The sequence below is a fragment of the Pleurodeles waltl genome, chromosome 10 (genome assembly GCF_031143425.1).
Source record: "Pleurodeles waltl isolate 20211129_DDA chromosome 10, aPleWal1.hap1.20221129, whole genome shotgun sequence".
Classification (NCBI taxonomy): Eukaryota; Metazoa; Chordata; class Amphibia; order Caudata; family Salamandridae; genus Pleurodeles; species Pleurodeles waltl.
The window spans coordinates 566084658-566156746 of NC_090449.1; positions in this window are offsets into that span (position 1 = coordinate 566084658).

A 72089-nucleotide genomic window follows, 5' to 3' on the forward strand; every position below is an offset into this window, starting at 1 on the left:
ACATATTCAATACTCAGATATCACAGTTAATACCAGTGTAGTATTAAACTTTCCCACCCATTACCCCATATCCCTTACATCTTGTTCTTAAAACTATAATACATCATTTTTTTAATTAATTTGCATACATTATTTCAAAAACATTAAAATTATTTAGATGGATAACATATTTAATACTCAGATATCACAGTTGATACCAGTGGATTATTATTCTTCCTCCCCATTACACCCATATCCCTTACATCCCACTCCTAAAACTATAATGACATTTTTTTAAATTAATTTGGGTATTTTAAGTATACAGTAGACCCTGGAGTATTAATACACTTTCCCACCTATTACCCCAACATCCCTTACATCCCACTCCTAAACTTACATTCAATTTTTTACATTTATAAACCTTCTGGCAATAGTCAGTAGGCAGTTATAGTTAGGACCTACTTTATATAGGAAAATCTTTTTTTGTTTTGTCTATAACTTTGGCACCGTTTGACATAGCTTCATGCAATGTTCGTAACTCATTTGCCACTCACTTCAGCTGCTGTCTATAAAGTTTCAGAGTGATTAGTCAAGTGGTGGCCATGAAAAAGGGGGAGTCCAAAAATGTATTTTGTCCATGCAATTTCCCATAAGGATTTTAGAGCTGACTACAGCCCGAACCGCTGAATGGAATTACACCAAATTTGGCAGACACCTAGATCTTGGTGCAGAAAGAGTGTTTTTTGTAAATTGGTATAAATCTGTTAGGTAGTTTTGGAGTTCCTAAAGAAAACAGATTTATTTATATATAAACGGACATGGATCCAAGTGGATCTGTGGACCCATGAGCCAAAGGCAAGGCCCTGATTTGCTCGCTACAATCTGAGAGGAAAGTTGCAACCACCATTTTGTTTATGAGCTTGGCTCCAAGAGGAAAAAATTTAAAAGTGACATAAGGGTTCAAAATAGAGGTATCCAGACCCCATAGGACTAATGGAGGGATCTCTGAGGGACCCCCAATGGGCAAGAAATTGCCTCAAAACCTTTTTTGGAAGCACATAAGGATCCGTGGATCCTCCACGGCACTCAGTGCAGCCCCCTGTGTGAATCTGTGATGCATCCAGAGCCCAATAAAGAAAAAATACACCCACTGACATACTCATTCACCAAACCCTGCTTTGCACGGCCAAAGGCTGTGTGAAGCATCAGGTTGGCTGCATGTGGAGGGTTAATCTCAGGGCCAACCCCCACTGCACACAGCCAAGCCCATGTGCTTCAGCAATTAGATAAATGCATCATAATTAAGTTAAGTATTACTTTATGTTTAATAATACATAGAAATTCACAGCAAATGCAAAGGTTACAGGGATGTTATAGTTAGGAATTAGAATTTTAAAAACTGTAATCAGGAGAAATTGTGTGAAGACGGTCCATCCACTCCCCTTAGTGTGCTGCAAGGGAAAATATAGTACTGTTCTTTAAGTAGCACACTAAAGGGTCTAGGGGTGAGGATAAAATAATAAAAGACAGCCTTCTTTGGTGTGTCCTCTGGTGCGCCTTTGAAGAATTGTGTAATCTGGTTATTCTGGGAATGTCCTAGTATCTGCAAGAAGGGGAATAGAGACTATGGTATAAGTGAACATACACACACTCCTGCATACCTCAATCACTCTTCTCACTCATGTGACTTCTGGTTCACTCACAATTAGTTGTTGGCTGCATAGCTGAATCGCAGATACCTAGGAAACCAAGAGCTTCTCAAGGAATGGAACCTGACTTCTCAGTTTAGTGATAGGCTCAACTGGAGGGTTTGCACCACTTCAATGCCGCGGCTTAAGGGCAGTCGTGTGCCCTACTCTGTAGTTTTGCATGTGTCCTCCCATGACTTTCATTCTGTCCTGCTTTTGCTTGCACTCATTATTCATAAGTAGCAACAAAAGACATCCATGCTCTAATATCAAAGTGCTATGTGCCACACGTGCATTCTACCATGCACAGTGTCATGTAATAGTTTGAAATCCTTGGTCCAAATTTTATAGAATCCACAGACAGTACGAAGCAAATTCTGACTTGGAAGGCCTTGGTCCACATCCTTGTTTTCTCCTTACAATGAGCCTCACCCTCTGACAGTCGCCTGTCTTGAGTCTGGCAGGAAACCCAGCAAGCGATCAGACAGTGTTTGTTTACATACTCCAAGCATGTGCTAATTTCAGGTTTACTTTGCTGACAGCTGACGTAGGGCCCCAGCCGGGGAGTCTTCAGAGGTATCTTCACTTATGGTAAATGGCTCTCTGAGAGTGGATCTAGGTGCATTTCCTTGAGCTGAACTTGTAGGTGACTGTCTCCTTGGACATGATTCCTGAGCAGGGTGTGGTCATTGGGCATGGCTACTTAAGCCATCCAGCGACAGTGTACATGGCCGCTCAACACGTATTTATGCCTTACAGGCATGCTGGGGAATGTAGTAATACACTGAAGGCTGCTGGAAAAAACACAGTTAAGAGGCACTGAGCATGATACAAGCACATGTATTTGAGATACCATCAGTATAACTATCCTAAGGACTGCAAGCATTCCTACCCAAACATTAAGTTACTCCTTAAGTATAATGTCTTTCATCAGTGTGTTGGCAATTGAGCTTAGAGCGCCACAGGCTAATCTTACCTGTCCGTATAGACATGTAAACAGGGGCCACAGCTCGGGAGTTATGTCTATACTGGTGAGTGCGCATGGTCATAACAAAAACTTTAGAAATTAACTGAAAAAAACTAATGTTACAGGGACGATATAGTTAGGTTCACATTAATTCACACACAAAACCATAGAAATTCAGCAGTTACAGTTATACTTATCTGAAGAAACTATAACTCATGCCGTGAAGTAACTTTAGCTAAAAGAACAGATGATGGATGGAATACTGAACAATGCAAACATTCACCCCAGTCACAAATATCTGGGTTTAATCCATCATATTTTTGCATACCACGCCACCCCAGTTTGGACCCAGCCATTTGCAAATCAGTCTTGACCCTGTTCCTCATGGGAACAGTCCATCCCAAACTGCCAAGCCAGGTCCTCCCCGGTCCGGAAACAAGCATCCTAGGACAGGTTTCAGGGTATCATCCTTTATCAACTAGGCTAGCTTGAATCCAGTGGGGCTGTAAGCATGGCATACCCTTCCCACTTGGGGTGACAAATGCAAAAAGAACAGATGATGGATGGAAGGCTGAACAATGCAAACATTCACCCCAGTCACAAAGATCTGGGTTTAATCCATAGTTTGTTTGCTCACCATGCCACCACAGTTTGGACCCAGCCATTTGCAAATCAATCTTGACCCTGTTCCTCATGGGAACAGTCCATCCCAAACTGCGAAGCCAGGTCCTCCCTGGACCGGAAACAAGCATCCTAGGACCTGTTTTAGGGTATCATCCTTCATCAACTAGGCTAGCTTAAATCCAGTGGGGCTGCGAGCACGGCATACCCTTCCCACTTAGGGTGACAAATGCAAAAAGAACAGATGATGGACGGAATGCTGAACAATGCAAAAATTCACCCCAGTCACAAAGATTGCGGTTTAATCCATTGTTTTTTTTGCTCACCATGCTACCCCTGTTTGGACCCAGCTGTATGCAAATCAGTCTTGACCCTGTTCCTCATGGGACCAGTCCAGCCCGAACTGCCAAGCCAGGTCCTTCCTGGACTGGAAACAAGCATCCTAAGACTGGTTTCAGGGTATCACCCTTCATCAGCTAGGCTAGCTTGAACCAAGTGACGCAGTGAGCATGGGACTCATGTCTGGGCATACCCTTCTCACTTGGGGCAATAAATGCAAAAAGAACAGATGATGGACGGAATGCTGAACAATGCAAACATTCCCCCCAGTCACAAAGCTCTGGGTTTAATCCATTGTTTTTTTGCTCACCACGCCACCCCACGTTGGACCCAGCCACATGCAAATCAGTTGTGACCCTGTTCCTCATGGGAACAGTCCATTCCGAACTGCCAATCCAGGTCCTCCCTGGACCGGAAGCAAGCATCCTAGAACCGGTTTCAGGGTATCCCCCTTCATCAGCTAGGCTAGCTTGAATCCAGTGGGGCTGTGAGCACAGCATACCCTTCCCACTTCGGGAGACAAATGCAAAAAGAACAGATGATGGACGGAATGCTGAACAATGCAAACATTCACCCCCATTCAAAAAGATCTCGGTTTAATCCACTGTTTTTTTGCTCACCACACCACCCCAGTTTGGACCTTAACTTAGCGGGTGAGTTATAGTTACTTGAAAGATCTCTAACTATAACTCCTGAATTTCTATGAATCTCAGTTGTGCTCAAGTATTTTATTCAGCACCACATACTGACACTTCCTCGTGGTATGTGAGTCCCTCTACACTTTTCATTTACATACCATTGCCCATTATAGACATTCATGTTGCATACTGGGACTTGTAGTGATAAAACATAAAAACGAATTACATAAGAAAAACTTCTGAATATCCACAAGGAGGCGTAACATCATTTCATATAACCAGTCTTAATTAATTCCATTACTATCCTTTTAGTTGTAAATGTCCTCATTAGGTGATGTTCTAGTGTTTGACAACCTAGAGTAAGAGGCACGCATGTATGTACATATTACTTGCTCAGTGCCCAGTATCTACCAACGTCTCTAGAGTCATCTGGTGGTCCTGTGTTAATCCAGTACATACATTTAATAATGTAACTGATGAATAGTTTGTGTCACTAGTCACATGTGCTATGAATCTAAAACAGCTCAGTGCTGTATTCCAGTTACCAAGTATCAACATTGCTCATATGTGTAACTGCAATGGTTTAATTCTAACACCACCACTTAGAGGTTCAATAATATTCAAACATTAACACTGTGTGACTGCTGCACCAAGGTCATGATTGTTCCCTAGTTGCTAAATAGAGGTGTACATGTAATTCCTCATCACTATTCAGTCCATATGGGTTCTTTGTTCGTAATCTAATGATAAAGCATGATTCCAATCTGTGCAATTTGAGTTTTATATCCCCTCCTCTCTCATCCTTTGGAACATTTAGTATGACACAATATTTTAAAGACTTCCAGTGACTTGTGGGATGCTGGAGAACGTTTCACAACAGCGTAGCTTAGTTCTTTGTACTGTACCACACAAATGTGTCCTAATATTCTTTTTCTCGAAGGACATATGGTACTTTTAACATACTTGAGGCCACACTGACATTCAGATAATGTATATGGCACAGTTGGTATTGGTATTGCATGTAATTTTTTGATTTATAGTTATTTCATGGCTTTTGTAGTCCCTTATTGTCTTCATAATTTCCCTATTTGACATGCCTTACATTTATTACACTTCACAAATCTGAATTTCTTTTTTCCCAACCAAGTCTGTTGTTTGACACTGTGAAGTGACTTCTTACCAATTTGTCCTTTAACAAAGGAACTTTATGATATGCCATGTTGGGGACCAGGCCCACTTTGCGGCCTCTATATGGTTCTTTACTAACCAAGTTCCAATATCGCTTGAAAAAGTTGTACATTTTTAGACTTTCCTTACTATACGTAAGGATAATTCTAATAATGTATTCCTGATCTCTCTGTTCCTTCTTTAGCTTGTTAATGGTCAAGATTTGGGATGTGAGAGTATACATTAAGGATACCAGATTGGAAACAACTTTATATAGGATACCAGCAGCTACCAACAGCATCCTTCATGGAACAAGTTTTCATCCTCGACCACTACTTAGAAGCCTTCCATATGGAGAGTTTTTGAGGCTCAGACGAGATGGTTCAGACAATGATGGCATGGTATACCATTTCAAAATAGCGGAGCAAAGAGTTCTGAGGAGAGGATATGCAAGGAAATAAATAAATCAGGGAATGCAACAAGCAAGAGGTACATACCGAAACCAAATCTTAACTAGTAACACACCAAAAAAGGAATAGAGAGATCAAGAGGATGTTATTAGTATTATTCTTAGGTATAGCAAGGAATAGATGTATGCGTTTATATATATATATATATTATATATATACATTCATTTAAAATACATTACTTAAAAAAATGTTAAGAGAAACAATTACCACTACTTACACTACTTACATATATTTATATAGAGGTACGTGTTGTAATAGGATTTCATGGTAAAGTCTGCATAGTAAAGGATGTTTCCAACCCCTGCCTTCACTAAAAAGGCAACTTTCCGATGTCCCTTACAATGTTTTCTAACTAGATCATATGAAAAACACGGGATAGGCAATTAGCTCTTTACAACCAACAACCTGTATTGCTTTATGGCAAATCACCGAAGCAAGGGAATAAATATAATACTCCTATTAATTCTGTTAAATAGTTAGGCCCTGAAATCAAAGAATCTTGAAATGAGATCTTCCACAGGTACTTCAAAAGATAACACTTGATTTGAAGTAAGTGTTCTCTTATAGACAGGTGAAAAAAATAAAAAACGATTTAAAAAAATCAAAATCATCTTTATTTAGGCACTATCAGCATAGGCCATTAAAGCACATCATAAAACCGATATAACGCATTCCTAATGCAATTAACAAACTTTCAGTACAAAGCCAGATATTTTACATTTGTTTCCTAATACGACGTGCTTCACAAATTTGCAATATTAAAAGAGATACTTGGTGACTCCAAAGCATACAAAAGGTGCATAGCAGCTTTGTGATCCCTAAAGTTATGTGTAATAAAAATGGCTTTTAATAGGCAAGTCCTTAAACTAGGATAAAACACGACACTGCCTGGAGATTCCATCATAAAGTCATGGTCCTGTCAACAACTTCATTTGTTTTATGGTAGGAAATGCTATAAGATGGTGTATACAACCCATTCTCAGTCTGATCAAAACAAAATAATGTTGTACATTAGTCACTCATGTTAGGTAAGGGCGAAAGCCTACAAGAAGGCTATTAGCAATACATATTGCCACTGTTTGCTTTGACTCATCAATAGCAGCTCTCCTTCTTTCCCCCAATTCCAACAGTGTGGCTTTTATGCCAGACTTTTCAAGCATCAACATCTTGGCTGGTTCTCGCACGTCAGTAGGCCAAACACCATTCTAAGAGAGCTGTTAATAAATGACAACAATGGAATTTTAAAGGGGAAGTACAGACTTAAACAATTCTGGATAATTGACTTTGTGAGCTCTGTCTCTTTCTTTGCCCATATAGAGAGCCACAGGGCAATAGGTTTGGCTGATAGTGTGTCTTCCAGGTGGTTCAGCCCAACTTCCCGACAGAGAATAGAGGATGAGGATGAGACAGGGGTATATAACAAATGCCTCAAAATAAATTTTCCTTGGTCTGTAAGGATTTACAAGAGAAATAGCCTCACAGGCCCCCTCCATAGGCTGCAACAGGCAAGACCTTTGCCTTATAGATGGTTAGCATTTCCTTAATAGGTCGACTGCCAAGATTACTTGAGAATCTAAATACCCTTACACTGACCCTTTTCTTCTTCAGTCGAGTATTATGAATGTGCTCAGTCCATGAACCCTTGCCTGTGAAAAGAACTCATAGGTATCTATCTGAACTCCTTCAAGGTAAAATGGTCTTTGCATTCAAAGATCTTACCACATGTCATTACAAATTCTTTGGTTTTATTTATTCTAAGTTTCCTTGATTCTGTAAAACCTGCAAAAAGATCCATCATTCTCTGCAGCCCTACCTCTGGCCTTGCCATATGGACTGCATCATCATCATAGAGAAGCATGGGGACCAAACGGCTAGCAATCACTGGTGCATTAACCTGGTGGGACTGTGATAGACTATCAACCCCATTTATGAATAAAGAAAAGGGGCCAAAACACACCCCTTCCACAACCTCTTTTAGTTTTAAAGAAGGGCGGAAGTATGCCATTAGGGGCATAACAGACTTGTGTGGACAGGTTCTCATAGAGGTGGGTGAGGAGGCTAACAATTTCCTTTGGTGCCTCTTAGGATAGATGCCACAGAATAGAGTGGTCCACCAAGTCAAAAGCACTAGACAGATAAGCAAAACATAATTAGAGCGTTTCAGGTATAACTCCTATATTTTTATATCGGCGTTAGAGGTTTAGACATTGCTTCACGGTCTCAGGTCCCTTCCTGGACCAGTTCTGTGCCTCAGATGGAATGGAATTATCAGGTGCCTAGTCTTAACCTTTTCAGAAGAACCCTACCCAATAATTTGGCTGAAGAATGCAGGAGTGAAATGGGATAGTAGCAGTTTGGGTCAACCCTATCGCCTTTCTTCAAAATTGGGACTATGATGGTCTTAGCCCAGAAGGAGGCAAGAAAGCCATTTAGCGCTGCATTAAAAGCACAAGTCATTGTGTATTAAACAGGAATGCTCAATTAAAAGATTGTCCAGATGTGAGTCCTATATTCACTGTGCAACTGGGCTCAAGCTGTACCTCACTGATGAGGAGTACATATACTGAAACTGCTCTGTATTTCTTTGTGTTCCATTCAGGGGGAGACCTGGCATGCCAGTCTGAGCTGTACTAATCCTATTGGAGCAGGACCAAGATTGATTAGCATATGTGATCTCTGTCTACAGTGGCATAGTGTATGAAAACAACAGTCTGGAATGTAGCCCAAGCAATTCCCAAGTGGCTTAGGTACATTTAAGCATTTCTTCTATCAATTTGTTTTTCATTGATATGGATGCCCTAAGTGTGATGATCATGCCCAGACTTGTGTTCTGTGCTCACTGTGCCACAGGACACAAATGATACCTGACTGATAAGGCTTGGACAAAACCGGGGGGAATGTTGCTGGTGTTCCCATCTGCCATTGACCAGGCCTGGCATTTCAGAATGGACTCTTCCTATTCAATACAGAATCAAGATGCATTAGCTCGCAGTGGTCCATGTCTAGATGAGCATCGTGGACATAAAGCAATGTCTTGGAAAGTGGTTTGAGTAATACCGACTGACTTTTTGCCATTACTTTATTGTTTTTTGCATATCAACGCCACACCTTATTTATGCAATTAACACAATGAAGGACTCTATAGTAAAATGAGCATACCCTTTATATTTGGACATTTTTCCTTTGAAGTGAAAATCTGGCAAAAAAAGTTGTGTTTGTCCCTTAAACATAAGTTGTGACAAATAGTGAGAAGCAGTTTGTTAGACGAATTAAAACAAAGATGCAGAACATGGAAATAAGGTTTGAAAGTTTAAAAAAAAAAATGGATACACACTAAAGTTTTTCATTTAATAATAACTCTAATTTCTTTTCCATGTAATAATAAACATCTATAAATATTTATTTTTCAAAATAAATATCAATATCTATGGAATAAATTTGAGCTTTTGATTTCACCCATATAAGTTGAGTATACATGTCAGCGTTCTCCCAGTGATATCTGTGAATAGGTTTTGGTACGGTTATGTGCGTACAAATTCCAAGCAGATTAGGCTTGAGAGAGTATAGGAAGCAGAACCAAGTATAGGAAGTCAGGGTAGACAAATGTCACACAAGAAGCATCTCCTCAGATCAAATCATATTGCTTTGAATTCTTGGAGAATTCTAGAAAAAGCCAAGGAAAGTATAGTACCTTTGCATCTCAAACATATAGGAAAGCAGTGTCTGACAGGGAAGCAAGATCTGATGTGAGCACCATCTTTGTGAGGGGTAAATGAGTATGTATAATATCAGGGAATATAGCTACCATATCAAATAAATGAGGTTACTATAACTATCAGGTAAACATTCTGCAGTGTTACATTATCTCATTCCCAGATATTGATTGATAGTGCTTTTTAACCAGATTTTTGTTGTGTTTTTTCCCTTCAAAGCTGCTCATATTTTTTTGTTTCAGCTGAGCAACGTATGCATGGTACTGCCTCTGGAAGAACAGCGACCTGGATCAAAGTAGAAAAATGTTAAAACTGTATCCAAGTAAAGAATAACAATAAAGATTCTAACCTCTTAGCTGCTGGGCCGTTCCCCCCCCCCCCCAGTGCTGAGCCCTTTTTTGGCTATTTGGGGTAGTTCGCGCTTAGGCCTTCAAAACTTTTTGTCAACATAAGCTATCCACGCCAAATTTGCTTTCCTTTTTTCCAACATCCTAGGGATTCTAATGGTACCCAGAGTTTGTGGTTTCCCCGGGAGGAGACCAAGAAATTAGCCAAAATACAGTGAAATTTTGTTTTTTGCAAAAAAATTGGGAAAAAGGGCTGCCGAAGAAGGCTTGTGGTTTTTTCCCTGAAAATGGCATCAACAAAGGGTTTCTGGTGCTAAAATCAGCATTTTCCCACCTTTCAGGAACGGGTAGACTTGAATCAGAAAACCACATTTTTCAACAGAAAGTTAGCATTTTACTGGGACATACCCCATTTTTACTATTTTTGGTGCTTTCAGCACAGGAATGGGTGTAAAACCAATGCTGGATCCCGGGATGCTAAACATTTCTGAAAAGTAGACAAAATTCTGAATTCAGCAAGGGGTCATTTGTGTAGATCCTACAAGGTTTTCCTACAGGAGTTGAAATAAACAAATATTGAAAGTGAGCTGAAAAAAAACAGCCATTTTTCTCCACGTTTCACTCTGTAACTTTTTCCTGCAATGTCAGATGTTTTAAAGCAATGTACCATTACGTGTGCTGGACTCTTCCGGTTGCAAGGATATATAGGGCTTGTAGGTTCATCAAGATCCCTAGGTACCCAGAGCCAATAAATGAGCTGCACCTTGCAATGGGTTTTCATTCTATACCGGGTATACAGCAATTCATTTGCTGAAATATAAAGAGTGAAAAATAGGTATCAAACAATCCTTTGTATTTCCAAAATGGGCATAAGATAAGGTGTTGAGAAGCAGTGGTTATTTGCACATCTCGGACTTCCGGGGTGCCCATACTAGCATGTGAATTACAGGGCATTTCTCAAATAGACGTCTTTTTTACACACTGTCTTACATTTGGAAGGAAAAAATTTAGAGAAAGACAAGGGGCAATAGCACTTGTTTTGCTATTCTGTGTTCCCCCAAGTCTCCCGATAAAAATGGTACCTCACTTGCGTGGGTAGGCCTAATGCTCGCAACAGGAAACGCAACATGGACACATCACATTTTTACATTGAAATCTGACGTGTTTTTTTCAAAGTGCCTAGCTGTAGAGTTTGGCCTCTAGCTCAGCCGGCACCTAGGGAAACCTAGCAAACCTTGGCATTTTTGAAAACTAGACACCTAGGGGAATCCAAGATGAGGTGACTTGTGGTGCTCTGACCAGGTTCTGTTACCCAGAATCATTTGCAAACCTCAATATTTGGCTAAAAAAACACATTTTCCTCACATTTCGGTGACAGAAAGTTCTGGAATCTGAGAGGAGCCACAAATTTCCTTCCACCCAGCGTTCCCCTAAGTCTCCCGATAAAATTGATACCTCACTTGTGTGGGTAGGCCTAGCGCCCACGAATGGAAATGGCCCAAAACACAATGTGGACACATTACATTTTTTCACAGAAAACAGAGGTGTTTTTTGCAAAGTGCCTACCTGTAGATTTTGGCCTCTAGCTCAGCCGGCACCTAGGGAAACCTACCAAACCTGGGCCTTTTTGAAAACTAGAGACCTAGGGGAATCCAAGATGGGGTGACTTGTGGGGCTCTGACCAGGTTCTGTAACCCAGAATCCTTTGCAAACCTCAACAGAAAGTTCTGGAATCTGAGAGGAGGCACAAATTTCCTTCCACCCAGCATTCCCCCAAGTCTCCCAATGAAAATGGTATCTCACTTGTGTGGGTAGGCCTGGTGCCCGCGACAGGAATAGATCACACAACGGTCAATGTTGGTCCTTACATGAGGCAGCTGTTGACCCTGGGGTGATCCATTCCTGACGCAGGTACTAGGTGTAGGCACTCAAGTGGGGTAGTGTTTTTATCAGGACAGGTGAGGAATCACTGGGTGGTAGGAATTTTGTGGATCCCAGCATATTCCTGTAGTTTGTGTGACAGAAATGTGAGAAAAATAGCGTTTTTATTCAACATTTCAGCTTTGCAGGGTATTCTGGGTAAGAAAACTTTGGGGAATCCACACAAGTTACACCACTGTGGACTCCCCCGAATGTCTAGTTTCCAGAAATGTTTGGGTTTAGTGTGTTTCTCTATATGGCTGCCGAATCCAGGACCAAAAACACAGGTGCCTGCCTTACAAAACCAATTTGTTTTGCAATAGATAATTTTGAAGTCTCCACAATATGATTTGGGCGGTGGAATTTGGGTCTGAACTAAATTGGGGAGCTCCCAAGAGAGCACTCGCTCTCTCTGCTTGCCACCGCATTCACCTGCTCTCTGGGTTGGGCTAACCCACTATTACCCAGTTGCACAGACTGCTTGCGAAGGGACAGCAGGACTGTCCTCATCACCTCCCTCATAATTTACTGGAAGAGGAGTTATCGAATGGGACTCCTCCAACTGAAAAATCACTCCCAGAGTCTGCGCCATTGTCCTATCCCTCAGATGCTGTCTCAGTATCTGATGTCTCAGTCTCTGATTATATGTCAGAGCTGTCCTTTATAACCCAAATGACGGCAGCAGTCATCCATCAAGATGCCATCTCTGCTATTGGCTAAACTGTTGCTCTAAAACACTAGCCTACGTAGACAGTCACAAAATCGATGGTGTGTGTGAGATACGTGCAACAGTAGAGGCCACCTTACCTGCGCTTCTTCCCTCAATCAGCACGTTCTTTCAAGACACTCAAAAAACACCTTGTCACATACCATTCGTCACAGTCTTTAGCACCTCCTGCGCCCAGTCCAACAATCATTATTGGTGCCCCCACTCCCTCCTCCTCGGATTCCCTCATTACCACCCAGCAAAAGTGCCCTTCATCTCTCCATATCCGCCCTCCACCCCGCACATACATTTCATTTGTATTATAGCGCAGGTAATGGCTGACTTTACTAAGGTACTCAGCTATTTACATAAAATACAGATTTGCTCTTTGCAGTAGGCATATAAACCTTCTGCGCTTCTTTATGGCACTAGAACTGCCACTAGACAAAACTGACCCTTTTGTAGCAGAAACATAATCACAATACTTACTTGACTTTTTTATGGCTGCCTAAAAGTTACAGTTGAAAACGTCAGTTGAAGTATGTGCATTTCTTTGAAGACGCAAGCTGCAACTGCAAGACAACTGGTGGCAAATCTATATATATATATATATATATATATATATATATATACATATATATATCACTTTTATATGTGGGTCTGGTTTTCCTGGGGGCCGATTGCAGCCCCCAGGGAAACCACACACGTATTGACAAAGATATAGATCTATCTATAGATATATCCATGTAGATAGATATATCTACATAGATATATCTATATATATATATATATATATATATATATATATATATGTATATATATATATATATATATATATATATATAGATCTATATATTTTTTTGTTGTTGTATGGTTTCCTTGGGGGCCAAAATGGCCCCCAGGGAAACCCTACAACAACTAAAAAAAACTGCCCCCACAATGGGTCGCCCTACCCACCCTACGATCGCGCCCCCCCCTCTCCTCCGGGAGCACCTACCTTTTTAAAAAAAAAAAAATATATGCCCGTTTTCCGAGGGGACCGACCCCCCCAAGTGAAATCCCTGGTGTCTAGTGGGGTTTCCTGGCCCCCGATCGCAGACCAGGAAACACTTTCAGAAGGCCTCGTAAGAAAGGGGAGACTCTCCCCTTTCTTAGGAGGCCTTCCCGAACGTGGGGAAGGCCGTTTGTGGCCATTTTCCCCATTGGAGCAGAAAGCGGCCGCAAGGCCGCTTCCTGCTCCGATGGGGAAATCCACAAAGTGGCGTTAGCGCACCTCGCAGCGCGCTGACGTCACAAAGTGGCGGATGGGGGGAGACACGGAAGAGCTTCTGTGTCTCCCAGGGAACAAAAACAACAAAAAAAAATCCTCGGGTGCAACTCACCCGAGGATTTATTAGCCCCCTCCCTGGTGTCGCCACTGGTTGTGACCCGCACCAGGGAGAGAGTGTGGGCGTTGGCCAGTGGCCAATGCCCGCAATTAAGAGGTTAAAATACTGAGACTGGAAGATAATTGCGGACAAAGAATAGCTGTAATAAATATCTATAATAGACAAGGAGTGTACAGCAAGGAATCTAAGGGCCTGAGTTAGAGTTTAGCAGAGAGGTTACTCCATTACAATGGTGATGGATATCCCATCCGCTGAAATCTAAATCCCTTAGGATATAATTGGATTTATATTTTGGCAGATGAGATAACCGTCACCATTGTGATGGAGTAACCCACCCGCCAAATTCTAAATCAGGCCTTACGTCATTGACTGCAAGAGATAACCACATTTGGCAGTTTGGCAGTTTGTGATTGTGTTAGATGATTTCAACTCCAATCTGGGACATGCTATTAGCTGGCCAGTGGATTTACCAAAATTTGTAATCAAATTGAGATTTTGCCCTCCTTAACAATTATCCTAAATAAAACCCTGTATATAGAGTAGTATTTAGTTAGTGAATTTAAGGCTCTGTTTTGTGTTACAACCAACCAACAGAAGATCACTAGCATATGTCTCAGCAGCATGTAAATTCAAAAGATGCATGACTTTCTTAGCACATCGATCTTTAATAAGTAAACTTACAAGGTGACGCACATAGGTCGATTGACCTTTGGATTCACATGGAGCATCCTAGCCACGTCGTACCAATGACACACTATAATCAATGGATAATAATTCAATGACCCTTAAATAAACATTAATCATTTAACTAACACTAGCAATAAGCATCAAAACCATGACTTTTTAGCCATGAATAACCACACCTCAATATACGTTTTAGTAATTTTATTTCCATATTTGTTACAATAATAAGTCATGAGAATAATTCACACTCAATTCAATTTAATAAAAAAGCATTATTTAGTTAGAAGACGCCAAGAACATAAACTAATCAAAGCTTGCATCAGAGTACATTCTAGAGCATTAGCACAAGGCAATAAGAAGATCAAACACAATAAATCAATCCTAGTCATAAGTTCTGCAAAACTGTCCATCAATCATTTGTCTCTGTCAAATTGTCATGTAAGAGAAACGCTCATCTAACCCAGATTAGCATCGGCATGTGGGACTTCATGAAAAACAAATTAGGAACAAAAATTTAGAAAACATCTAGCTATGAATACTAATAGCGCGGTTGGTACCTAGAAAGAAACGTCACAAAAACAAAGTTCAGTCACATTGTCATATCTACCCATCCTCAGTCTTCGTCTTCAGGTCATCAGTCGATCAGCATCACATCAGGCTCTCTGTCAGAGAGTATGAGCCTAATGACAGAATCTCGAGTTGCCTCTGTAGTCTCGCAATCTCTCCTCTAACATCTGAAGTCTTTTCCCTCTGTCACGTTGTTGTATCAAAGTCACCCAGACTGTCCCCCAATATCCAATCAGTCAATTAATCATATGTTATGACTCTATCCAATAGTTTTACTATTCCAAATATATGAATTCTAATATTTCACAGTTCACATGTCGTTGATTGGTTCGCCTTGCAATGTTATCATCCGTCTCGCCAGGTATCAAAAATGTTGAATCTTCTTCTCCAGTCAGTGTCTTCATTGTTTGCATCCTGGGAAAGTACATCTCATGCACGATTAATCGTGAAGTATTGTATCCATTTGGTGTAAGCCCTTGCAATACTTATACTTCACGATTAATCGTACGGAGCCGGGAGATCCCTGATGAGTCGCCCTGGCCACTAGAATTTACCCCTCAGATGTAATCTGAACAATATCGTGAGCTCCAGACTACATTTGTGAAAGCTCACAGTGCTTGTATGACCCTGCAGACACAATACTGAACACAAGACCAATTGAATTGACCCCCAGACCAGAGTACTCCACGTCCTTGGGCTTCAGTTAACTACTCAACAGGAAGATGTCCCAGACCACCAGATCGTATTTCTACACTGGATCTTAGATGCTACTGACCTGATTTTTCCCAGTCCTGATGATGACCCACCTTTGATTTGTTTCTGCAATTGGGTCGAAACGTAGACATATCTTTGAGTGAGGAATATAAAACTGTAAAGAAATCTTATGTGACTTCAGGGCTTCCTGGACTGATGGAGCTGATGGAAGTCCATAATATTCTTAAACCACCCGCTGTACATATTGTATATATCATCTTCACTTCTCTGCACAATTTTCACTTTCATTGCTTTTAATTAGGAGCACCTATTTAGACAAGTATAACCGTGTGCCTACAATAACATGATAAAAATAAATAAAAAAAGATGCATAATGCAATAAATCACTATTGATATTACAAATTGTTTTTGTATACTTAGAATTATTTAATCACTAAATTACTGTGGAAGTCCAGGTTACTTTCCCCTTGCATTGACCATTAATGTACTTGCATTTACTACCCTGGTCAAAAGGGTTAGAGGGTACCTGCCTCATTGTTGTTACTCATTACAATTAATAAAGATCATAGGTTATATCTCTCAATATGACATATTACTACATTATTGTAACACATCTGTAATATTTTGTGTATGTTAATCACTCATTTAGTACATTTGGTGAATACTGATGGCCATTCTCTGAGGTCACAATTTCAAACGTGCACATTATTTTCTATGTTGTTCATTTTCTATCAAATTCATTATGCAAAATACATAAACATTCATTAAAATGTTCTAATTAAGACATTTGTGCTAACAACTTTGAGCAAGTTAGATTAGCTTTTTCTGGGGTGAGCTCAATGGCATTAAGCAATTGAAGCAATCTATTATCTTAACTTTAGATATGAGCCCTTGCTTGACTGCCACTTCCTTCTCAAATTTTCCTGAAGTACCTTTCCTGAGACAACTTGGTTGTAAGATCATGTGGGAACAGGATATAATGAGCTGGAAGTATCCTTGGATATTGAGAAAAAGGTATTTCCATCTTGAAAATTAGATGGAGGTAGGGATTATGATTTTCACCTTTGGGTACAGTGATTAATCATTAAAAGACTCTAGAGGGCAGTGGCCTAAGATTTGACATGTATTCCTAATAAGTGGAAGAATATATAATGCAAGAGTTGGATTGGTAACAACTGTCAAAAAAATAAGATGAGTTTTTCGCTCTGATTAAGTGTGACCAGCAGAGGGTCGCATTCTCAAGGCAGGAGTACTGCAGTACCCTGAAAGAAACGTTTTTATTTACATTATGTAAAGGGATGCACTTGCAAGGGAGAGTGACGAGTAAAAAGGTTTTTGGCTTTAGATGAAATTGAGAAGATGTGACAAAAGCCCTAAGTGACACTCCACCTGATGTTTGGTTCTCCTACACCTCTTTCCTTGATGAAAATCCCCAAATAATGTTGATGGTAGTGGCAATATTTGACATAGAATTATGACAGCAAGAAGTATCCTCTCATTGATATAGCAATACAGGAGATAGTATTAGCCACTGAAGCTCAAAAGAAGGGCAACATCCCCGGCACTCACATCATCCCAGTCAATGTTTTTCCTATAACACAAACATCTGGACTGTGTCCTCCACATGTCTATTTAATAAAATATTGAAGGTGGGGAGATTCTCCTGTCTTGGCAATTAGCTAAAAGTGTTCTGTTTTCTTTAAAGATAAGTTCACCATAGACTATTATACAACTATCTCTGCTTTGTATGGTGTGAGTAAATTGCTTTGTAAAATTGTAGCCACAAAACTTCTATCTTTTCATAACGCAAATTGCATCATTGTAAATTGCCAAGCTTTGTTTCAATCTGCTCTGGAGACGATGTACCCAATTCTGAGATTATATACTTTTTATGTGATAGACTTTTTTGACATTTCCAAACCTCAGGGAGGCATTTGACAATATTGATAGAGGCCCACCGATAATGTTAGATCAAATCCAAGCCACAATTGAACAGACTAGGGCCATATTGTTGTTATAAACCAGCAATAAGACTGTCAGGACAAGAGAAGAAAAAAACTAAAAACTTACATGTATCTCAGGAGTTAGACAGGGTTGCTTTTAGTCCTCATATTTAACAACTTTATTAATAAGCTATATCTTTTTAAATTGAAATGTAATGCAGATTTCTCAGTTTAGAGTTTAAAGGGTATTTTTAACCCTTATCTTATTTGCTGACAATACTATTTTGAGTGATGGGACAGAAAATGCTGCAGCAGGATTTAAGAGCTATTTTCATCTGATAGGCTTTTGGGGACCCCATAAAATCAATGGGAAGGAAATTTACCCAAAGAGTTCATTAACTCTCAATAAGTTCGTTTAGGGCTGCAAGATACATTTGATCATATGGGCGTAGCCTTTTCCTAAAATACCTCTGTTAGAAATGGGGTTTCTGGTTGGCTAGGGTATGCACCTAAGCCAGGCAGAACCTACCCACTCTAGTCAGGGCGAGGGGGTTGCACACCTAGGATAACCCCTGCTCACTCCCTTGGTAGCTTGGCATGAGCAGTCAGGCCTAACCTAGAGGCAATATGTAAAGCGACCGCACAACACACACAACACATGTGACACAATACATACACCACAAAGGAAACACAACACCAAGTTTTATTAAAAAAACTGTATTGCATACAACATCATTAGACCAACAACAACATGTATCAGTAATACCCTGCTACATAAGCAGTTATCAGAACATCACACAGGTTACTAGTACTTTGTGAAAATAAGTATTAGTCAGATAAATATATAGGTTGCTGGTTATCCAGCAACATAGGCAGTAGTCAGGTTGTCACTTTTACCACCAATACACTTGTCAGCACAACAGGTTAGCAGAGATGGCAAGAGATCACCATGAATAACATTCCCAAAAAATGGCAAGTCACCATTATTACCAGAAATGCAGCATTCAGAGTAAACATGTAAATAGGAGGGCACAGAATCTATTGTGTTTGCACATGCAATGAAACATTCCCTTCCGGCATGTGTCAGGCACCAAACCCATGCAACATCATCATCAGCAGGGCTAATCAAATTAATGTTACTAAGCTGGGCATATCACGTAAATAATACCTCCTAAGCGAAGGTCATAGTTAGTTCGTGCTGAGATTATGAGGAATGCAGGAACATTAGTATTGTTTTGCAATAGATAATTTTGAAGTCTCCACAATATGATTTGGGCGGTGGAATTTGGGTCTGAACTAAATTGGGGAGCTCCCAAGAGAGCACTCGCTCTCTCTGCTTGCCACCGCATTCACCTGCTCTCTGTGTTGGGCTAACCCACTATTACCCAGTTGCACAGACTGCTTGCGAAGGGACAGCAGGACTGTCCTCATCACCTCCCTCATAATTTACTGGAAGAGGAGTTATCGAATGGGACTCCTCCAACTGAAAAATCACTCCCAGAGTCTGCGCCATTGTCCTATCCCTCAGATGCTGTCTCAGTATCTGATGTCTCAGTCTCTGATTATATGTCAGAGCTGTCCTTTATAACCCAAATGACGGCAGCAGTCATCCATCAAGATGCCATCTCTGCTATTGGCTAAACTGTTGCTCTAAAACACTAGCCTACGTAGACAGTCACAAAATCGATGGTGTGTGTGAGATACGTGCAACAGTAGAGGCCACCTTACCTGCGCTTCTTCCCTCAATCAGCACGTTCTTTCAAGACACTCAAAAAACACCTTGTCACATACCATTCGTCACAGTCTTTAGCACCTCCTGCGCCCAGTCCAACAATCATTATTGGTGCCCCCACTCCCTCCTCCTCGGATTCCCTCATTACCACCCAGCAAAAGTGCCCTTCATCTCTCCATATCCGCCCTCCACCCCGCACATACATTTCATTTGTATTATAGCGCAGGTAATGGCTGACTTTACTAAGGTACTCAGCTATTTACATAAAATACAGATTTGCTCTTTGCAGTAGGCATATAAACCTTCTGCGCTTCTTTATGGCACTAGAACTGCCACTAGACAAAACTGACCCTTTTGTAGCAGAAACATAATCACAATACTTACTTGACTTTTTTATGGCTGCCTAAAAGTTACAGTTGAAAACGTCAGTTGAAGTATGTGCATTTCTTTGAAGACGCAAGCTGCAACTGCAAGACAACTGGTGGCAAATATATATATATATATATATATATATATATATATATATATATATATATATATATATATATACATATATATATCACTTTTATATGTGGGTCTGGTTTTCCTGGGGGCCGATTGCAGCCCCCAGGGAAACCACACACGTATTGACAAAGATATAGATATATCCATGTAGATAGATATATCTACATAGATATATCTATCTATATATATATATATATATATATATATATATATATATATATAGATCTTTATAGATCTATATATTTTTTTTTTGTTGTATGGTTTCCTTGGGGGCCAAAATGGCCCCCAGGGAAACCCTACAACAACTAAAAAAAACTGCCCCCACAATGGGTCGCCCTACCCACCCTACGATCGCTCCCCCCCCTCTCCTCCGGGAGCACCTACCTTTTAAAAAAAAAATATATATATGCCCGTTTTCCGAGGGGACCGACCCCCCCAAGTGAAATCCCTGGTGTCTAGTGGGGTTTCCTGGCCCCCGATCGCAGACCAGGAAACACTTTCAGAAGGCCTCGTAAGAAAGGGGAGACTCTCCCCTTTCTTAGGAGGCCTTCCCGAACGTGGGGAAGGCCGTTTGTGGCCATTTTCCCCATTGGAGCAGAAAGCGGCCGCAAGGCCGCTTCCTGCTCCGATGGGGAAATCCACAAAGTGGCGTTAGCGCACCTCGCAGCGCGCTGACGTCACAAAGTGGCGGATGGGGGAAGACACGGAAGAGCTTCTGTGTCTCCCAGGGAACAAAAACAACAAAAAAAAATCCTCGGGTGCAACTCACCCGAGGATTTATTAGCCCCCTCCCTGGTGTCGCCACTGGTTGTGACCCGCACCAGGGAGAGAGTGTGGGCGTTGGCCAGTGGCCAATGCCCGCAATTAAGAGGTTAAAATACTGAGACTGGAAGATAATTGCGGACAAAGAATAGCTGTAATAAATATCTATAATAGACAAGGAGTGTACAGCAAGGAATCTAAGGGCCTGAGTTAGAGTTTAGCAGAGAGGTTACTCCATTACAATGGTGATGGATATCCCATCCGCTGAAATCTAAATCCCTTAGGATATAATTGGATTTATATTTTGGCAGATGAGATAACCGTCACCATTGTGATGGAGTAACCCACCCGCCAAATTCTAAATCAGGCCTTACGTCATTGACTGCAAGAGATAACCAAATTTGGCAGTTTGGCAGTTTGTGATTGTGTTAGATGATTTCAACTCCAATCTGGGACATGCTATTAGCTGGCCAGTGGATTTACCAAAATTTGTAATCAAATTGAGATTTTGCCCTCCTTAACAATTATCCTAAATAAAACCCTGTATATAGAGTAGTATTTAGTTAGTGAATTTAAGGCTCTGTTTTGTGTTACAACCAACCAACAGAAGATCACTAGCATATGTCTCAGCAGCATGTAAATTCAAAAGATGCATGACTTTCTTAGCACATCGATCTTTAATAAGTAAACTTACAAGGTGACGCACATAGGTCGATTGACCTTTGGATTCACATGGAGCATCCTAGCCACGTCGTACCAATGACACACTATAATCAATGGATAATAATTCAATGACCCTTAAATAAACATTAATCATTTAACTAACACTAGCAATAAGCATCAAAACCATGACTTTTTAGCCATGAATAACCACACCTCAATATACGTTTTAGTAATTTTATTTCCATATTTGTTACAATAATAAGTCATGAGAATAATTCACACTCAATTCAATTTAATAAAAAAGCATTATTTAGTTAGAAGACGCCAAGAACATAAACTAATCAAAGCTTGCATCAGAGTACATTCTAGAGCATTAGCACAAGGCAATAAGAAGATCAAACACAATAAATCAATCCTAGTCATAAGTTCTGCAAAACTGTCCATCAATCATTTGTCTCTGTCAAATTGTCATGTAAGAGAAACGCTCATCTAACCCAGATTAGCATCGGCATGTGGGACTTCATGAAAAACAAATTAGGAACAAAAATTTAGAAAACATCTAGCTATGAATACTAATAGCGCGGTTGGTACCTAGAAAGAAACGTCACAAAAACAAAGTTCAGTCACATTGTCATATCTACCCATCCTCAGTCTTCGTCTTCAGGTCATCAGTCGATCAGCATCACATCAGGCTCTCTGTCAGAGAGTATGAGCCTAATGACAGAATCTCGAGTTGCCTCTGTAGTCTCGCAATCTCTCCTCTAACATCTGAAGTCTTTTCCCTCTGTCACGTTGTTGTATCAAAGTCACCCAGACTGTCCCCCAATATCCAATCAGTCAATTAATCATATGTTATGACTCTATCCAATAGTTTTACTATTCCAAATATATGAATTCTAATATTTCACAGTTCACATGTCGTTGATTGGTTCGCCTTGCAATGTTATCATCCGTCTCGCCAGGTATCAAAAATTTTGAATCTTCTTCTCCAGTCAGTGTCTTCATTGTTTGCATCCTGGGAAAGTACATCTCATGCACGATTAATCGTGAAGTATTGTATCCATTTGGTGTAAGCCCTTGCAATACTTATACTTCACGATTAATCGTACGGAGCCGGGAGATCCCTGATGAGTCGCCCTGGCCACTAGAATTTACCCCTCAGATGTAATCTGAACAATATCGTGAGCTCCAGACTACATTTGTGAAAGCTCACAGTGCTTGTATGACCCTGCAGACACAATACTGAACACAAGACCAATTGAATTGACCCCCAGACCAGAGTACTCCACGTCCTTGGGCTTCAGTTAACTACTCAACAGGAAGATGTCCCAGACCACCAGATCGTATTTCTACACTGGATCTTAGATGCTACTGACCTGATTTTTCCCAGTCCTGATGATGACCCACCTTTGATTTGTTTCTGCAATTGGGTCGAAACGTAGACATATCTTTGAGTGAGGAATATAAAACTGTAAAGAAATCTTATGTGACTTCAGGGCTTCCTGGACTGATGGAGCTGATGGAAGTCCATAATATTCTTAAACCACCCGCTGTACATATTGTATATATCATCTTCACTTCTCTGCACAATTTTCACTTTCATTGCTTTTAATTAGGAGCACCTATTTAGACAAGTATAACTGTGTGCCTACAATAACATGATAAAAATAAATAAAAAAAGATGCATAATGCAATAAATCACTATTGATATTACAAATTTGTTTTTGTATACATAGAATTATTTAATCACTAAATTACTGTGGAAGTCCAGGTTACTTTCCCCTTGCATTGACCATTAATGTACTTGCATTTACTACCCTGGTCAAAAGGGTTAGAGGGTACCTGCCTCATTGTTGTTACTCATTACAATTAATAAAGATCATAGGTTATATCTCTCAATATGACATATTACTACATTATTGTAACACATCTGTAATATTTTGTGTATGTTAATCACTCATTTAGTACATTTGGTGAATACTGATGGCCATTCTCTGAGGTCACAATTTCAAACGTGCACATTATTTTCTATGTTGTTCATTTTCTATCAAATTCATTATGCAAAATACATAAACATTCATTAAAATTTTCTAATTAAGACATTTGTGCTAACAACTTTGAGCAAGTTAGATTAGCTTTTTCTGGGGTGAGCTCAATGGCATTAAGCAATTGAAGCAATCTATTATCTTAACTTTAGATATGAGCCCTTGCTTGACTGCCACTTCCTTCTCAAATTTTCCTGAAGTACCTTTCCTGAGACAACTTGGTTGTAAGATCATGTGGGAACAGGATATAATGAGCTGGAAGTATCCTTGGATATTGAGAAAAAGGTATTTCCATCTTGAAAATTAGATGGAGGTAGGGATTATGATTTTCACCTTTGGGTACAGTGATTAATCATTAAAAGACTCTAGAGGGCAGTGGCCTAAGATTTGACATGTATTCCTAATAAGTGGAAGAATATATAATGCAAGAGTTGGATTGGTAACAACTGTCAAAAAAATAAGATGAGTTTTTCGCTCTGATTAAGTGTGACCAGCAGAGGGTCGCATTCTCAAGGCAGGAGTACTGCAGTACCCTGAAAGAAACGTTTTTATTTACATTATGTAAAGGGATGCACTTGCAAGGGAGAGTGACGAGTAAAAAGGTTTTTGGCTTTAGATGAAATTGACAAGATGTGACAAAAGCCCTAAGTGACACTCCACCTGATGTTTGGTTCTCCTACACCTCTTTCCTTGATGAAAATCCCCAAATAATGTTGATGGTAGTGGCAATATTTGACATAGAATTATGACAGCAAGAAGTATCCTCTCATTGATATAGCAATACAGGAGATAGTATTAGCCACTGAAGCTCAAAAGAAGGGCAACATCCCCGGCACTCACATCATCCCAGTCAATGTTTTTCCTATAACACAAACATCTGGACTGTGTCCTCCACATGTCTATTTAATAAAATATTGAAGGTGGGGAGATTCTCCTGTCTTGGCAATTAGCTAAAAGTGTTCTGTTTTCTTTAAAGATAAGTTCACCATAGACTATTATACAACTATCTCTGCTTTGTATGGTGTGAGTAAATTGCTTTGTAAAATTGTAGCCACAAAACTTCTATCTTTTCATAACGCAAATTGCATCATTGTAAATTGCCAAGCTTTGTTTCAATCTGCTCTGGAGACGATGTACCCAATTCTGAGATTATATACTTTTTATGTGATAGACTTTTTTGACATTTCCAAACCTCAGGGAGGCATTTGACAATATTGATAGAGGCCCACCGATAATGTTAGATCAAATCCAAGCCACAATTGAACAGACTAGGGCCATATTGTTGTTATAAACCAGCAATAAGACTGTCAGGACAAGAGAAGAAAAAAACTAAAAACTTACATGTATCTCAGGAGTTAGACAGGGTTGCTTTTAGTCCTCATATTTAACAACTTTATTAATAAGCTATATCTTTTTAAATTGAAATGTAATGCAGATTTCTCAGTTTAGAGTTTAAAGGGTATTTTTAACCCTTATCTTATTTGCTGACAATACTATTTTGAGTGATGGGACAGAAAATGCTGCAGCAGGATTTAAGAGCTATTTTCATCTGATAGGCTTTTGGGGACCCCATAAAATCAATGGGAAGGAAATTTACCCAAAGAGTTCATTAACTCTCAATAAGTTCGTTTAGGGCTGCAAGATACATTTGATCATATGGGCGTAGCCTTTTCCTAAAATACCTCTGTTAGAAATGGGGTTTCTGGTTGGCTAGGGTATGCACCTAAGCCAGGCAGAACCTACCCACTCTAGTCAGGGCGAGGGGGTTGCACACCTAGGATAACCCCTGCTCACTCCCTTGGTAGCTTGGCATGAGCAGTCAGGCCTAACCTAGAGGCAATATGTAAAGCGACCGCACAACACACACAACACATGTGACACAATACATACACCACAAAGGAAACACAACACCAAGTTTTATTAAAAAAACTGTATTGCATACAACATCATTAGACCAACAACAACATGTATCAGTAATACCCTGCTACATAAGCAGTTATCAGAACATCACACAGGTTACTAGTACTTTGTGAAAATAAGTATTAGTCAGATAAATATATAGGTTGCTGGTTATCCAGCAACATAGGCAGTAGTCAGGTTGTCACTTTTACCACCAATACACTTGTCAGCACAACAGGTTAGCAGAGATGGCAAGAGATCACCATGAATAACATTCCCAAAAAATGGCAAGTCACCATTATTACCAGAAATGCAGCATTCAGAGTAAACATGTAAATAGGAGGGCACAGAATCTATTGTGTTTGCACATGCAATGAAACATTCCCTTCCGGCATGTGTCAGGCACCAAACCCATGCAACATCATCATCAGCAGGGCTAATCAAATTAATGTTACTAAGCTGGGCATATCACGTAAATAATACCTCCTAAGCGAAGGTCATAGTTAGTTCGTGCTGAGATTATGAGGAATGCAGGAACACACCTGTCCCAATCCAGGAAATCCTGCGTTCCTATTATATAAAAGATGTATTTCCCACTTGCAGGAACAGGGCCTCAAGTGAGATTTCCATCCCCTACTGCGTCTACCTGATGCAAAGAAAAGGGGGGGTTCTGGCAGCAGTGACGGTACAGTGACTCAGAGGAGCTTGGCTTCTTTCTGGCACTCTGGCATCTTTTAACTACGAGGAGAGGCTCCCCTGGCAGAGGGGACGGATGTGGGTTTGTTCACCTGGATGTGGATGGTGAAACTGAACCAATCACAACAGCAGAGCGGGGCACGAGCAAAGTTGGAGGTGCTTCGCCTCAATCTACTATGGTTCTCCTCCAGGTCTCACTGCCGATAACAGCGCTCTTCGTGCGCTGAGGAAAATGAAGAGAGGAGCACTCCACTCATGCTCCGTTGCCCCTAGAATGCTCTCCATGTGCAGGGGATACACGGCACTCACTATCTCCTCCCCGATCCTCCTGTATGGGGGAGCAGAATCCGTAGGGCCTCCCCTGCGCTCAAGGGACAGCACAATGCAGTGATCACCACGAAGAGATACCAAGGAGCAGAGAGGCATCACCCTTCATATGCTCTGCTCCTTGGAGGCACTGAGAGGGACACAAAGATAGGCAGCAGCGAACAGGGAGCCCAGCATCCCACAAAGAGGTAGGGGCGATCTCATCAAACAGACCAGAAATTCCAGTCCAGCCCAAGCCTCTGAGGGCAGCTGGTCAGCAGGGCAAAAAGCAGAAAAGCAATCCTGATGAGTCCTTTGTGCCACCAGGCAGAAGCCAGGCAGCAGGGCAACAAACAGAAGGGCAGTCCAGATGAGTCCTTTGTGCAGTCTAGTAGCCTCTCTGGCAGAAGCTAGGTCCTAGTTCCAAAAGTGCACTGACAATGTGGGGGGAAACCCCCTGTACTTATACTCATTTTGCACAAGTGTTACAAAGTGGGCGAAGAGGTTCCAACCAGTCCCAACTGGTTCTACGAGTGTTCCCTCTCTCCTCCAGCACAAGCTCCAGACATCAATTGGGGGTAAATGAGCCCTCAGAGTGAGGCCAGGGCACGGCCTTTACAAATGCAGATGTGTCCTTCCTCTCCTTCTCTCAGCCCAGGAAGACAATTCAATATGTAGATGCACCTCTGTGACACTCTACCCTCCCTGTGTACAGGCTGTTTGAAAAGTATGCACAAGCCCAGCTGTCACTCAGCCCTAGACGTGTATTTGAGTCATGCTGCAAAACATCAGAGTCATAAGCACAGAGAACTGCTCACTTTCTAAAAGTGGCATTTCTATAATGGTAATAAAAAATCCACCTACACCAGTAAGAAGCATTTCTCACTACCATTACAACCATACCAAACATGCCAACGCTACCCCTCATAGATCAGACAATACCACCTAGACATAAGGCAGGGCATTTCCAATGCAATCCTATGAGCAAAGCAGCACTCACAGCAATGAGAAACCAAATAGGCTGTTTGTCACCACCAGGACAGGCCACACAACCAGGCACATGTCCTGCCTTCTACATACATAGCACCCTGCCCCTAGGGCTAGCTATGGCCTACCTTAGAGGTTACTTACATGTAATAAAAGGGGAGTTCAAGGCCTTGCAAGTTCATTTAGATGTCAGGTCCCTGCGGCAGTAAACTGTACATGCAGGCCCTGCGCTAGCAGGCCTGAGACAGGTTTGAGAGGGTACTTCTGTGGGTGGTGCAAGCAGCACTGCAGGCCCACTAGTAGTATTTAATTTACAGGCCCTGTGTATAGAGATACCACTGTACAAGGGACTTACAGGTAAATTAAGTGTGACAATCATGTGTAAGCCAATCATACCAAGTTTAGAAGGGAGAGCATGTGCACTTTAGCACTGATCGGCTGTGGTAATTTCCAGAGTCTTAACATCAACAAAAAGGGTCAGAAAAAAATAGGAGGAGGAAGACAAAAAGTTTGGGGATGTCCCTGTTAAAAGGGCCAGGTCCAACATAACCCCCTACCAGCCTAAAGCCAGGGAAGGCCAATCAATATCGTGATGGACTTACCTGCTTGGGGCAATAGAACATGAACCCTGACCCGCAATTGCAGGGGCATTTTCCAGTTCTACACCAATCTGAACCCAGTTGGATCCCTCTGTCTATGCTTCCCAGACAATCTAAGCTAACCCATGGAGGCGTCCTAGTTGTCTCTGGCTAGAGCCACGCCATCTGGGGCCTCTGGTTCTCTGAAACCTCTCTGAGAGGGGGCAGTAGCCCCAGATGCATAGCATCCTCGTTCCACTCTACTTCCCACCAGTTCAGGGGTTCTACCCTTCCACTGGTCCACCAGGCTAGGGACTGGTCCCATAGACTGAATAGGGGTCAGGGGAAAGTCCTTCCTCCCCCTGCCTGCCCCTCCTTCTAGGGTTCTGTATTCTCCTGTTGGTAGCGGTACCCCCAGAATCCAGAACTGCTAAGGTGCTGGTGTCTGTCGTCCTGCTCAGCTCATCTACCAGCTCAGGAAGAACTGGGGTCAGGAAAGGGTCCTTCCTCCCCATCCCCTTCTTCTAGAGTTCCGCACCCTCCCACCAGGAGTGATCATTCTAGAAGTAAAAATGGTCGGGACGCTGGAGACAGCTGTCTCTACCTCCAGGTCAAGGGGATTTCCCTGGACCTGGTTCTCCAGACCAGGGTTATACCCTTAGGCTGGTCAAGAGTTAGGGTGAGAGGCCTCCCTCTCCCTCAATCCATTTCCCTCAGAGTTCTGGACCTTCCCTTTGGGAGCAGTACCCCTAGAGGACAAAAAAGGCACCAAAACCACGCAATATCATCATCAGCAGGGCTAATGAAATGAATGGTACTAAGCTGGGCATATCACGTAAATAATATCTCCTGAGCGAAGGTCGTAGCTCATCTGCGCTGAGATTATGAGGCATGCAGAGACACACCTGTAACGATCCAGGAGCTCCGGCACTCCTATTAGAGAAAAAGCTGTATTTCCAACTTGCGGGAATGGGGCCTCAGGTGAGGATTCCGTCCCATCCCGTGTCTACACGATGCAAAGAAAAGGGGGGGTGTTGGCTGTGGGGGGGTGATGCAGTGGCTCGGAGGAGTTCGCCTCCTTCTGGCGCTCCAGCGTCTTTTCGCAATAAGAAGTGGCTCCCCTGGCAGAGGGGGCAGACACGGGTTGTTCACCCGGACCTGGGCAGTGAAACAGAGCCAATCACAACAGTGGAGCGGGGCACTAGCAAAGATGGAGGCACTTCACCTCATTATACTATGGTACTCCTCCAGGTCTCACTGGCGATAGCAGCTCTCTTCATGGACTGAGGAAAACAAAGAGAGGAGTGCTCCGTTCACGCTCCAAGGCCTCTAGAATTCTCTCCAGGGCCAGGGGATACATAGCGCTCACTTTCTCCTCCCCGATCCTCCTGTATGGGGGCAACAGAATCCACGGCACCTCCACTGTTCCCAAGGGACAGCATGATGCAGCTCTCCCCACGCGCTGGTATGAAGAAATACAAAGGAGCAGAGAAACAGGACTTTTCACGTGCTGCACTCCTTGTAGGCACCCAGGAGGACACAAAGATAGGCAGCAGCGAACAGAGAGATGAACGCCCCATAGGGAGGTAGGGGCGATCTAATTTTACCTGGCCAGCAATGCCAGTCCAGCCCAAGCCTAGGGGGCAGCTGGTCAGCAGGGCAACAAGCAGAAAAGCGATCCTGATAAGTCCTTTGTGCCACCTAGCAAAAGCCATGCAGCAGAGCAACAAACAGAAGGGCAGTCCAGATGAGTCCTTTGTGCAGTACAGTGTAGGAGGCTTGCCTGGTTTGTAGTGGGTACCTAAGGTACTTACACCTTATACCAAGTCCAGTTATCACTTATTAGTGAAATGTAGGCAGTGTTCTAGCAGCTTAGGCTGTCTAGAGGAAGCTGTAGCAGAGCAGCCTCAGCTAACTAGGAGACATGCAAAGCTCCTACAATACCACTATAGTTACACAGCACTTATACACAATAAAAGATAATGCTCAGAGTTACCAAAAATAAAGGTACTTTATTTTAGTGACGCAAGGCCAAAATATCTTGGAGGCAATACTTCTTCTGGAAGTAAGTATTATGCACAATATACACACTAGTAGCCAAAATCAGGTAAGTAAGCAGTAATAGATAAGAGCAAACAGTAGAAAATACAATAGAATGCAATGGGCCTAGGGGCAACACAAATCATATACTAAAATTGTGGAATGCAAATCACGAATTCCCCCTTAGGCAAGTGTAGTGTGTAGAGGGCCACTGGGAGTGTAAGAAAACACCAAAGGTAAGTAAAGTACCCCACCCCAGAGCCAAGGAAAGCAGGAGTAAAGTACAGCAAGTTTCCTCAGGACACACTACAAGTCATGATAAGAGATTTTGCAAGAACCAAGCAAGACTGCAATCAACAAACAATGGATTCCTGGACCTGTAGACCTGTGGAGAGAGGAGACAAATTCCAGAAGTCAAAGAAGAGTCCTGGAAGGACAGGAGCCCCTGCCAACCTGGAAGATGGTACAAAAGTGAATTCTCCGGTAAGAAGGAGAGTACAGAAGAGCACCAAAGAAGATGACTGTGGGTTCCTGCTTGGTGCAGGTGATGTCCCACGTCGAGTTGTTGGAGGCAGGCTGTTTGCATCGTTGGATTCTGCCAACAAGCCTTGGTTCACCCAAGTACAGGGTTTGTGTCAAAATTGATTTGCCTGGACCCAGGAGGGACCTGGGGGGTCTCAACTCAGACTGAGGAGACAAAGGGGGCTCTCAGCACTTCAGAGAGCCATCAGAAGACCAGGCAGCACCCATGGGAGTCCAAGGACATAGGGACAAAGAAGATGCAAAGTACGGTCTTCGCTGCATAACAAAGTTAGGTCCCACGCCGCCGGAGAAGAACTCAGCAAGTTGTGTGTTGCAGGATGGAGTGCTGGGGACCTGGGCTACACTGTGCACAAGGGATTCTTGGAAGAAGTGCACAGAAGCCAAAGGAGCTGGAGAAGACACTGTGCACAGGGATACTGTCGCAGCACAGAGAAGCATGGTCTTACCTCTGCCAAATTTGGACAGCTGGACCTTAGGACAGTCTGGGTCACGTCGGTTCACCGCTTGTGTTCCAGGGAACACGCTCATCCTCACGAGAGGAGTCCCAGAGTACCGGTCATCATCGCAAAAGGGTGCCTGCAGAAGCAGGGAAGTGACTCCGTTACTCCACGGGAGATTCCTTTAGTTCTTCTGGTGCAGGATGAAGATAGGCAGTCCTCAGAGCGTGCACATCTTGGAAACTGTTGTAAATGCTGCCTAGAGCTGAAGTTGTAGGTCACAGGAGTCGTCCTGGATACTTTGTTGCAGTGACAGCACTTCCTGGGGCAGTGTGCAGTTGATCCAACAGTCAGAAACTGAAGCAGAAGATTCAGAAGATTCCAGGAGGAGTCTGCTAGCTGAATCAGAGGAGAGACCATAAGTAGCCCTGGGAGGGGGATTGGCTACCTACCCAGGGATGCACCTATCAGGAGGGGTCTCTGACATCACATGCTGGCACTGGCCACTCAGAGATCTCCAGAGTGTCCTCACACCTGTGAATCCAAGATGCCTGATGCCAGGGAAACACTGGAGGAGCTCTGGGTACCACCCCCGGGTTGGTGATAGACAGGGGAGTGGTCACTCCCCTTTCCTTTGTCCAGTTTTGCACCAGAGCAGGGATTGGGGGTCACTGAACCGGTATAGACTGGCTTATGCAAGGAGGGCACCATCTGTGCCCTTCAAAGCATTTCCAGAGGGTTTGGAAGGCTACCCCTCCCAAGCCGTAACACCTATTTCCAAAGTGAAAAAACACCCTCCTCCCAAAGGAAATGCATTGTTCTACCTTCCTGGGATTGAGCAGCTCAGTCCCCAGGAGGGCAGGAACCTGTCTGTGGAAATCTCAGAGAGCTGGTTTGGCAATACTAGGGGTCCATGGTGGAGCCCCCAGGGTACATAGGATTGCCCCCCCAATACCAGATTTTGAATGGGGAGACTTCCATGATCTTAGATACCTCACATGGCCATATTCGGAGTTAGCATTGTGAAGCCACATATATGTATTGATATATATATAGTGCACACGTGTAATGGTATCCCTGCGCTCACGAAGTCCGAGGAATTGGCCCTAGACAACATGGTGGTACCTTTGCTAATGCAAGGGTGCCCTCACACTTAATAACTTTGCACTCAGCCTTCGGTAAATGAAGGATAGACATATAGGTGACTTATGAGTTACTCAAGTGCAGTGAAAATGGCAGTGAAATAGTGTGGGCACTATTTCACTCAGGCTGCAGTGGCAGTCCTGAAGAAAGGTTTGTCTGAGCTCCTTATGGGTGGCAAAATAAATGCTGCAGCCCATAAGAATCTCCTGGAACCCCAATGCCCTGGGTACCTAGGTTCCATACACTAGGGTCTTATAAGGGGGAGTCCAGTGTGTCAATTGGAATTGTAATATGGAGTCACTAAACTATAGTGACAAATTTGGTAAGTGGAGAGAGCATAAGCACTGGAGCTCTGGTTAGCAGAACTTCAGTGACACAGTTAAGCATACTGACAACACACACATAGGCCACAAACTATGAGCACTGGGGTCCTGGCTAGCAGGATCTTACTGAGACAGGCAAAACATACGGACAAACAGGCATATGTTGGGGGTAGCATGCCAAGAAAGATGGTACTTTCCTACATCTAGTACTCTTTGGCAGAGGTTCGGTCCCAGTTCCAAAAGTGCTCTGACAATGTGGGGGAAACTCCCCTGTACTTATACTCATTTTTCACAACTGTTTCAAAGGGGGGAGAAGAGGTTCCAACCAGTCCCAACTGGTTCTGGGAGTGCCCCCTCTCTCCTCCATCACAGGCTCCAGACATCAGTGGAGGGTAAACAAGCCCTTTGTGTGAGGCCAGGGCACAGCCTTTAAAAATGCAGGTGTGCCCGCCTCTCCTTCTCTCAGCCCAGGAAGACCATTCAATGTGCAGATGCATCTCAGTGACACCTCCATCCTCCCTGTTTACAGGCTGTCTGAAAAGTATGTTCAAGCCCAGCTGTCACTCTGCCCCAGACGCGGGTTGAAGTCATGCTGCAAAACACCAGAGTAATACGCACGGAGAAATGCTCACTTTCTAGAAGTTGCATGTCTGTAATGGTAATAAAAAATCCACCTACACCAGTAAGCAGCATTTCTAACTACCAATATAACCATACTAATCATGCCTTCGCTATCCCTCATAGATCAGACTATACCCCTAGACATAAGGAAGAGCATTTCCAATGCAATCCTATGAACAAGGCAGCACTCAGAGCAATGAGAAACCAAATAGGCTGTTTGTCACTACCAGGACAGGCCACACACCAGGCACATGTCCTGCCTTCTACACACATAGCACCCTGCCCCTAGGGCTAGCTATGGCCTACCTTAGGGGTGACTTACATGTAATAAAAAGGGGGTTTGAGGCCTTGCAAGTTCATTTAGATGCCATGTCCCTGTGGCAGTAAACTGTACATGCAGGTCCTGTGCTAGCAGGCCTGAGACAGGTTTGAGAGGGTACTTCTGTGGGTGGTGCAAGCAGCGCTGCAGGCCCAATAGTAGTATTTAATTTAGAGGCCCGTGTATAGAGATACCACTGTACAAGGGACTTACAAGTGAATTAAATGTGCCAATCAGGTGTAAGCCAAGCATACCAAGTTTAGAAGGGAGAACCCATGCACTTTAGCACTGATCAGCAGTGGTAAAGTGTCCAGAGTCCTAACGTCAAAAAAAAGGATCCGAAAAAAATAGGAGGAAGGCAAACAGTTTGGGTATGACCCTGTAAAAAGGGTCAGGTCCAACAGCCTCTCTCCTAGTCAAAAGAGAAAAAATGACATTTTGAGTAATTTTGCACATCTGCACTGAAAATGGGAAGGAGGGCTACAATTAACCCCTTTAGAACTGTATAGAAACATGTTCTCCACCACAATCCACTCTAATGTTGTTGCTCATGATATTTATGTTTAGATGATTCTGTATATTCCAATGTTGTTGCTTAGTTAGGAGTAAATAATGTAAAATATCTGGCTTCAATTAAAAACACATGGTAATATGGGTAAGACTGTAGGCAAATAAGAATGTGAAGATTTTCAGGATACAATGGATGACTTGCAGAGAAGTGAATGCACTCTTGGACATCATCAGTATTCCATGCAAAGAATATGTTAGTGAATTTAATGACTGAACAATTTACAGGCTGAGCCAATATCCTGTACTAACTCAAACATAACTACAATCAAAATAAAATATTGCAAAGAAGTTGAGTTTAATGTAATTAATTCCATACTTAACAGTTCACTTGGCCATGGTTAGCAGCAACACAAAATGTTCTTCAGCCTGATAGCTTACATTGGCAAAAAAGTAAATTTGAAGAGAGCTTTGCATACGTGTTTTGGATTCATTTGTACTCCTCTGAGAAGTCTCACTGCCAGATGGGGGAGAGTACAACAAAGTTTTTGTCATTGCTCCCAATCAATAGAAGAATATAAAATGTTTTTCCTCTTTATATGTCCTGCATATGGCTGATTACAGAACAAGTGAGAAAAACCCCAGCTCCTAGAGTTTTCGTGCTATGATAGGAAGTCTGGTGTCAATCTCTATAAATCTAGAGAGAATATGAAAGTACAACGTTCTAGCCCCTTGTACTTACCGCATGCATGGGAAAGACAGAATTTATTTATTGGATGATTTTTTATTGTTAGTCTAAATAAGTGTTTTTTAAGTTGTGATTGCCTGGAGATGTAATATATGAAATTTCCTATGGGTGTAATAGAGGAGAGACATTGCAATTTTAATATACACAGCATTAAAATGATGTATCTAATTATTGTATGTTTTTAGGGATGAACTACATCCAAAACTAAATATCTGTGAATTAACAGATTTGTATTCTTACTTTATTTTGTTTTCTAATTAATGATGTTGATAATGTTTGTGTTTGTGTTTTTTGCCTTTTCTGTTAGTCCTTGTAGAAGGTTAACATTTTAGTATAAGTAATGTACTGAATTATGGTAGAAAACCTTTAGAATGTATTATGTTTCTTTTTTAAAATGATAATGAATTAATATTTATGTTAAACTTTTATAATGTTCACAAGCATTATTCAGACAAATTCTGTACAATTTAATTAGGAAGCGATGAATGTCTGCAACTGTTCAGGAACATCTGAACGAGTTCCCCAAACAAATCGTTTTAATTATCCAACAGAAACCTGTTTGCAGAGTAAATAAGTTACATGTGCTGAAATTTGATTTTTTTAACAAGTTTTAACCATTTATTGCTTAATGTTTTTTCCTAGTTGGAGTTGTTGCCTATAGACTGGCATGCTTTAGAAGCTATTTGCATTTATGGTTTAAACTATGAGGATGGCCTACCTCAGTTGTCTTGAAGTATGATCTATGGAGATTTCTGGTTCTACAAAACAGATCAGTATGCTGTTGAGCAATGGATATGGGTTAGGTACATGGCTTTTTGTAAGATGGTGAAGATTTTGGAGAATTAGACGGCCTGCATTACTTTCACCATTACAGAATGTATCAATTTTTTACCTTTCTAATCTCAATATTTCACATGTAGGCTGTTCAACAAGTTTCAGGTTCAAACATTCTATTTATGTTTCTATTTATTTGATGTATTTGTTGTGGTGCAGACCAAGCCACAGGAAAGTGGAGTATGGGGTTCTTTAACCCCTTCAGTGCCATGGACGTAATGGTTATGTTCGGTGACACAGCGCTGGGGAGCCACAGACGTAACCATTATGTCCTGGTAGGTGCCCCCAGAGCAGGGATGGTCAGGGAATTACTTCCCCTACCACCCCAACCCCTTCCCCCATCTAATGACCCAGCGCGCAGTTGCGCTCTGACTTCATTAGAGGGCGCCAGTCACGCTGGAAGCCATTTGCTTCTAGCGCGTCCAGGAGTAAAGAGGTAAGTTACTCCTCGGGCCAGGGGAGATTCCTCTAAAAGAGGCATCAGGGGAAAGGAAAAGGTTTTCTTTTCCCTCAATGTCTCTTTCAACATTCTTGCTGCCGGATCGCATCGCGATCCGGCAGCAGGAATGCCCACTAGACACCACAGATTTTTTGTCAATTTCAGGTAGCGGGAAGCAGACCTCTTCAGCAAGGGTCACTCCCCTTTGGGGGGCAATATTATTTAAGCCATTTCTGCCCCCAAACAATATTATTTAAGCCATTTCAGCAGATCAGCTTATTATTTTTAGGCCGATTTGCCCCCAAGGGGAGCAGAAGCCATGGTGATGCCAGGGATTGTTTGCTTTGTTTTTGTTGAGTGGGGGGGTGGTCCCTTGGGCAAGGGTCACCCCCAAATTGGGCACAGCACTGTTGGCCATTTCTGATCACCTTGGGGACAGATCAGCTTATTTCTTTAGGCCCATCTGCAGCCACAAAGGCACCAGAAAATCTTTTTTTTTTGTTTTTTTTTGTAGGGGACAGCCACTTGAGCAAGAGTCGTTCCCCTTTGGTGACCAATATATCTGTCGATGTTTCTGCCCCCTTGGGGGCAAATTGGCCTATTATTTTTAGGCCCATCTGCCCCGGGGGTCAGAAGCCACTAAGGCGACAGGGATTTATTCTTTTTGCTTTTCTTTGTGTTGGGGGAGGCCCCTTGGGCAAGGGTCACTCCCTAAGGGGGAACACAACTGTTTCCCATTTCTGCCCACATCAGCCAATCTTTTTTAGACCCATCTGCCCCCAAGGGGGACAGAAGCCCCTAAGGCACGAGGGATTGTTTTTGTTTCTGTTGTTTTGTGCGGTGAGGTAGCCCCTTGGGCAAGGGTCGCCCCCACAAAGGGGGCACATGACTGTTGGACATTTCTGTCACCCTTGGGTGCAGATTGGCCTATTATTTTTAGGCCCATCTGTTCCCAAGCAGAAACCACTAGACACCAGGGGAAATTTCAAAATATTTGGTGGCGGGGTGTTTGTCGACTGGCAAAGTATTTGCATTTGTGATGATAATGTTTTATTTCTCCTTTTTGTTCTAGTTCAAAGCTTTTGCTTCCTTTGATGCAAATCCTTGCAATTTTGCCAGTGGTCAACCAGCAGTTTGCGTAGTTGCATGTTTTAAGTGACAAAAAACAATTTACTCCAAATGAGTATTGTTGCAAAGCATGAATGACATTTTGTAAGTGGTGTACTAAATGCAGGATTGTGTGTGAAATTGTCTTTAGATTAGTGCACCAAGATATTTGTGTTGTCTTATGTGTAATTTTCTCTCCTTTTTTCTTTTTAGTGGGATATCATTGGTGATTGCTGTGGCCGTGCAGAGTAGTTACTTGTGAGTCTATCTTTTTCAGGCCAGAGAGTGGTATAGTTTTTGAGTTTATACTTCTTTGTGGTAAAGACACACTTTGTTTATTACTTATCTTACACAGTGCTGGTTGTTGGTGGTGCATTTGTCCAGTTACTTTTTGTGGGATCATGGCTAGACGCAGGGTGGCCACTCAGCAGGTTGTGGGTATGCTTTTTGAGTCATCTTCTGACCATGATTATGAGACTGACTCTGCATCTGAGGCAGAGGCGGAAGTGTGTGATTCTGGCAGTGAATTTTCTGTCTGCGAGGAATCTTCTGATAAGGAAGCCACTCTCAGTGCAGATGGAGGGCCTGTTTAAGAGAAGGAAACTGATGTGCCAATAGTGCAGCAGCCTGGGACTGAAAGGTTTCCCATTGGAAGACCTGAACTCTGGGTTGCCCCAAACACAGAGCAGCCAGAGTTGCCTGCCTTTACTGGTCTCCCAGGGTGAAGAGTGAATACAGAAAACATTTTGCCTGTCAATTTCTTTTAGTTGTTTGTGGACAATGTATTTTTGGAAGAGATTGTTGAGCAGACTAATTTGAATATGGAGCAGTATTTAAGGGACAACGCTGCCAGACTTAGGCCACACTCTAGAGCTAGCCAGTGCATTCCCACAAATCTGGAAGAGTTAAAAAAGTTCTTGGGGTTCAACGTTTTTGATGGGGCTGATAAAGAAGACGTCACTGCCATCATATTGGTCTACTAGTCCCTTGATGGCAACTGCTGTATTTCCTGCAACCATGAGTCGTACCCGGTATGCGCTTCTTCTTCGAAAGCTGCATTTTGTTGATAATGCTTTAGCCTTGCCACAAGATCACCCTGATTCTGAGTATATTTTTAAGATTAGACCTGTCCTTGATCATTTTGCAGATCAGTTTTCAGAGGTCTATGTTTCTTGGAAAGAAATAGCTGTGGACGAGCCTTTGGTCCTGTTCAAGAGTCATTTGGTTTATAGGCAGTACATTCCTAGCAAGAGAGCATGGTATGGAATTCAAATGTATAGTGCTGTCTGAAAGTAGTACAGAATATAGTTATAATTTCTGGGTCTACACCGGTAGGGATTCCAGTATTGTCCCCCCTGGTTGTCCACCCACTTTTACAGTTAGTGACAAAATTGTATGAGAACTTGGTGGACAACTGTTTAACAAAGGTCACCATTTGTTCCTAGATAATGTCTACACTGGAGTGCAATTGTTCAGGGAATTGTTCATAGTAGACACTGTTGCTTATGGCACAATCCGCTCTAACCATAAACGCTATCCAAGGGAGCTTGTGTGTGAAAAACTTGAGATGGGACAGTGTAGTGCCTTGCATAATGAGGAACTGCTAGCTGTGAAATTTGCAGATAGGAGGGATGTCTGCATTCTGACCACCATCCATGATGAGCACACTTCCCCTGTGGCTGTTTGGGCTCAGGTTGCTAAAATGCACAAACCTGCCTGCATTTTGGACTACAATAAGCACATGGGTGGTGTAGATAGAGTAGATCAGAGGTTGGAACTTTACACTGTTGTTCATAAGGCTTACTTTGGTATAAGAAGTTATACCAAAAAAACAAAAAGCTATTCATCTTTTCCATTTGATAACTTTTATAGTTTTTGTTGTGTTCAAGAATAGTTCTTCAAAGTCAAGGATGACATTTGTTAAATTTTAGGAGTCTGTCATAGTGAGCCTTGTTGTGGTGGAACAGGCAAGAGTTCCTAGAGAAGCAGTGGTGGAGGATGTGGCTAGATTGAAAGATCGCCACTTTCCTGGGCACATTCCTCCCATGCTAAAAAAAGACTTTCCCGCTAAGAAATGTAGAGTCTGTGCCCGAAGAGTTATCTGGAGAGAGACTCGTATGCACTGCCCGATTGTCCTTCAAAGCCTGGGCTTTGTGTGGCTGGCTGTGTCAGAAGTTAACACACCCAAAAGAATTATTGAAAACTACCATGATCGTAAACTGCCTATTGTAAATTTTCATATGTTCAGTTTCACGGTTGGCATTACTGTCATCTATTTATTTAGAGCTTTTGGGTTTGTAGTCTTGTACTTACTTATAATTAGTTTGTGGTATCTTTTTTATTTTTTTAAGTGTAGTTTTTTTAAAAAAATTTTTAAAGGATGGCAGTTTGCCTGGAGTGGCGCTTGGATGGAAGTGTAAGCAGTGACTTTCTGTTGTGCACTATAAAACACTGCTAGCCAAACGCGAGTCCACAGACTCCGTCAGCTGGTGTTGTTGTGCAGCCATTTTAGTTATAGCTTTTTTGGCATTCTAGGCCTGCCGCTGTGCACTTTATCATAGATATATTTTTTTCGGCTTCGCTTTATTATTGTTACAGTCGCCACTTTTACAGTCTTGTTTTATTTATTTCTATCTAACTGTTTTTGCCTATGCCAGCACTCTGTTCTCAAACAAGACATTCTTGCTTACTCTGTGCTTCTTCCAAGGCTGCAGTAAGATAGGTTGCCGATGAACATAGTATAATGTTTTGTCTCTGTCATTCATAGAAAACACAAATCCTTACGTAGGGACATTTTCTCAGATTATCAGCTGTTTTATTATAAAAACACTTCCTTGTCCCTTACACGTTAGAGGGAGATTCCAACCAGAGAACCACAACTGTATGCTGCTTGCTGAATGCTTCACTACCGCAGCTAATGCAGACTTCAGGCCTTTGCTGAGGTATGGGGGATGATGTCTTCCCAGGGCAACCTGAAGGGCAGAATTAGAGCTTAACACGCTGTGCTCTATTATAGTCTAGGTAGGATTTAGGGCCTGATTCTAACTTTGGAGGACGGTGTTAAACCGTCCCAAAAGTGGCGGATATACCACCTACCGTATTACGAGTTCCATAGGATATAATGGACTCGTAATACGGTAGGTGGTATATCCGCCACTTTTGGGACGGTTTAACACCGTCCTCCAAAGTTAGAATCAGGCCCTTAGTCTTTTGACTGCAGTGAAGATATGGTAGTGTTATTTCTATGCTTCACTCTCCTTGTCACCATTTTAATCTTGTCATGCTGTATCGTCTTGGTTATTGAAACCAAACGCTTTGCTATCTAAGATGCAGGCTCTTCATTAAAACCATTATTGAAACATATACTGCCTCTGTTTGTCATTGTATATATGAGACTCATGTAACTGAGAGAAACGGATGAGACCAGAGTGACCATATACTTTCCTGAGAAACCAGTTATGTCATGCGCTCGGCTGCCAAATCATCCCTGCCCTTGGGTAGAGATGAGGCAGTACTAAATAGCCGGAGCAAGACCTGGATTGGAGCTACATGTGTCACCTTTAGTGGGATAGACTCAGTCTCCCACAACACAGGCGATTCTGTAGCTCAAAATCCAGTAGTCTCATTAGAAAAATGAGAGCCTACATGACATGGTGCCGCCAAAGTTTGGTCAGGCTCTAATTTTCGGGTCCTCCTGAGTATCTCTGTCTCATTATATACAAAGACACCTCAGTACTATATAAGGAGACGTCCGTGGTATTGAGGATTTCCTCCTCATGTAAGTAGGATACCCTATCTGACGCTGAAGGTTGTTCAAGCTTGAACTCTAAAAGGGAAATCCCCATTTGATGTGCCTTTTCTGAACAGATTTACCATTCACCATGCCGAATCTGCAACAGGTAGCAATTGCAGTCAATATGAGACAACCACTGCCTGCACATTTGCTGGCAAATGGCTTAATGGCCCAGTGGGGTCCAGTCACATTTGTGGTGGACGCCCATCCAGCTTATAGAACAGAACTTTTTTATTCTTGGGTCACATTTCCAGCAGCCGATGGGAACACAAATACATTTCATCCCTATACACTTGCAAACGTACCGGACAATACAGGGCATATGCATATTTAGAAATACCCTTATCTTATCAATAATATAATAATTGGCTTGACGGCGCCCTACCCCTCACAATTTTACCAGTTAGGTTAGGTCCTTTAAGTAACAATGGTCCTACCTGGCCTTTGTTAACCACTTGTACACCACACCCTGCAGCAGCAAATTTAGCAATAGCTGAGGTCTGTCGCTTATACACTAAACTAACAGCATTATATAGACGAATAGTACAATTTGTAGTGCAAATATTGAATACTAACCCAGCACGAGCTGCTCCAGCGCAACCACATGCAATGGTGCCAGATATAATACATTCTATTATGGGTAAAGTACCTGCCAAACGAGAAGAAATTCCATTTTGGCTGGCTCAAAAAATAAATGCACTGGAAGCAGTATTTCCCCATACAGGACTTCAGGATATACATAGAATTCTAACAATGTGCTTGCATTTTGGGATGGTCTCTACAGTGGCCAACTGTAATACATGGGGCACAGTGTTTGCCGCGCTCTACACTACTGCACATGGTACTCTGACACTTGCCAAATAGCCGGAAGTATTGAAACAAATTCAAGATGAATACAGGGCTACCCCGGCCTTCCATTTGGGGATGCAATTAATGGGCAATTTTGCCACAGTATCATCAATTATTTTGAGTAACCTTAAAGGGGAAGCGGTTGCTCTAGCAGTGGGCATGCGGCTCCGAGATGTTCCTCAATAGGATCAAGGATACGAGCTGCCATAGATTATCACAGAGACATATTCTAGTATTGGTCGAGATAGTCTAGGGGCCAGACCAACTAAACCACAGTTTCAGGGCAAATCAAACAAAGATTTTTCAAAGCAAGATCCTGAGGGTTACAAGAAATGCTAAAAAACAACAAACTCCTAAAAAAGTAAAGGGGAGAATGTCCACGTACGGTGACCCCGAATAGATGTAATTTCTGAAAGAGAGATAATATAAAAACGCCTGATAGATATCAACATACTGATGCACGGCAATCTTGTTCCTTTCAGGACTCATTGGAAAAATGCAGTGAGAGAGGTGGGCGATCATAGCGAAGAACAGAGTATGTGAAACTGAGACAGGAATCACAACGCTCATCAGAGGTTTATGTTAAATATGAAGAGAAACCTTCCTAACATAAACCCCAATTTAAAAAGAAAAGGGTGGCAGCAGTTGCAATACGACATGCTGCTCAAGAAGAAGGACCTCTTGAAGAACAGGAAGTGGGCACTAACGCTGCTAGACAGCTCGGTAGAGGTCACAATAGTTCACTGGAGTCTTCTAGAGCATATGGCGATGAAAGCAATTGATGACTTTCTACAAGTAGAAACTGTGGACATGCGAGTCTCCACGCCTGATAGGGTGCATAAAGTAATGCTACAGTTAGAAGGAGACACTGAACACACAGTAGATGCAAACTTTTGGGATCGCGTGGTAAATATATATGATGTTTTGTTGGCCGAACAAGATTGGCCACCTGAATTTGTCTGTACCTGCCCATATGGGGAAAATGTTATTAAACCTTCAATTTCGCCCCTTCTTCCAGACGAACTCGCTGAATCCTACGCCATTGATTGGGCATTGGCGCAGGGTCCCGCGTTATATCACAACCACATAGGATGGGATAAAAATCCCCCCTACCATGTAATTCCTATTAAAAATCAACCACAAACTCAACCTCAACCTCAATATCCAATAAAACATGATGCAAAAGCACCCATGAGAGAAATTCTCACACAACTGGAGTACCAGGGGGTAATTGAACCCTGTGTCTCCCCAATGACTAATCCTTTATTCCCAGTAGCTAAACCAGACCATTCATACAGAATAGTCTTAGACGACAGACACCTAATACTATACAAAACTCACATAGCACAACACTAATCAACAACATAGTACGGAAAAAATACAGAACAACACTGGATATTTCCAATGGTTTCTTCTGCCAGAATATAGCGCCTGAGAGTTGAGACTTAACAAGTTTCAGTGCACTAGGCTCTCAGAAAATTCTGTTGGTTCCCCCGGCAGTACAAAAACAGTCCAGGACTGTTTGCAGCTTGTGTTACTGCAATTTTGCACGACATTCACCCTGAAGCATTGTCCTATGTTGATGATATTTATCTCACGGATGATGAATTGCTACAACATTTAAGATGGGTAGCCCGCATTGTTGTGAGATTTGCTGAATTTGGCTACAAATACAACTTCAAAAAAACAAAAATAGCCTTCCTCAGCATCCTGTTTCTGGGATATGAGCTATCGAGTGAAGGAAAGAGCCTTGGGCCACAATTCTTCGAAAAATACACACAATTACAACCTCCAAATACGATTACAAAAATCCAGTCTCTATTGGGTTTCCAAAATTTTGGCAGAACTTACATTCCTGATTATGCATCGTGCATAACACCCTTATATGACTTAATACGTCCAGACTTTTAAAGTAAATTTTGGACAGTCGAACATGCACGATTCTCAGAGACCTGCAGACAGACATGTTTGCAGCACAACATCTACACACTAGGGACAACAAAACACATTTGGTCATCATAGTAATTGCTGGTGCCATTGGTTTCACCTATGTTACTTTTCATGAGGGTGAGACTGCCCCAATTGCTTACGAATAACATTTGTACTCAGCAGCAGAACAATGCTTTGCTCCCACTGAGAAAGTTCTCACTGCTGTTTAGATGGCTGTCATTAAAGAAAGACCTCTAGTCCAGGGCAAACGCATTATTGTCGTTTCTCCATCCCAGCCCTAGAGGCTGTCTCAAAAGCCAGCATTCCTAACTCTAAAGCACTACATCCTCCTTGGATACAATGGGCCACGTCTTTGATAGCCACTGATGTAGATTACATTTTTGACCTAAAGTTACAAACTCAAGAATTTTTGCAATACGAACTAGAATACCCAGTTCCAGCAAGCATGTTGCCAATTGATCAATATCAAAGAGTCATGTACACTGATGGCTCTGCACAACATGCAGTTGGCACAAAGCATCAATACTCCGCTGCTTGCGCAGTTGTAGGTGGCTATATGGAGGATAATAATTTTTGGCCCCAACATACATTTGGGCAAACCCTAGGGGATTGCACAGCACAACTAGCAGAGCTAAAAGCTCTGGTGATGGCGCTGGAACATATGGACCCTGCACAGCACATGCTGATTGTTTGTGATTTGTATTATTGTGTCCAGTCCTTCAATAAATACCTGCATTACTGGTGCCAGAACGTGTTCAGAGATTCTAAAGGCAACACCCTCAAATACAGACTAATGTGCGGGAAAGTATTGGATCTGAAGGAAACACTACCAAATATTCATGTTGTGCATACACTTGGACACCAGCGTGTTGGAATACACGTGGCTGTAAATACACTGGCTGATGAAGCTGCAAAGTCAGCAGTTGCTACGACCACTGTTGCTGCAGTAACCCACTCAGGAACGAAACCAGACGCAGACATATGGGCCGCCATGAACTCTACGGCTGATGGTACACCCTATCCAAAAGCATTTCCTGCTAAATATTCCTACTGAATGGGAGGCTGCCTAAACGCTGAAGTTAAGATACCAGGCATAGTGGTGCGAGAAATTCCCAATAAAGATATAAGACCAGAGTTGATTTAAGCAGCGCATGAGGGGGCAGCATCTGGCCATGCTAGTGTGGCGGCTACAATTACATTGTTACAAGCCTGTTTTTGGTGGCCAAGCCTATATAAGCAGGCCAACCAGTATGTCCTTTGCTGTGACATCTGCCAACAAATTAAAGTTTCTACTGCTAAACACCCACCGCAGACACCCCTCTTGATTTCTAATAAACCGTTACAATGTGTGTACTTGGACCATTGCGGTACCATAACACCGGAAAGTGCATACAAATACATCTTAGCCGCTGTTGACTCTTCCATATTTCTATGTGTGTGGCCACAACACTCAAATGACGCTCAGACTGTTATTAAAGATTTGCGAGTCTTTATCTGTAATTATGATGTTGCAGCTTTCCACTTGGACCAGGGCCCTGCTTTTGCCTCAAGGGCATTCAGGGACGCCATGGCTTCATTGGGGGTCCATCTCCAGTACTCGTCTTCATTTCATCTCAAGGGAAATAGTGTCATGGAGCGATTAAACCATGATTTAAAGTGATCCTTAACAGCAAGAGTCTTAGGTACGGGTCATAGTTGGCTCAACCACTTGTATGGAGTCAAGAGAGCACTTAACAATCTGCCTAGAAGGTCCCTGGGGGGTCGTACTTCATATGAGTGCCTGTTCGGAACTCGAATGTATGTTCCAGATCTTGTTGGTCCTGTCGTCGAAGTGGCAGAAACACCTTTTGACATAAATGAACGTGTCACCGTCTTAAAGGAATTGCAACAGTTCTGTGACGACAACGCTTCTGCCAGTGCTGCCTCCACAGGAATTAAGAATGTACTTGTAACGCCTACAGGCTGGATTCCTAAAGTTGGGAATCTTGTACCTAAAAAGGTTGCTGTGAAAAAGGAATTTGGTCCTTCTACTTGTGCAACAGTCTCAGACTTGGGAATACACAGTACCAGAACTGTCATTCTACCACCGTTGGCAGGTGCCAAAGAAAATTGTTTTGTCTCCTTCGACAATGTCAAACTACACCATGTGGCCGATCCTGCACAGCCGACCAAAAGGAACAGCCAGTAGTTTCCGAATCCCTCTCACTACAGGTCAAGAAGTTCCTCTACAAGTTGTAACAGCAACACTGACACCTCTCCGAGCTTGTGGAGGGTGGTAAATGATCTTGCATTGGTTTCACTAACAACAAATAACACAGAAATAGTTGATCGATTTGATACAGCTTCAACACAGACGGTTAGTGCTATTTATTCAGTGCCACCACGGGAAACACCAACTCCACCAACTAACTAACTGCTTCTGGATATTTTGCCGACATCAACAATGACGTCTCAGACTCATTCGCCTCTATGACACCTGAACAGTAAAAAACACGTAAGCTAATAAACTGGCTTAAAGTAACGTACTTTATTTGTCCAAGGAACTATCTGTGGCTTTCCTTGACTATACCAGCTTTTCTGCTTTGGATTGGGTTTGTCGTCACTTGGTTTTTGTTGCTACATGGTCATTTTCTTCCTGAAAAATCAGCAGTTGAACTGGTGAATGAGATCCTAAAACCACATTTTTCTTCACATATGGTCTGCAGAGACTTGTCTTTTGTGTACATTTCCGCTGTACCAATTCCTGATGGGATTGTTTGGGATAAAGTAACATTTTATATATATATATGGCCCTACGGAGATCATTCACATGCCATTTGTGTTTAAACTTTCAATAATGATATAATAATAATAATTGTTTCCGATGATTGGGATGTGAAACAGTTGATTCTATGATGACTGAATTGCAGTATTATACTGTATTTGAAAACAAAGATGTTTATCAATCTAAAGAGAATTATGGTGATATGTTTTGCTATAATTATTATGGGCACCATTTCATTCACAGAGCAAGCAGTCCAAAGACTGTTTTTAATTATACACAATGGGAACATTGTCAGACTCCACCACAAGGGAGTTCCAAAATATATTATGAAAACTTTACATACTTTTCTGTGCACGATGTTAAAAATGCTGAGTCGTATTATTTTAAATTGCCACCTACAGAAAATATGTACATACTATTGACAAATACGAAATTTATATATTCGGATGCCTTTGTTTCCCAGTTGACTATAGAAGGCTATGAATATTGGCTGAAGTCGATTGACTTAAAAAGTGTGTGGGGAACTAGAGATGGGCAAATACGGGGGAAGGAAGCTTTATTTAGAGCATGCCGGATACATGTTCAAATGATATTCTTAAATTAACCTGTGCAACAAACTAGATGTTTAGGCTTAGCAAAGATTAAGGAATTGAACACGCCCAGCATACTTGCCCCTGCAAAATTTCATAAATGGCAAACATATATAAATGCAACTGAAGATCAGCTCGATGAATGGGTCTACAATGGCACGTTTAATGTTTCACTGACATGTCCTGGCGGGTGGTTATTGTGGCCAATAGATACCAATGGGTGTCACAAACGTTTTATCAACTCCTCAGGGGTTTTAGAACTAGTAGGCCGGACACTCACTATATATATCGTCCCAACATGCAGTTATAGTAACAACATACAGTGTAGGGAAACTATGCCAGCAATGGTTAAGAACTTCCTCACTAGATGGGGTGAGAGAACACCTCAGTCTCCTGTCCAATAACACCAACTTACAGGACTTCCTGTTAGGCCCCAGAAAACAACATAGACAGTGCTTCTTATTTGAAGTATATAATGAAATCTGGAAGCTTTCACAACAAGAAGCTGAAGCCCGGTTAAGGCAAATAGACCAGGAAAATTTTAAAAAGGCATTAGCTGTTGTAGATAATGGGATTAATACCCTGTCCGACCGGATATACACCTTAAATAACATTGTTTCTTCTGCAAAGACATTATACAAATGGATATATCTTCATTACATCATGGGCAGAGTCAACTAAGGTCCATTATGCAGTTGGGTTGGACTCTTCAAACACTGAAGGCGGGTCGCGTTCCCTTTCAACATGTCAGCGCAAAGAAAATATTGTCTTCTTTTGATTTAGCGCGGCAACAACAACTAATGGCTAAGAAAGAAGTGACTAATAACATGCTAAATATCGAGAAATTAGAAAAGTTGCCTTTTACTGTGGCTGAAATACCATCTGCTGAGTGGTTAATACACAGGGTCATTAATCTGCCTATTTCCACACTTCAATTTACCTCTTGTTTAAAACACATTCTGGTAGGCAGATATGAAAGGCTGGGAGATAGTTACATCCTTGAGGTGTGGGATCTTCCCTTCTAGTACAAATGTCTTGGTGGCCTGAAAGAAGTATTTTTTAGTGGTAGTGAATGCGAGACTTCTGTCAGCCATTCAATGGTTTGTAAACAGCTGTCCTTTCATGGGGCGTGTAACACGTCTGCAGCGAACTTGGCTTGTTATCTTAAGGGAGTTCCAGTCCCCTTGATTAGACCTACATTCCAGGCGCTTTCAAATTGCAGCTACGTCCTCCTCAATGGTGAAGACTGTTGTGGGATGCGAGCTGGAATAGTTTATATTGTTTTGCTCTCTAAGATTGTTACATGCTGCGGGAACGTAATTTTTCCTCCCACTAGAATAAAAGAAGTAGCTGACATTTGGCCTCACATTGCTACTTCTAATATTAATTTTGACAAGTTGAGCAGGCTCTAGGCTTTATTGTTTCAAAACAATTTGTGGCTCCTACATCTGCACTCGAGACCTACACACTTCAGGTGGCAAGGTCGTCAGCAGAGAAACAGGTCCTTTTAAGTACCAACATTCTGAGACACTTTGGTGAACTCATGGGACAGATATTTAATGCATCCAGTACTACTGGAATTGCAAATTTCTTTAAGTCTGTTGGTTCTGGTTTCGTTCACACCTTCTCCTCCATATTCGGTTTAATACTATCAGCCATTCACTCAATTTTCTCGAGCATTTTCAGGGGATTTCCAATAACTTTGGCTATAATTGTTGGCGTTTTGCAGTTGCTATTTTTTAAGCGCAATGGCAACTAGAAGGTATGAAAGCGCTCCCATCAATGCAGCTGTGTCGTGAACGCATGATGAAGTATTTTGGAGCAACACTCCTGGAGCAATTGGAGTATGTCTGGTCTCTATCATTCAGACCGGTTTTACATTGTCTGCAGCCCGTATTTCAGTGCCTCTGGTGCCTTTTCGAACATGCACTGGAAGTTTGTCTGTCTATGCAGCGCTTCCTTTCATTGGACGTTGATCTGTTAATGTTCTCGCTGAGGGTTCATTACCAGACATGCACGCTGAGGGTGCGTTTGCTGCGGGAAGCTTCTTATGAGTTGCCCTTCCTGGAGGATGCGGCTTTTTACTCATTATTGGGCACACCACAGAATGCTGCTTGGCTGAGGCTCATGCTATGGAACACGAATTCCCGTTGGTCCTTCTCGGCGATGCCTTTTCAACTTCAACACCTGCCAAAGTGGAGGATTTCCTGTCCTCTATGGTCCTGGAATCGATTGGAAATACTAAAAATAACTCTGACTCTTGAAATTCGGTCCATTTTATGCCACATGTTAACAGTTTTAAATTATCCTTTAATATGCTCATGTGTCCTTTTAGCTTGCCATTATTGACATTTCTTACATACATATCTTAGGGTTAGTTTTAATGGCCTTTCTGTACCTTTAGGCTTTGAACCACCTTCAACCGACAATGGGAGGGTGTTGTGTAGCCATTTTAGTTATAGCTCCATGCACGTTATTTTAGCATACTAGGCCTGCCGCTGTGCACTTTAACATAGATATATGTTATTCAGCTTTGCTTTATTATTGTTACAGTAGCCACTTTTACAGTATTGTTTTATTTATTTCTATCTAACAGTTTTTGCCTAGGCCAGCACTCTGTTCTCAAACAAGACATTCTTGCTCACTCAGTAAGATAGCTTGCTGATGTGCGAGGTATAAAGTTTTGTCTCTGACATTCACAGAAAACGCACTTCCTTACGTAAGGATATTTCCTTGTCCCTTACACGTTAGAGGGATATTCTAACCAGAGAACCACGACTGTATGCTAATTGCTGAATGCTTCACTACCACTGGTAATTCAGACTTCCAGCCTTTGCTGAGGTATGGGAGATGATGTCTTCCCAGAGGAACCTGAAGGGCAGAATTAGAGCTTAACACGCTGTGCTCTGTTATAGTCTAGGTAGGAATTAGTCTATTGACTGTAGTGACAATATGGTAGCGTTATTTCTATTCTTCACTCTCCTTGTCACCATTTTAATCTTGTCATGCTGTATCATCCTGGTTATTGCAGCCCACGCTTTGCTATCTAAGATGCAGTCGCTTCATTAAAACCATTATTGAAACATATACTGCCTCTGTTTGTCATTGTATATATGAAACTAATGTAACGGATGAGACCTGAGTGACCACGGCTTCCCTGAGAAACCAGTTATGTCATGCACTCAGCTGCCCAATCATCCCTGCCCTTGGGTAGAGATGAGGCACTGCTAGGTAGCCGGAGCAAGACCTGGATTGGAGCTACAGGTGTCACCTGTAGTGGGCTAGACTCAGTCTCCCACACCGGAGGCGATTCTGTAGCTCAAAATCCAGTGGTCTCATTAGGATAATGAGAGCCTATGCAACAGTGTGATTGCAGTGTCAGGCATGTGGGCGAATGAAAGTGATGGGCCCTTGAATGGCAGTGACCGTCGATGTGAGTGTTGTAACGTGATGGGCCCATGGCTGGTGGCGTGAATGGTCTTGTGCATGTCAAGTATGAAAGGTGTGTGAATGGACTGTAAAGCGGTTGATGCCTTGACTTGGCTTTACAGCTCACAAGCTGTGAGTTATTGGTTCCGTTTCTTGGCTTTTCCGATATTAACAGTGCATTACATTTTTGTGAAATGTCTTATTAATATAATTTGATCTACTGAACCATCACTCACCCTTGTGCCAAATCCAACCAGTATGTGTGGTAAAAATAAAAAACCTGCTCTGCTGTAATCAGGCATCGGAGCACATCCGTGACATGCTAGGTGTCTCGGATGGACCCCGATGATGAGGCATGCCACGACTAGGTTGTTGGGTGAGAGGTCTTTTTAACATAACCTAAGTGCGTTTCTTTTTACAATTTTCGTGTTTGGATCATTACAGAAGTAACAGTCTTGGTCAAGATTAGTTTGAAAACTGGACACCAGTGGAGTCCCAGGAGCTGTGGCTTGCATGGATCCCCAAACATTTTCTTGCCCAGACTCCTATGCAAACCTCAAAATTTGCTTAAAAAAATCATATTTTCCTCACTTTTCGTTGTAGGATCACCATGCCGTCACAAATTTCCTACCAGCCATTCCCCTCAGTCTCCCAAGTAAAATGATACCTCACTTGTATGAGTCCCCAAAGCGGAGTTAGCCTAAAAATGTGTAATAAAAAAAATTGTGCTTATCAAATCGCTGTGATAGCCCCTCAATCTCTACACGTTTTTGGCTCTTCCCTGTTGCAGGCACCTGGGCCACCCACACAAGTGAGGTACTATTTTTATCGGGAGACTTGGGGGAATGCAGGTGGAAGGACGTTTGTGGCTCCCCTCAGATTCCAGAACTTTCCATCACCGAAACATGAATAAAACATGTTTTTTTGCCAAGTTTTGAGGTTTGCAAAGGATTCTGGATAATAGAACCTGGTGAGTGCCCCACAAGTTACCCCATCTTAGATTCCCCCAGGTTTCTAGTTTCCAAAAATTTACAGGTTTGCTATGTTTCCTTTGGGAAAATGTGATGTGTCCACATTGTGTTTTGTGGCATTTCCTGTCACGGGCACTAGGCCTACTCACACAAGTGAGGTACCATCTTTATTGGGAGACCTGGGGAAATGCTGGGTAGAAAGAAGTTTGTGGCTCCCCTCAGATTCCAGAACTTTCCATCATTGAAATGTGAGGAAAAAGCGTTTTTTTGCCAAATTTTGAGGTTTGCTAAGGATTCTGTGTAACAGAACCTAGAGCAAGCCCCATAAGTCACCCCTTTCTAGATTCCCCTAGGTGTCTAGTTTTGAAAAATGCACAGGTTTGGTAGGTTTCCCTATGTGCCAGCTGACTAGAGGCTAAAATCCACAGCTAGGCACTTTCCAAAAAACACGTTGGATTTCAATGTTAAAATGTGATGTGTCCATGTTGCATTTCCTGTTGCGGGCATTAGGCCCACCCACACAAGTGAAGTGTTTTCCTTCCAAATATAAGACAATGTGTAAAAAAGAAGTCTATTTGAGAAATGCCTTGTAACTCACATGCTAGTATGGAGACCCCGGAATTCAGAGATGTGCAAATAACCACTGCTTCTCTACACCTTATCTTGTGCCCATTTTGGAAATTCAAAGGTTTCCTTGATACCTATTTTTCACTCTTCATATTTCTCCGAATGAATTGCTGTATACCCGGTATACAATGAAAACCCATTGCAAGGTGCAGCTCATTTATTGGCTCGGGGTAACTAAGGTTCTTGATGAACCTACAAGCCCTATATATCCCCACAACTTGAACAGTCCAGCAGAGGTAAGGTATATTTCTTTAAAAAATCTGCCATAGCTTGAAAAAGTTATAGAAGAAAACGTGGACAGAAATGGCTCTTTTTTCACCTCAATGTCAATATTTTTTTATTTTAGCTGTTACTTTCCGTAGGAAAACCTTGAAGGATCTACATAAATGCCCCCTTGCTGAATTCAATATTTTGTCTACTTTTCAGAAATGTTTGGCTCTCGGGGATCCAGCATTGGTTTCACACATGTGAAAATTATGTTGAAAAATGTGGTTTTCTGATTCACGTCTGCCTGTTCCTGACAGCTGGGAAGATGATGTTTCTAGCATCGCAAACCCTTTGTTGATGCCATTTTCAGGGGAAAAAACACATGCTTTATTCTGCAGCCCTTTTTCCCAATTTTTCTGAAAAAAAAAAAAACATTTTGGCTGTATTTTGACTAATTTCTTGATCTTCTCCAGGGGAACCCACAAATTCTGGGTACATTCAAAATCCCTAGGATATTGGAAAAAACTGACGTAAATTTGGCTTGGATAGATTATGTGGATAAAAAGTTATGAGTGCTTAAGCACAAACTACCCCAAATAGCCTGAAAAGGCTTAGCACAGAAGGGGGGAAAAGGCCTGGCAGTGAAAGGGTTAAAGAGCTACCATTGTCTTTACTATTTTGTGCTTTAATGTCCTTCTATTTAAAAATGTAAACAATATTAATGGCCATCACATCAATTTTCTCAAACTTCAAAGATAGAAAAATGACTGAATTGTCTCATATAATTTCAAACCATTCTGTCTGCAGAAGAGAGGACCTTAGAAAAGGAACTAGGAAACCCACGTCCACAGTATGTGGCAATTAAGAAGACTGTGACACTTTAAAGAAAATGCAACCTTAAAACTGTTTATGGACAAATGGCTTGTTGATGAAATGCCATTCTTCACTATGGCATGACTAATTTCAGTAAAATCCTTTGCAGAGAATGGTAAATGATGGCTGTGTTGTTGTATGATGGTTAGCATGTTAGTATATGAGAGTGGGTGTGTGGTATATAATGATAGGTGTGTGTGTGATGATGTGTGTTTTTTTATTGCATAACAGGCGTGTCAGCATATGATGGTGGCTATGTGGCTGCATGGCGGTAGCTCTGCCGATTGAGTGTATGAATGTATGTTGGTGGGTGTGAGTATGTGAAGGTGATGTGTTTTTATCTGATCTGAGATGTGGGTATATATTGGTGGTTGTGCAGACCCACTTTTGAATCAAGTGCAGCAGCTTTCAACCAAATGTCATATACAACAACGTCTACAGTGAAATGAAGAGGGGCTCTGCCCTACAACAAGAGCCTGCTGAGCATGATTGAAGGACATGCACAGTAGTCTCTGGAGGGAAAGGGGCTGTCTATTCATTCAAGGCCACTGTGCATGATTAAAGTTATGCTCAACGTACTCCATGGTCAAGGTAAGTGAATGCAAGGCATGGCCACAGGCTAAGCCCTGTCAATAGAGCCTCCTGTTAATAGTAAAAGTACACAAACCATTGTCTCAAGTGACAAGGGAATTGAGTTCAGATTGTGACCTAAGGTCATAGTGATATCCAAGGCTGTTGCTCATAATCCTCTGCCATGACTGGATGTTTTTGGACCTCATGAATATAGGTAATGGGTGTGGTTGAAATCACACTTGGCTAACAAAGCCTAGAGTTAACAATCAAAGGGCATCAATCGATCAGGATTTATAAAGCATGACTAATCACCCAACAGGGTACCCAGGCACTTGTAGGTCCAGAGGCTTATTTGAACAGCCAGGACTTCAGGGCCATTCGGAATTTCGGAAGTGAGGTGATGGTCCAGAGGTGAGTGGGGAGGCTGTTCCAGGTTTTGCTGTGATGTAAGAGAAAGAGCGTCCTTCCGTAGATGCAGGGAGAATGGGCAAGAAAAAGGGAGGCAGAGTGTAGTCTTCTTGACGGTTGGTGGAAAATCAGGTGGTGGTTAATGTACTTGGTTCCATGGTTGTATAGAGCCTAGTGTGTGAGGGTCAACACCTTGAATTGGAATCTCTTCTGGACAGGGAGCCAGTGAAGCTGCCCTAGTGAGATGTGATGTGGGTTTGCCAAGGAAGACTGGGGATAAGTCTGGCTCTGGCATTCTGTATGGTCTGAAATCTCCTTAGGAGGTGTGTGACATAGAGGGTGTTGCTGTAGTCTAGTCGGCTGGTGATTAGTGCCTGTGTCATTGTGCCTCTCGTGGGTAGGGGTAGCCTCTTGAAGATCTTACGTAACATGTGCAAAGTGAGGAAGCAGGTGGAGTAGACGGCGTTGATCTGTGATTTCATGGGGAGCTTGTTATCAATGATGATTTTGAGGTTTCTGGCATGGTCAGAAGGATTGGGTGTGGGTCCTAGGTCTGATGGCCACCAGGAGTCATTCCATGTGTTGCTGCTGTTGCCAAAGATCAGTACTTCCATCTTGTCTGTGTTCAGCTGCAGGCAGTTGTTCTTGATCCAGTCAGCGCCGCTTGTCATGCACCTGTGGAATAGAAGCTGGTTCTGGTGGTGGGGGGGCGTCACTGAGTGAGAGGATGAGTTGGGCATCATCTGCGTAGAAAATTATGTTGAGAGCGTGGGATCTGAGGATTTTGGGAAAACCCTGGCGGGAAAACTCAGGCAGCTGCAGCGTCATTGGATCAGTCTGGAGGTCATGTGCAGTAGGTTCTGGTGACAAGGAGTGGACATAAGGTGTAGATGAATGATAAATCCTGCATTGAAGGGCCACTGTGTACAATTGAAGGACATGTCCAAGAAGCTCAGGGTGCTGAGGTGGCCTTAGACAAGGACTTGTGCTGGTTCCTCTACTGTTACAGGATGCATGCCTTAGCTAAGCACAATGAGTTCCAGGCAGAGAGCACAGTGTTAGGCCCGACCACGTCTCACAACCTTGTCCTATTGCCTTCTGTCATGTCTAGTTGACTCTGAGTATATGGTGTGTTCAGCAATGAATCCATACACCTCGACATCTGGCCGCATAGCTGATGGAGAACTGACTCTAACCATACCCTGCAAGCACAGCCCACAATTTGTCGCCTTAGGTCATGCTTTTCATCAAAGCTCTCCATTCCCAAAATCCCACCAACCACTCACTTTGGCCATGCCTACTGAGCTTTGGCCCACTTGTTCAGCCTTTTGCCAAGTCCAAAGCAGGGTCTCAATGACACAGAACCCACAGGATGTGACCTCTAGCTGTGCCAAGTCAGTTCTAAATGCAAGACACTGCTGTCCTAATAGTAACATTAGTTACTTGGATGAGATTTATATGATTTGACAGACTTCAATGACCCTCTATACATAATAATGGTTGTTATTAACAATTTACATGGTGCTATCAAAACTGCATTTTCTCTTGGCTCAGTCATGAAATACTGACAGAACATTCCTTCTTAATTTTCTTTACGTCCACATTTAGAATGTATCAGTTTTAATAAATGTCACACTATGCAGTAATGTATTTTAATATACATTCATGAACAGTAATTTCAAAAAAGGGTGCATTAGGTAAGGAAACTACTACAATATCCAGACAATCCACCAGGAGCTTTCTGTATTCAAAGGGGCATCTAGAGAACATCCTGTTCTACTGCACTCAGCAACGCCATAGTGCAGTAGTGTAGGCAATTACTATACAGCTGCGTCTAGTCAGCCATTATTATAATTCCCTGTACAATTCCAAAGGGATGTCTAGTACTGGTCTGAGGAACTATGTTAGAAATTGGGTCTCTAGTTGGCAGAAGTATTCACCCTCGGCCAAGTAGGGACCACTTTCCTAGTCAAGGTAAGTCACTACACAATCCAAATTATCCTGTGCCCACTCTCTGGTAGCTTGGCATTGAGCAGTTAGGCTTAACTTAGAAGGCAATATGTAAAGTATCTGTGCAATAACTTACAATGACACAGTTTTAGAAAAATAGAGGATATTCATCTGAATCAAATAAGGTTGGAACGATGAAAATCCAATGTACATAGGCAAAGCTATGACTTTTTAAAAATGAAATCCCACTAAAACACTTATAAACACAATAGCTCCAACTAGGGCTATCACAGCATTGTTGACAGAGTCGTTCCCAATAGCCGGACGCCAGAGGAATCAGTCACAGAGTCGCCCGGACCCCCAGGTACAGTACCTTTGAAAACAAAGAAACAAAGATGTTGCACAGAGTCATGGAGGTGAGGCGTCACTAGGGGCGGTGTGGCGTCAGTCTCTTACAGCGTCTGGGGAGATGTGGCGTTGGTTCGGTGCTACGAGGCAGGGGTGGTGAGGCGTTGGTTCTGTCTGGTTGCAGGGGAAGCTGGTGCGTTGGTTACCTTGTGGCGCAGTAGGGTCGATGGATCCAATCGGTCAAGACGTGAAGTATCGACTTTACACTGTCACAATAAGACTGTGGGACATCAGCGGCGTCGCAGCAACATTGAACTTGCTTTGCAGGCCATAAGCGCTGCATGCAGCGAGGTCCACGGGTATTGGGCAGGCTGCGGTGTCGGTGCTGGAGTCGTTGAAGTTGTTCTAGGCATCGCTGAAGTCAGAAAACTAGCTAAAAGCAGGTAGATGATGTCTTTCTGTTCCTGAGAACAGGAGGCGGGCTCAATCTAAGCCCTTTGAGAGCAATGACATCAAAGCAGTCCTGGTGAGTCATTTGGAGAGCCAAGTAGCTCCTCTGACAGAGTTCAGATGTAGATCCAGGGGTGTCTGATTTGTTGGGGTCGGAGACCCAGTACATATACCTAAAAATGCCTTTGAAGTGAGGGAAACTTCAAAGAATGGTTTTGAAGTGCACAAGTTCCCCTTTCAGCCCAGTCCGGTCTGCCAGGATCCCTATGGGGGTTATCAGCCCTTTGTGTGAGGGCAGGCCACTGGCCTTTGAAATGTAAGAGAGAGCCTCTACACCCTTTCTGCCCAGGGAGACCCATTCGGTATGCAGATGGATGTGGATGTGACTGAGTGTCCTGTGTATATGGCAGTCTGGGTGGCATGCGCAAGGGGAGCTGTCAACCAGCACAGACCAGATGTGGGTTGGAGACAGGCTGTAAGGCACAGATGGCAGTAAGTGCAGATAAATGCCCATTTTCTAAAAGTGGCATTCCTAAAATAGTAATATTAAATCCATCTTCACCAACAAGTAGGTTTTTCTGTTACCATTCATGCCATAGTAAACATGATAGGGTTACTCCTTCCAGATCAGAACTTACCACTTAAGAGTATATGAGGGCAGTTCTAATGCTAGTCTACGACAGGAGCAGGCATCACATTAGTAGAAAACAAATTTGTGAGTTTTTCACTACCAGACAAGCAAAACACATGAGCACATTGCCTGCCTTTTACTTACATAGCGCCCTGCCCTATGGGTTATCTAGGGCCTACCTCACGGGTGACTTATGTGAAGTAAAAAGGGAGTTTAAAGCTTGGCAAGTAGTTGGAAATGCCAAATCGAAGTAGCAGTGAGACTGCACACACAGGCTTTGCAATGGTAGGCCTGAGACATGGTTAAAGAGCTACACATGTGGATGGCACAATCAGTACTGCAGGCCCACTAGTAGCATTTAATTTACAGGCCCTGGGCACATGTAGTGCACTTTACTATAGACTTACAGGTAAATTAACTATGTAATTTGGGTAGGAATCATGTCTAAGAGAGTCCATGCACTTTAACACTGGTCAAAAGAGGTAATGTTTGCAGAGTCCTAAAACCAGTAAAAACAGGATCAGAACAATGGAGGGAAGCAGGCAAAAAGTTGGGGGATGACTACCCTAGGGCTGTCAGGTCTAACAAACTGCATTTGTTTTATGTTTTTAACTCTTTGATGGCAGACACTACAGTGTCGTAGGTGTACACGTCCTGTGGTTTTGTGTTTTTTTATTTTTCACTTTCCCTTATTCTGTGTGGAAAAGCCAGGTCACCATGAGAGCTTTTGATTTTCCGTTGTGAACCCTTTATCCCTCCAGGGTTTGTTTTCCACCCCGCAATAGGGCAAAATCCGGTCCACTATAGAGCCCTTTTTCCCTACAATACCATTATATGTTTTTTAATTTAATTGTATTTTATTTTAATAGTTTTAGAAGGCGTAAACATGACCCATGGGCATCAGGGCGCTCTATAACAGTTCCAGTTTCACAACATAAATCAACATAAATCAAAAGGTACATAGGTTATCTCATTCCATAACAGTCAAAATTGTGCAACATAAGAAAAACAAACATCTATGACTCATATTTTCACTTCCATACCCAGTAAGTTGCCATGATAGCACGTGCTCTTTGAAATAACTGAGTCTGATTCCGGAGGTTGCCCTATGCGCCCTATGGAGCCTAGACCCGAGATCTTAGCAAAGGAATCTGTTTAGTTGAATCATTTTGACCTAGACTTCGGCCGCTGGCATTGGGCGTCGCCTCGGATTTATCCATATATGGGTGAAGGTGAGACGGCTACCTTATCTCCCGGCAGCAGCTACATTAAAGTAATACATGCCAGAATAGTGACTTCTTGATAAACTGCAGTGCTCCTATATGACAACTGAATAAATGCTGCAGCTTTGTGTGTGTCTGTTTATGTATGTGTGCAGAAGTGTCTGCATGTGAGTGCATATTTGTGCACGTGTCTGTGAATCTGTTAGTTTCGTGTTTGTTTGTCTTTGTGGAAGTGTATGTGAATTTGTGTATTAGCACCTCAGTCAATCTATACCCACGTGTCTCTATTTCTTTTACTCTGTGACTATTCCTGTATTCATTGCATGGGAGTGCATTCCAATAGAACATATTATGTATCTCACACCCACCACATCAACAACTTGCCATCGGTATTACAGCAGAATTAAGGTGCTGAAATCAGAATCTGATTTGAGTTTGGATTTCTCCATTGAAGACCCTGCAGTGAGAGTATTTTATTTTTACATTTTTTTACGATGGTGGAACCCCTTCAATGTCTCCCACAAGGTATGAGTGTCCCTGCAAATGATGTTCTATGATCTTCTCTTTTGACAACTAACATTGCGGGATTTAAGGTCGGGCAGACCCAAAATTGTTAAAGGTTTTGAACAGCAGCAACTTTACATTTGATGATGTAGATTCTCCCTACCTAGTTGTTGTTTACGTTTTTTGTCTGGTGACTGCACATCTGAGCTGGGTTAGTGGTATCCACCATCCTCTTTTCCCCCATTACACCACGAGGTAGCGTTATTATTGGACAAGCTTTGTGAGCAAGGTAAACTTAACTGCCATTATTTACAATGCAAGTTTGTTTGAGTTATATTCACCGAATATTGAAGGAACTCGCATCTCAGGGCTGCAGTAGTATGTATGGAAAATAACTGACATAGCTACTTGAAGTAGAGCTTAACCTGTATTAAATATCTTATTATTTTTTTTTATGCCTTATATCATGATTCGCTTTATTTTGTCCTTGAAATTGTAAAGCTATTGTGTTCTTTTCTGACTAATTCGTGCTCCCCGAGTTTTTGGTGGCACTGTAAAATCAGAGCTCAGTTACTTTTTCATGTTATGTTTCAGGGTTAAAATGTCATGAGGTAGGTTGTAGGTTACAATATCGACTTACTAGAAATATCAGTACCATAGAACTTGCTTCCAAAATATCGTCTAGATAATACTAGATTTATTATTACTAAGCAGACCACTGTGGTTTTTCAGGCGTCAACATCATGGTCATAATTTTTATCTCTTATTATATAATTGGAATGTTGGGAACTCCTTTTAAGACAATAGAGTGGCTATTGGCCAAAAACTACTTTTATAGGTCTTCTGCTCCAATATTTCAATATTTGTCTTTCTGATTTTCCATTTTTGATTTACATTTTCACTCGTACGGAGTGGAACGCGCTAATAATCCTTCTGCCTCCAACTATACTGATTGTTAAAGGCCCTCTCCCTTATTATAGGTCCTCGCCTATGGATCCGGCCTATAATTCGGGTTCAGGTCCTTTAATACCTAGCATGCGTTAGGCAGCAGGTTATGATATATCATGCAGCAAGTCATGCATACTTAAAGGTATTAGTTGAGAGCTCCAGTACCTATAATTTCTGGGTTGTTTAGCACAGCAAATCCAAGTAATGTAAAACGGATTTTGTTTTATGTGCTCTAGTTTTAATGTATGCAAAAAATGATGGAAGGAAAGCTTGAATACATTTCAGCTACTGGTAATGATTTGGAACCATATGGATGGGTCCAAAGTGAGGCGGTATGGAGTGCAAAATAATGTGAACTGGGATGTGGCCTGAGTAATTACCAGTGAATGAGATTAATCCAAGCATTCCATCCATCACTTTTTGTACACTTTAGTGTGTCGCCCTACGTGTGACGGGTGTGCCTAGACATCAGTCCAGTCCACACTGTGTCACTGGAACCCAGTTATACCTGGCTGATGAGCCCAAACTGGTCGTGGATTGCTCGTATTCCATTTCAGGGAGTACCTGTCCTGACAGCTTGGACTGGACTGTTCCCAATATAACATGGAGAGAAAGTGTTATATAAACTGTTCTGGTACACAATATTGTACTTGCCACTACAATGGAATGATTTAGATATGACCAAGACATAAAGGTCAGATTTTTCAATTTATTACACTAATTGAACTCTTTTCTTGTAATAAGTGATGCACAGGCAGAGACAGACAACACCATAGCAGTTCATCTAGCAAAATACATAGAAGTCGGTCATTAACATATCAAATATAACTTTACTTGTGGCTTCTTTGCTGGGTCACCAGTTATAATCAGAATAAAGTATTATTGTTTCATATTGTTCCAAATATGTAATGCTATTTTGCCCTGTAAGGGGGGAGCAATGTACAGGTGCAGATGCATGAAAACAACACTACCTATTTTTGAGACTCATAAATAATTGCCACCTGGATAGGGAGCTCAACTGGCCTCAGGCCAGAACCTGCTAATCACCTCTCATGGCTGGTCTGCAGGGCTGCCCGGAGAGTGGTCATTCAAAATGATCACTTAATACTTTCCCCTGGGCCTATATGCTTGCAGAGCCATTAGCCTGGCTCATATTCACCCACAGCAGGCACTTTCCTTATGATGTTTTCTTCCAAATGAAGATGTAAGATGATTATAACAACCATGAGGATCACACAGCTTGATGCATCAAAATAAAAACGGATGCCTTACCAGAGCTCAGTTTCCTAGGTTATGAAGTAAGACTGCCTCCTTGCAATGTTCTCAGAGGCTTGGGCTCTCTTAATATTTTTACATTTGTTTCCCAGGACTTTCCTCTATGACAAGTCAATAATACAAGGAACCTGCAGTACCATCACAATGGCGGAATATAGCCAGGGCTGTTTATCCCAGACACCACACTTTTCAGGGCCCTGTGCATCAAAATGTATTGATAGATCACAAAGCAATCATTGCACGCTTTTGTAATATATGCATAATGAGGCATGTAAGGATAGTTGCAATGAGGTGATGGTTTAGGCTGCAGTTTCACATGGACGGCTTTAGCGCAAGTGACTCCTCGTGTGACAGAATTTATTGGTGCATGTTAGATCTGACAGCCTTAGGGAGGTCATCCCCCAACTTTTTTACCTGCCTCCCTCCACTTTTCTGACACAGTTTTTGCTGGTTTTAGGACTCTGCATACTTTACCACTGCTAACCAGTGCTAAAGTGCATATGCTCTCTCCCTTAAACATTGTAACATTGGCTCATACCCAATTGGCATATTTAATTTACTTGTAAATACCTAGTAAAATGCGCCACATGTGCCCAGCGCCTGTAAATTAAATGTTGCTAGTGGCCTTGCAGCACTGATTGTGCCACCCACATAAGTAGCCCCATAACCATGTCCCAGGCCTACCATTGCAAGGCCTGTGTGCAGTTTCATTGCCACTTAGACTTGGCATTTAAAAGTACTTACCAATCCTTACACCCCCTCTTTTTCTACATATAAGTTACCCCTAAGGTAGGCCCTAGGTAACCCATATGGCAGGGTGCTATGTAGGTAGAAGGCAGGACATATACAGGTGTGTTTTATATGTCCTGGTAGTGGAAAACCCCTAAATTTATTTTCCACTACTGTGAGGCCTGCTTCCTTCATAGAATAGCATTAGATCTGCCCTCATATACTGTTTGAGTGGTAGATTCTCATCTGAAAGGGGTAAACAGGTCACCTTCAGTATGGCCAGAATGGTAATACAAAATCCTACTCATTGGTGAGGTTGGATTTTACATTACTGTTTTAGAAATGCCACTTTTAGAAAGTGAGCATTTCTCTGCACTTCAAATCCATCTGTGCCTTACAGCCTGTCTCCAATCCACATCTGGGCTGGGCTGGTTGACAGCTCCCTTTAGCATTCCACCCAGACAACCACAAACACAGGACACTCAGACACATCTGCATTCATCTGCATACTGAATGTGTCTTCCCGGGCATTTTGGGCAGAGGCATAGGATGCAGGTGAATAAAGAACAAGAAAGGGGCAGCAGTGTGGGGGGGGGTAAGTACCAGAAATAGACAGTGGTGTTAGGGTAGGTGGCTAGTGAATTAAATAGGGGCATGGTTGGATATTTTGCCTCATTGGAGGTGCTCCGTGTTTTCTTTCCTGAGGGTACTCAAGGGATTGTGGTGTTCTAATGCCCATAGATAATATATTCTCATATCATCTACGATGGTTAAATCAATATTTCACATAATAACTTGTAATTTTACATTACTCAACAATGATTTTACATCAAGCAGGTTCAATAGCCCCTGAAATGGCATTAAACAACAGTATTGTTTGATGAGACAAGAACATACTTGACAAATAGACTTATCCACAAAGACTGGCATTTAGTGAACAGCATAGCAGGCCTAGAGTAACACCCCAGGTTTTCATTTTGCAGATCCAAAAACATAAAGAATACATTGTGCACTCACCTATTAGAATCAAGAAGCAACTTATCAATTTCCGAAGTATGCTCAGCCTTCTCCCAGTACGTGGCTACCACAGATGTGGCATGTGCTCGCTCTCTGCACAAATGATTACTGGAAATGCCTTTCAATGTAAAAATACACATACAACTCACAACATATTCAGCAATAGTAATACTAAGGCGTGATATATGCAATATTATGCCCTGCAATCTGCTATAAGTAAGTTTAAACCTCACAGGAGGTCAAATCAGATTATTCAACATAAATCACAAATGTTTCAGAGCTCTACAAAGCACAAAATGAATGAAGTCAAATGAACAGTACTGGAAAACACCAGAAATACTGCACAAAAACAACATCTAGGACATTATCTATTGAAAGAGAGGACAAATGCTACTACATTTACATTATGTAGAAGAGAGTCTGAATGAAATGAGTGAGATTCAAAATATTTAAGTTCTTTAAGTCCATGCCGATCTCTGATTACAAAGCCCTTCTAAAGGCAGCATCAAAATACTCTGTCAAAATATGCTACTTTCTACCTGAAGTCACAGGAACTGATTAGATTACAAACACACATTACTGGAAGCATACATTGATATCATGCAAACAGACCTACCACATGAACCTATTTAGTTCCACTACTTATGGACTGCCTCGGTAAGAAGTACAACGCTTCAGAGTTTGGCCACTCTGAAATCAGTACCAATATAATCACTGTTACCTCATGGACACAAAACAACCTCAGAGGGGCAGAGTTATCAAAATGCCATGTAACGCAACACAGCAAGACAACTTCCTACACTGTGTTGCGTGACAGGGAAAGATCAGGAATGCACCTCATCTACTTAGATATTCCTAGTCTCTCTCTGCTTTGATGCACTGAGTGCTGCATAGTGTCAATGCAGGCACCCTTCCATCATGGTGCAAGGGTGCCTGCATTACAGCAAGACTGTTTTTCTGCTGGAAGGGGCACCTTCCTGCACAAAGCAATCCATAACGCCAATGCACCACTAGGGAATGGCTTCTCAATGCAGAGTAACACAAGGCAGAGTTTTGTTCTGCCTTAAGTTACTGTGGATTTACTAAGCCACACAGAGCCACACAAGGTGGCTTTTTGTGCCATAGTAAATCTCACTGAAGCCATTGTGTTACCTTGCATCGCTTGGCATAACGCAAAGACAAAGCAAGGGCTTGGTAATACTGGCCCTAAGGCTTTCATTTTGCAAAGATCTTTTAAACCACAAGAATTTTAAAACAACATGCTTTATTCAGCAGTGATCAACTAATGATGTCTAAATCCACAACAGAGCTCCACACCCTGTTGCTAGGAAACGCAACAGCTGTGTTCAAACTAGTTAAAACCAGAGTGACAACATCCTGAACTCTGCATTTTTATTGACTGCCGAACTGAGTGAAGTGAATTGTGCGGATGTCCCTCCAACCGCTTCCATTCACGCTGCAAGAAAAGGTCCCTGCAGTAGGCATCCTAGCATTAGCCCCAGAGCATTTAATAGACAACAGGTGAGAGAGACCTCATGGTCACCCCACATGCCACACAACATGCAGGTTTATATTAATAAGGGACATTCACTTAATGTTTTCTCTTTTGTAGATGGTTTTTGTCAAAGAACTCAACTAAAACCCGTACACACTGTGAACCGTGCAGCAGATAGGTAAGATTGGTCATGCCGCCTCTCACCACTTCACTTAATCACGTTATTTTCAATATCATTGATTAATCCCATTTTCCTCTTTGCAGCAACATATGAAAAGGACACATGCTCTCTTAAAACAGTATATGATCCAGTTGTGTAGCCATTTTAACTATAGCTCCATGCACGTTATTTTAACACAATAGGCCAAGCCACTGTGCACTCTAACCTAGATATATTTTGTTTGGCTTTATTTTATTATTGTTACAATAGCCACTTTTACTGTCTTGTTTTACTTTCTGTTTATCTAACATCTGTTTTTGCCTAGGCCATTACTCTGTTCTCAAACAAGGCATCCTTACTCACTCTGTGCTTCTTCCAAGGCTACAGCAAGATACATTGCCACTGAACTTGGTATAAGTTTAATCTCCGACATTTGTAGAAAACACACATCCTTACGTAGGGACATTTTCTCAGAACATCGGAACACTTCCCTGTCCCTTACACGTTAGAGGAAGATTCCAGCCAGAGAACCACGTTTGTATGCTGATTGGCGAATGCTTTGCTGCAGCTGTTTTACAGACCGCAGGCCTTTGCTTAGGTATGGGGGATGATGTCTTCCCAGGGGAACCTGAAGTGCAGAATTAGAGCTTAACTGGCTGTCCTCTATTATAGCCTAGGTAGGAGTTAGTCTACTTCCTGTAGTGACAATATGGTAGTGTTATTCTCATGCTTCACTCTTCTTGTCACAATTTTAATACTGTCATGCTGTGTCATCCTGGTTATTGCAGCTCACGCTTTGCTATCTAAGATGCAGTTGCTTCATTAAGAAAATTATTGAAACATACACTGCCTCTGTTTGTCATTGTGTATATGAGACTAATGTAATTGAGAGAAACGGATGAGACTTGAGTGACCACGGCTTCCCTGAGAAGCCAATTATGTCATGCGCTTGGCTGCCCAGGCATCCCTGCCCTGGGGTAGAAATGAGGCACTGCTAGTTGAACAAAATCCGGATTGGAGCGACAGGTGTCACCTGCAGTGGGTCAGACTCAGTCTCCCCACACCGCGGGCGATTCTGTCACTCACAATCCAGTAGTCTTATTAGAATAATGGGAGCCTACTCGACAATCCTCCAACTTTGAAGACAATGTTTTTTTTTTTACAATGGTCTTCTCAAAAATGTTTATCTAACTGGAAGAGAGAAAACTGATACACATATGTCCCTTTCATGCAGATGAAGACCTCGCTTTGCACGGAGGTCCAACACATCAACAATACTGCGGAGAGTGCACTTATACTTTGAGCATACGAATAATAGCACCTTGAAAAAGCAAAATAGGACTTATGTTCGGTGTGAACACGTTGATGCCACTGACACCATCTGAAAGTACAAATAGAACGCATGAAAAGGGGCACAAAGATAATGAGCTCATGAATATAAATCAGCTTGCCCTTGATGCTCCTCAGAGGTGGCCTATTACATTATTTACCCTAACCATAAATAAAAGGAAAATAACTGTTTGCTTAAAAGTATAGACTAATAATACTTTGTACAGAAATTGATAAAATCACTGAATTTATCAGAATCCGCTTAAGGAGTCTTAATGTCCTAACTTTCACTTATGAATTCATATATGAAGTGTCACTCACGATGAGCAATTATTGAAACTGTTCACCTAGTATGCGCTTGCTTCAATAATCAATACTGTTGTATAATGTCATTTTAGGAGCCATTGTTTGGTGTTTTTTTCATGTTTGATGGCAAACCATTGGGAAGTAATGTGAAATGTTGTTTTTTTTTATGTCAAATATTGAGTTACATATCTGTGATATATTAAGTCTATATGATCCATGGCTATTCAGACACCTCATCTTCGAGTACTTTTAACTTGTCAGTAAATTTGGGAATAAGGAGTGGTGCCAAGGACTGGGGTACAATATACACTCCCATCTCTTTCACTTTACCAGTCCCTCCAACATCATAATCTTTGTCATACTCCCAACTCCTCTCACATTCACAAGGCTTTAGCCCTCCTAATCCCTATTATCCCACCTCTTCCTGTCACAAAACAAATCCCTGGAACCTACCAAACCTCTACCACAGTCTCTATTCCTTTTGTGCTCCAATTGCCTATCACCTGCCACAATTCCATTATGTCTAATCCTCCCCATCCCTGATACCTTCCAGACCTATGCCACCCCATCCAGTTATGTCAAGCTCACAATCCCTGTCACCCACCCATTCCTTGACACTGTTTCCATCATTGCAACGCTCCTCTTCCCTATATCTCCCCTGCCTTGGTAACACTCCAAATCCGTTTCACCCTCCCCCTTGTGACCCACCCAGTCTCTGTCACACTTCTGTTTCTTGTGACCCTCCCCATTGCTACCACCATGCCAGTCTCTGATGCAACCCCAGTCCATGAAACCTTCTTGGGCCTTGCCGCCCTCTCTATCACTGTCTCACTCCCAGTCCCTGCAACGCTCCACATCCAGTAATGCCCAATTCTTGTTATATTCTCAGTCCTAGTCATCAACATAATCCCATTCATCCTCTCAGTCTCTGCCCCCCTCCCATTCTGGTCACCCTTGCCATCCTTGTAACTTTCAAAACTATAATATCCTCCAGTTCACTGTCACACTCCAAGTTCCTACTGCCTCCAGCTCTTATCAGCCCTCACATTACTGTCATGCTCCCAGTCCCAGTCGCAAACACAGTCATTATCATCCCTCCGATCTCTGTTATTCTTCCAAATCTATCATGATCCCAGTCCATTTCACCCTCATCCATCTTTATCACATTTTATTCACTGTTGCACTCCCAGTCACACATCCGGTCTTTCTCACCCTCCATATCCCTGTTAGACTCCAAGCTTCTCATAACCTGTCACACTTCATTATCCCTATCTTTTTCACACTTTCAGACCTTGCAACACTCCCAGTCACACCCCTTTTCAACAGCCCCACCCCTATCACACACTTAGGGCCAGAGTTAATCTGACACAATGGGAATTTTCTCCCAGTGGGTGGTGATCATTATTCTTTTTTCCCTTTGGGACAACTAGGCTTTTCATGGTAGTCGCAAAGATAAACAAGCATTTGCAATGCAATATGTCTCACATCTGTGTGAGTTAAAGATATTGCCGTTGTAAATACATTACTGGAATTTTCTCCCCACATAAATTGGTCAACCCCTCCGCATAATTTGATCCTCAAAAAGAACAGATGATGTACGGAATGCTGAACAATTCAAACATTCACCCCCAGTCACAAAGATCTGGGTTTAATCCATCATTTGTTTTGCTCACCACTTCACCCCAGTCTGGACCCAACCATATGCAAATAAGTCTTGACCCTGTTGCCCTTGGGAACAGTCCAGCCCAAACTGCCAAGCCTGGTCCTCCCTAGACCGGAAACAAGCATCCTAGGACCGGTTTCAGGGTATCACCCTTAATCAGCTAGGTTAGCTTGGATCCAGTGGAGCCGTAAGCATGGGACCCAAGTCTTGGCATACCCTTCTTACTTGGGGCAACAAATGCAAAAAGAAGAGATGATGGATGGAATGCTGAACAATGCAAACATTCACCCCCAGTCACAAAGACCTTGGTTTAATCCCATGGGGACCCCTTCCCTTTTGCAAATGGGTTAGCACCTACTTGAAACTGGAGGTAACTGCAATTGTTTAGTGCCAGCGGTCACCAAACTGTCAATCAGCAGACTGTGGCTCGCTAATAGGAAAGGAACACCCCTTCCTAAATGCCACTAGCAAACCCTGTTTGGTGATTCGGCAATGTGATTGCAGAATGGCAAAATTGGGGATGTACATTGGAATAAACATTTTTTCTTGGCGTAAACACACAAAATCTGAAAACGAGTCCATTTGTGACAATCAAAAATAGCATAGTACATGTGGCTCTAAGTGCCACAATTGAATATATCCGGTCGGACAACGTGTGAATCCCATTATCCACAACAGCTATGGCCTTTTTCAGATTTTCCTGATCTATCTGCCTTAACCAGGCTGCAGTCTCTTGTTGGGAAAGTTTCCATATTTCATTGTATACCTCATACAAGAAACGCTACCTACGTAGTATCTTTGGGCCTGACAAAAAATCTTGTAAGTCAGTGTTGTTAGACAGGAGACTGAGATGTGTCTTAAACGTATCTAGTGAGGATGATTTTAGCCAATGTTGGCACAATTTTCCTACATTACATGTTGTAATAATTTCAGCATGTTCAGGTGATATATAGCGAGGGTCTGACCTACTCGTTCGGAAACCCCCCGAGGAGGTGACAAAACATTGATGATACCCGTTGGAATCTATTGGTCACAATAATCACCCGCCTGGACGTGTAAGTGAAGCATTAAATGTACCATTCTGGACCCACTCACTAAGCTCACTAAAAGTTGCATTCGTGTACTTTTGCCAGTTATAAAATTTTGCAGGGGCAGGTATACTGGGCATGTTCAATTCTCTAATTGTTGCTAAGCCTAAACAACTTGTCTGTTGTACTGTTTCATTTAAAAAGATCATTTGAACAGGGATGAGACATGCTCTAAATAATGTTTTTCTACCCTTTTTTTTTTCTTTACTGACGGTTAGATGTGGACTGAGGCCGCTATGGTTTATATACCTCAACGTACATTTTTCAAGGTGCTATTGTGGAGTAAACAGCTTTAAAGAAAATATAAGAAGTACCCTTTTAGGAACCTTTGATGTGACGTGTGGTGTTTTATGGAGGAAGATTTGGTTAATGGAATTTGGGATCAGTACCCCTATCGCTTTAGTCCTGATGATGACATGTGTGTGAGCCCCGATTTAGCCCGAGAATTGGATGGGTCGAAACTTCCACGATAGTATTTTGAGCCTGCATGTAGTTTTTCTTGGACTTTACTGAGGATTTCTTATTTCCTGTAATAATGATTTAATGAGGAGAACGTTGAAACAACAGGCTTCTTGTCTGTGAATTTATGTTTCTATTGGATGGACCTTTTCTGTCCTTTCTTCTATGATCATGTGCACTTTATTTCTCAGCACTTTATTCTGTCCTACATATTTTTTTTAAGGTTGTGATAGGGGATTTTGTAGTTTTGTATGTGATTTAATCGTTTGTATATTAATAAATGATATGTCTTCTACACTGTTTTTATTATGCTGCTTATTATTATTAATAGCTTGTTTCCTCAAGTGGGCATTGTAGTCTTTTGATAACTTTTACCCAGCCCATCCCGGGTTATTGGGTTACCCTCTGTGGTCTGTAATGTACAATCATATACACTACATGTGATGTTGCATCAGAAGTAGTCAGATTTGTCTTTGTACCATGCTCCTTGAGGTAATACTCACATTCCTAAAGAACATGTGATGGAGAAAGAAGAAACCAGGGCAGGACTGTGTGATCAAGTAAGGTGTTTAATTAAATATCCTAATAAGGTGTGTAAAGTGACTATTGGTTGAAAAAATGTTGAGCAATTTGCTGCCTGCGGCGCATTCCTGCAGCTGTGTTTTGATGTTCCCCCTCATTTTCCCTGGCACCCTACTCCTCAGGCAGTTCTTGCTCAGGCTCATATAAGGGGATGTTCCTCCTCACACAAATGTTGTGCAGGATAGCACATGTAAGTATGATTTTGCAAACAATGTGTAGGGCTTATAGGAGGCTGCCTCCTGTGATGTCCTGGACTTCAGGATGCCAAAGATGCTTTCTACAATGGTGTGTGTTCTCCGATGTGCTCATTATAGGCACGCTCTGCTGCTGTGCTTCGGTTGGGGAAAGGGGTCATGGTTCATGGCTGGATCCTGTAACCCTGATCCGCTGCAGAAGATAATAGGAGTGAGTATTTTTTTAATGCTTGCAACAGGAATGTCATGTAGCATGGCAGTTGGTATCTTGTGTCATTTGTGACTCATATTTGTTTGTGGTGTTGTGTGAGATCCTGGACTTTTATGAGATTTTTTCTGCAGTGGGATGTTTGACTTGACAACTTGTGTTTGTGTCATTGACCTGGGGTCTATGATTTTGTTTCCAAACCTCTGACCAGTATGTATGTACCATGCATTGTGTAGTGTTCTACATGTTTTAGTGTGCTTTCACTGGAGTGGACATGATACTTCCACACACACAATAGATTCCGATGTGGTGGTAACATGGTTGCACTACATGGCCTGGACATCACATTCAATTAGACATATGTCATTGAAGATGAAATGCAGCAGTGTGGCCCTTTGATTTAGCTTGATGACACTGCATAACACATCACCATAAGTTGGCAACACTGAGGTGTTCAGCATTGACAATGCACAATTGACCCATGTGTGACCTCTGCCAGTGGCTCACGTGCAAGTGTGCACCTACACTACTAAACTTGCTCCAGTTAACCTGGCTAACTGCCTTTTGGAGGTGGGTGTATCTGTGCGGGAAGGGCCATCTCCCTGTACATATGTTATTTTCATGTACAATTGTCTCTTTCAGTGTGTGCAGCAGTGTGCAGTTTGCATTAGTGGCACATCAATATGTATTCATAGCACAGTACACTTCCTGGTTGCTACCTGGCAACAGCACCCCAGGAGTGATGTATGATTTTGGGACTGCCTCAGTATTTCCGTGTCACCTACATGTGAGTCAGCATCATCATGCTATATGTCTCATGGTGTTAGACCTGCAGCAACACACATTGCACACCCCTTCCACGCTGCATATTGCTTGGGAGGGTGTTGGATTGACTATGTGGCCTAATGTAATTGTAAATGGTTCAACTTCCAAGTTGTACTTCCAGTGCAGTCCATGTCATTGTCACTGTGAGCTTTGACATTGGTCCCTTGTAGCTCTAGAGTGGTGGCTAATATTTGTATCAGCTGTCATTTGTCCATAGGTGTGTATCCCATTGTGTCAGAGTGTACAAAAATACCTGTGTCATACTTGAGTGTCTTCCTGCCCACATGTCACTGTAGTTGTATATGTATTGTGTGTCCTACAGGATTGCTGTGCTGTGTGTATATTGCTAGGTTTATGGACTTACCAACAAGAAGGCCATTGCCAAATTGTCCATCCTGGAAGTGCTGATTGATCGTGCTGTGGCAGAATATGAAGGAATCATGTACACTCCCAGGATACTTGGCCAAGATGTTGGTGAACAATCCCTGGTGGTCAACTATGGCCTACACATTGTTTGAGTGTGTGTGCTTTCTGTTCCAGAATAGATGCTCAGTTGCTGCAGGTGGTAGGATCCAGACATGGGTGCA